General features: G+C 38.9%; 1 protein-coding gene across 6 annotated transcripts; it reads left to right on the forward strand.

Annotated features, from left to right (window-relative positions):
- Positions 1 to 385: 385 nt before the first annotated feature.
- On the forward strand, positions 386 to 43,311 carry MED23 (mediator complex subunit 23). Of its 6 annotated transcripts, XM_057408365.1 has the most exons (31): positions 429 to 512; positions 712 to 866; positions 3,815 to 3,846; positions 3,959 to 4,046; positions 4,787 to 4,911; positions 5,060 to 5,171; positions 5,908 to 6,006; positions 6,557 to 6,658; positions 7,649 to 7,718; positions 9,329 to 9,441; positions 14,997 to 15,092; positions 15,667 to 15,684; positions 21,893 to 22,093; positions 23,626 to 23,769; positions 24,876 to 25,021; positions 25,591 to 25,836; positions 26,032 to 26,174; positions 26,717 to 26,891; positions 28,635 to 28,798; positions 29,907 to 30,031; positions 30,526 to 30,731; positions 31,703 to 31,883; positions 32,574 to 32,744; positions 34,007 to 34,223; positions 35,001 to 35,237; positions 36,370 to 36,535; positions 37,580 to 37,652; positions 38,706 to 38,920; positions 39,752 to 39,872; positions 41,728 to 41,859; positions 42,516 to 43,311. In XM_057408365.1, exons 2-31 carry the CDS (start codon positions 852 to 854, stop codon positions 42,687 to 42,689), a joined length of 4,107 nt encoding a protein of 1,368 aa, XP_057264348.1. In that variant the 5' UTR covers positions 429 to 512; positions 712 to 851; the 3' UTR covers positions 42,690 to 43,311. The 6 variants fall into 6 exon arrangements, with proteins under 6 accessions (XP_057264321.1, XP_057264339.1, XP_057264358.1 ...); XM_057408338.1 differs by lacking the exon at positions 712 to 866 and having other exon boundaries at positions 386 to 512; XM_057408346.1 differs by lacking the exon at positions 712 to 866 and having other exon boundaries at positions 424 to 506.
- The last annotated feature ends 10,355 nt before the right edge of the window (positions 43,312 to 53,666 follow it).

Below are 53,666 nucleotides of genomic sequence, written 5' to 3' on the forward strand. Positions count from 1 at the left end.
ATTGGTCTGGTTCTCGTCAATTTATTTCAGCCACATTTATAACAACACCCCCCCCCCCCTCCAAAAAAAAAAAAAAAAAAAAAAAGACCAAAAAAAAAAATCAAAACAAAAACCGCAAACCCCACCCGAACAAGCACAAACAAAACAACAAAGAGCAAACAAATCTCAAAAAGTCAGTTCCCAGGTTGTAAACGGCCGTTTCTTCCCCCTCTTCGCCCGCTCTTGCCGCCACCGCTCCGCCAGGGAGCGCTCCCAGTCCGCAACCAGGGCGGCAGCGGGCGAGCAAGAAGCGGAAGGCTGCGCTCGCCGGAACGGCCGGGCCAAGCACTCGCTTCCCGCGGAGCGGGGGGAGCAGGAATCGGGGACGGAGCTTCCGGCGCGGGAGGGGCCTCCGCACCGCGGTGTCCGCCTGACAGAGGGCCCGGCGGGGCACCGGTGGTGGTGCCGGCATCATGGCGATTCCCATGGTGCCTATGGAGACGCAGTTACAGAGCATCTTCGAGGAGGTGGTGGTGAGTCCGTGGCCGGAGCGCCGCCGCGGGGCCGGGGGGGAGCGCTGTGGGTAGGCCGGGCCGGGGCCGTGCGGCCCGCCGTGCACCCTCTGAGAGGTGGGGGAGGGAATCCTGAAGAAGAACAGAAAACGGAGAGAATAAGGGTTTTTGTTTTCCTGACGCGGATTGCTTACCCACAACCAAGCTGTATTGTGCCAAGTTCACTGTAGAGTAAGCAGTTTTTAAGGAAACGTTTCGAAGGAGGCTGTGAGCAGATAAATGTCTTGAGGAGACGTTTCTCTTAAGCCACCATAATGGCGTTAAGTTGTGGAAATACAGACACGCAGTGGTACTTCCAAAATGAAGCATAGTTTGGTAGGTAATTAGAGTAGCCCAGAATAGACTATTTCAGTTGGAATGGGCCTACGACAACCATCTAGCACAAGTGACCAGTTCAGTGCTGATCACATGTTGAAGCATGTTATCTAGAGCATTGCCCAAATGCACCTTAAATACTTGGGGCATTGACCACCTCTTTAGGGAGCCCCTTCCAGTGTTTGACTGCTGTCTCTATAAAGAAATGCTTCTTAATGTCCAGTCGAAGCCTCCTCTGGTGCAGCTTTGAACATGTCTGGATGCCAGGGAGAAGAAATAAGCATCTCCTTCTCCAAATCCCCCCCTCAGGAAGCTGTAGAGAGCACTGAGGTCGAGCCTCAGTCTCCTCTCCTACACAAGCCCAGAGCCTTTATCTGCTTCTGTCGTAGGACATTTCTTCCAGCAGTTTCACCAGCTTTGTTGCCTTCCTTCCGACACATTCAAGGACCTTGACAGTCTCTTAAACTTTGGGGCTGAGAACTACACACAGTATTTAGGGTGAGGTTGCACCAACACTAAATACAGTGGGATAATCATCTGTTTTTGACCACCTGGTTATCCTCTGTATGATGCACCCCAGGATGCAGTTTGCCCTCTGGGCTGCCAGGGCACACTGCTGACTCGTGTTGGGCCTGCTGTTGACCAGCACTCTCAGATCCCCTTCTGCAGGGCTGCTCTCCAGCCATTTCTCTTCCAGTTTATACTTGTTCCCAGTGTTACTCTGTCCTGTGTGCGGGATCTGGCGTTTGAAATTGTTAAATTTCATTCCACTAATCATAAGCCAGTGTTCCAGTGTGCCTAGATCCCTCTGCAAGACCTCTTGTCCTTTGTGAGAGTCAGCAGCACCTCCCTGTTTGATATCATCAGCAAACTTGCTAATGGTGCATTTAACTGCTGCATTCTGATTGTGGATAAATATACTGAATGGAACTGGCCCTAAAATCAAGCCCTGAGGAGCAGTGCTTGTGACCGGTTGCAAGCCAGGTGCAGCCCCATTCACTACCATGCTTTGACCTCTGCCCTTCAGCCAATTCTTCACCCAGTGCACTGTGAGCCCACTGTTTATCCCACAGTTGGATAGCTTGTGTAGAAGCGTGTTGTGAGGGACACTATCAAAAGACTTACTAAAATCTGGAAAACCCACATCCATGGCCTTCCCTTGGTCCAGTAGGTGGGTGATCTTATCATAGAGAGATATCAGATTAGTTAAATTGATCTTTCCCTTTGTGAACCAGTCATTGGGTCATTAAGTCATTGATTTTTTTAAAGCTTAAATGAATGAGCTTCTTGGTAGATAGCTTCATGGCTGGAAACGCTGGGGTAACAGTAGCTGATAAGATCATGAACAGGAGCCTGACTGATGTTTCAGAGAGAGGAGGTTGGTCAAATTGTCTGAACTGTAAAGAGTATGTAGCTCCCATAGGCAGGTGTATTTGAAAGTGGTGTCTAAAAGTTGAATCTCTGTAGAGGGAAGGTTGAATTTTGCTTCCTGTTTTAAATTTGTATTATAAAATGCACAATGTACTTTTCTTGAAATGGTGTTAAGTTGCTTATAGCATATTAATTGCCCATACCCAACTGATTTCTTGTTTGGGCACTGTCATTCAGATTATGTTTTCTCATGTTTAACAGTGCAGTTTGACTGTATTGTCACATTGCCTGTTTTTAAGCAATGTTATTTGCCTAAAATTTTCATGGAAGAAGCAGAAAGGACCTTACAAAGTTTCTCTGCATTTTTGAAGCCAGAACTGAGAAAATAGCAAGTTGTTGCTTTCACTGTTGCTATTACTGACTTGGTAGACAGCAACAAACCTAAAGTTTCTATACAGAACAGATGAGTATCAGTTTCCCTTTTGTGTCTTGAGAAAGCTGTGAGTGGCAGTGAGAGGTGGTTCTAGGCTGTGTGATTGAAAAGGTTCACCAGAAAGATTATTCGGTTACATGCTGTTATTTCTGCAATATAAAATGAAAATACATAGTGGTTAGTTACAGATCGCATCTGTGTATAGTATGAAATTCTCACAGAAGGTAGAAATAGTTGTGGAATAGTATTTTCCAGAACTTCTGTGCTGATGTATTAGAATAATGATGTAGAAGCCTTTGAGCAAAATGGAAGGGTTTGTTTTGTTTTTTCTGTATAAAGTGGAGTGGGAGGAGGTAAGGAAAAAAAAAAAAAAGAAAAAAGGAATGTTTTAGAGAAAATAAATTGGATATTCATATATCCATCCATCCCTGGCAGTGTTCAAGGTCAGGTTGGGCAGTGTCTTGAGCAACCTGGTCTAGTCGCAGTTGTCCCTGCCCATGGCAGTGGGGTTGAAGCTAGATGATCTTCAGGACCTATTCAACCCAAACTGTTCTATGCGTCTGTGGTAATATATATATGTATTATATATAATATTATATATATTTATTATATATATTTTGTATATATATGTACACACTATATATTTCACCTCTTAGAAGGCCATATAATTATTCAATGGAATTTAAAAAGCAATGGATCTAAACTAAGATGAGAAAGTAACTGCAATAATTGGCTTATGTTACTGTCATGCAACATAAAGGAGACAAAAACTTAATGGAGTTAAAAAATAACTTTTTTTCAAAGTATGAAAAAAGCTGCAATAACAGAATCAAAAATTTATCCAACTTCACAAAGTAAATTAATATCTAGGGGTTCAGAAGAAAAAGGAAAAAAATCCACCCATCCCATGTCGAAATCCACCAAAACAAACCAAAAAGCCTTAGTTTGAATCCACAAAGTGTGTTGTTTTTATGGAAAAAAAAAAAGCAATCTCAACTTTGGAAGAGTCTAGTGTAGCAGAAGAAATAAACCTTTCTCTGATACAGTCCTCTGACAGTATGACTTACTCTTCTGGGCTTTATCCTGGTGGTGTGATACTCATAGGAGACCTCACAATAGCTCACTCAGAGTTTTTCTCTTACAGAAAACAGAAGTAATTGAAGAAGCTTTTCCTGGGTGAGTGCAGTGTTAGTTTATTTGTGGAAGACTTTTGATATATAAATGTGTTTTTCTACTTACGTTCTTTCAATGGATACTGCTAATAACTAATGTTTTTTATTTGCATTAGTATGTTTATGGACACTCCTGAAGATGAGAGAACCAAACTGATCAGCTGCCTGGGTGCTTTTAGACAGTTTTGGAGCAGTCTTTCCCAGGTTAACATTAATTTTGTTTCTTACAAGTACTTGATATACTTTTTTAATACAGTGATACGTTGTCTAATAGGCAAACACTTAAGCTGTAAGGTCTGTGTCCAGTCATTCAGGATCTAGTTTTGAATATGCTGCAGTAAAGAATATAGGAAGACTATGCAAGAAAAAAATTAGTTTTGTCATTTATAAGATGATATAGTTGTTCAGCAGAGGTTGGTGTGCAGTATAAATAGGGATAAGCAAAAGAAAGTATATCAATAAAGAAATAAAAAAAGGGAATTTGTTACAAGATTTCCAGTAGAAGTGAATAAGTAGGGGAGGAAAAAAAAAAAGGAAAATAGTTGTTTGTGTTCAAAAATTACCTTCCAGAAGTTAGATACCTCTAGGCTCTATTCTGTAATCGGAGACCTAGTCCTGTTTGTTTTCACTGAATTTGATTGTAACCATAAAAGGGAAAGAATAATATAAAACAATTTTATTCTGTTCTCTGCTGACTTCATGTGAAAACCAAAGTTGACTGTACAAATCAGTGTTTTGGCCATGAGGTGTTTCCAGTACTGAGCACCTGGACTGCTTCAAAATAAGATCGAAAGACTTGTAGGAAAAACAAGACAACTGGACAAATACGATTTATAATCTTGTTCTTGTGTTAGTGTCATCTCTTTGTGGTAGGGTACTATATGAATTCTAGTTTGTTTCACTGCCTGTAAATACATTCTTTCTCCCCTCTACTGCTTTTTCAGGAATCCCATGAACAGTGTGTCCAGTGGATTGTAAGATTCATTCATAGCCAGCATAGTCCTAAAAGAATTTCTTTTCTTTATGACTGTTTAGCAATGGCAGTAGAAACTGGACTTCTGCCACCCAGGTAAGTAACTATGTCAGAATGAATCAATTAATAGGGTTTGTGGAAGTTGTGATATCGGAGGCTACTTTATGATGATGTTGTAAAATTACTGCTGGAGAGCACATGCTTATTATCTGTCACTCATTCTTGCATTGTCTCCTTCTGCTAGGATGGTTTGTGAATCTCTGATAAACTCTGATACACTTGAATGGGAAAGGACCCAGCTGTGGGCATTAACATTTAAATTGGTCCGCAAGATTATTGGAGGTGTAGACTACAAGGTATCTTCCGCCCATTCCTTTCTTTGTGCTAAGATGCTTCATTTTCTGGTTTTGTTTTTATGATTCTATGCCAGAGACACGCAGTATTTCAAAGTCTGCTTGGATTATGAAAGAAAAAGATGATACAGTGAGACCACCTTTAATACTTTTTCATAGCTGAGCTTTACCTTAATAGGTAATTCTGCATGGACAACTAAACTCTTCCTACTCTTTATTGCACAGTCCTCTTTCATCCCTCTTTCAGTTGCAAGGTAAATACCCCTAATGCAGTTGCAGAAGTGGTAGATGTGGGAAAGTAATACTATCAAGCATGGAGGCTTATGTTCTGTTATCTGCTCTGACCCATGTTGCTATGCAAGAAAAAGGTCTTAAAAGCCAAGTCTTTGTCAGGGTACAACTCTTAGCAGAAGGAGTAGGAAACTGCATGTCTTGCAGTGAATCACCTCACCAGCATTGGTGAGTGTATTAGAGCCAAAAAGCCATAAAACACAATACGGTACTTCTTTCAGCCTGTACAACCTATTGTAGGTTGGATGTCTCTGGCTGCACATCAGAATTTCAAGAGTTACTTTTTCATCTGGGATATCCTGAGATTAAGAAGTTCCATAAAGGGGCTTAATGTCATTAGTGCAACTAATGTGTCTGTGCAAGTAGTGTCTGACCATATTGATTGTCTAATCATTCTGCCAGAAATAAAGAGTATCTGGGAAATTTAATTTTGTGTGCTTTCTTTTAGGGTGTGCGTGATCTATTAAAAGTTATCCTAGAGAAAATCTTAACAATTCCAAACACTGTGAGCTCAGCTGTTGTACAGCAGCTTTTAGCAGCAAGAGAGGTAACTATCTGAATTCTGTACATTATCACTATAGAGGAAGATAGGCTTCATTCTTTTATTATTAGTGAGTTCCTAGTAGCTGGGATGACTCTCTGAGAGTTGGTACAGTTCAAAAGCAAAAACTACATTTTGTACTCTAATTCTTTTCTGTAATTGTATTTTATGCAGTAAACAAAGAGCTTTTTGGGGGTTGTAGATAAGTACTAAAATCTGTAACAGGAGGGTCAGGCCCAATATTTGATTTGCCTAAGGTAAGATATAGGAGTTACAATATTGAGATTAATTTCTTAATTTTTTAGTAAATAAAAGTAGTAATTGTTTTCAGTACTTCGTAGCAGGCAGAGAGGCAAAGATTTACACAGGCTGAAACAGTCTTACATTTGTACAATTAAAAGCAGGTTTTAAACTAATGTTCTATCAGAATACGACTTAAGACCTATTTAATTGGTCTATCTATTTTCATGGGCTGCCTCAGTAGACAGACTACACCTTTGTTTACCTTATCCAAAGTCTTTTACAATGATGTATTTTTTTTTTTATTTATTTATAGGTGGTAGCCTACATTTTGGAAAGAAATGCGTGTTTGTTACCTGCCTACTTTGCAGTTACAGAAATCAGAAAATTATATCCTGAAGGAAAACTTCCCCATTGGGTAAAGACATGATATCAAAGCATATAATCTAGGGTTTTGTTCCACATAAACCAAAATGAATTATGTTTTTATAAACAAAATTTAAACAAAGATTTAAAATCTTCTATTCAACAGTAAGGTCTTTGATCAGGCATGTAAATTAAATTATGCAGGCTTGATGTGATTGTAAGCAGCTCTGTGTGTTCTTGCATGAAACTGATGATGTAGTTCTGACCTCTGATTTGATGTTCAAAACTCTAGAAGCACTGAACTGGTTTTGTTGAATGCATTTAGAAATGCACATCATGCTTAATCTACCAGTTTGTGCTTTCTCTATGGCTTCAAGATAGGAGAAATCACTTTAAATAGCTGACAGGTGTTTTCTTTTTGTTTAAATTCAGTCATACAAAAATATTTGGGGCTCTCATGCATTGAAAATGGTCACCGTTTCCAAAAAGAATGTAACGTTGATCTAGTTTTAATTTTGTATTCTGTTAAAATAACTAAGTTTGGGGAAAAGAATTAAGTCCTGACTCCCTTGAATTAATGGGGAAAATATTACTGACTTCTTTTGAGCCAAGATTGAATTTAATTTAGGTTATAAATATTTAATTAATACATTAATGTAGCTGCTTTGTGGAATTGTTATTTAAAGGCAGACAGATTTGTTACGAACAAATTCTAAGCTTGTCTGAAATCATCTGTTACTAAATGGTGTGCATTGTTTCTCTTATGCATACTGTATTATTTCAGTTATTATATAAATTCTCACATGAGTGCAAACTGAGAAGAGTGCTTCCTGACCTTTCTTAATAAGGGCACATTTTTCCTTTTGTGGTTTTAGGTTTTGGATTACTTTTCTGACTTGTTGAAATGTAGTAAGCCAGTTATTTACTAGACTACTGTGTTTTTTATAAAAACAAAGAAACTATCTGTAAGTCTTAAATACACTTATTGGTATCTGGAACGTAAACCCTTACCTTTCTTTTAATTTTTTTTGGCCTCACCTAGTTACTGGGTAATTTAGTATCGGATTTTGTGGATACCTTCAGACCTACTGCAAGAATAAATTCCATTTGTGGTAAGAAAATGATTTCATGAGTGACTTAAAATTAAATTAATTAATTTTTAACTCTTTTTTTTTCTTATAACCTTTTTGGGCATATATTCATTTAAGCTAAATTATTCAGAGCTTATGTTTCATGAAGTATCTTTGTTCTTGTCAGTTTGGTTACAGACTTTTCAGTTTTTGCTCTGAAGGGGAAAATTTATATTGATCAAAATATTTTTTACTACAAGCTGGTAGTGGAAATGTACTACTTGTTACATGGTCATGTAGTTTCTAACTACAGTAAGTTAAGAAAATTGTAGGTTTTCTAAGCTCAAGGATTTTGAGTTAATACAGATCTACTGATATGTTAGTCATGGAGTATTTTATGCCTTCAGCTTCCATTGGAGCTTTTGTAGCTGCTCAGCCTTGCTGTTGTTGCAGGCTTCTGTGTGAACATTTCCTAGTAGGCCAAATAAGTACTGGCTCTCCTTTTCTGTGAAAGAAACACTCACCTTTGTTTATTGCTAGAAATCAAAAGGTTAAAATTTGGCTGTTTTGATTGTGATGCCTGTTGCATTTTTCTTCAATAAAAATCTTCTGTTTTCTCTGAGAATTAGGTAGCGTATTAGGAGCTGCATTATTTGTTAGGTCTCAGCAAGGTCTATTGCAACTGAGCTTCCTCAGTGCAGAGATTAAGAATGCAAATTCATTCTAATGCTTCAAAGCATTACGTACTTCAGAAGCATGTAGTTATTCGTGTATTGAAAATGTGGCATAGCTTTTATGCATGTGACTTGTAGGGATCACACACAGATTTTTACAAGACTTATATATGTAAATGTCCTGCATAGATATGGTTGAAGGGAAGAAAGAAATGTTTCTTTACTTGTTTTATCTGATAGTGATATGGTCAGTCTGGACAATAGAAGTCATGGACTTTGAACTGACAATGAGGTTTAGGTCAAAGTTGAAGCACCTAAACTTAGATGCTGACACACAAGTGTGCTAGGGGGTTCAGTTCAGGTGCCTGTGCGTAAGCAACTGAAAGAAATCTCGGGTGTCGAATCTATGCTAACAAGTCTAAATTTACAGTACAAAAACTTTGTGTACGATGGCTAAATCATATTGGCCTACACTGAATTGACTAGATCTCCATTAGCTACGTGTACTCCATTGGAGTACAGATGCTTTTATTTGACTGGTTTACTGACCTTTTACTTTTAGCAGTTTACTAGTTAACAGTCCTGCCTAGTATTTGTCTTACAGGGTGAATACTGGAAGACTAGATTATACCCTTATTTTAGAAATACCATTTTCTTTCTGGAAAGGGTCAGCATGACAAAATTAAATCCCTAGATCAAGCAAGGGTAATGGAACAGCACTTTTAGATTAATATTTGCAAATACTTCTCTTTTTCAGGGTACTCAATCTGAATAAATGGTGATTTTACTCCTTAGATTTTTTTATTAGGTGAAAATCAGTTCTAAAACTAAAATCAGCCTGAAGCAACCTTATGGTGAAAAGCTAAACAGTGGAAATTAAAGGGGAACACAAAAGTGGGTGAGGCCAGGTTTTGCATCAGAATGATTAAGTGATAGGCCATTTTCACTGTCGTAGAATTTATGTTTCATTGCATGTAGGTCGCTGTAGTCTTCTTCCTGTGGTAAATAACTCGGGTGCCATGTGTAACTCATGGAAGCTGGATCCTACAACCCTTCGTTTTCCTTTGAAAGGTCTCTTACCATATGATAAGGTATGCCTTATTAAGCTTCTTACAAATGTCATATTCAATAAATATAGAGCTTTTATATCGGGGCGGGGGGGAATAATTTCAATTGTGAATATCTGATTGTTCCAGCTAGGCTAACGTTGAAAACATAGGTTTCTTCATGGTGTTACGTATTTTGATGATCTCAAGCTATATGCCGAGGACCTTTAGAGTAGTGTGTGGTATAAATGCTGCCCAGGATGCTGAAGAACATGAGATGTTTGATGTGCTTTGCGGAGGGGGGGTGTGTGAGAGAGCAAATGAGAGCACAAAATAGATTGGAAAATTAGTTTAGCAGTGGAGAGATGGAAGAGAATGAGAACATAGTGTCTTCTTTCTGTGCTCTTTCTTTTTCCACATGAAAGACAATTTTACAGTTCAAATTTCTAAGTTAGCATATTTAAACTTAAAATTGAGTGTGAAATAGTGGTGCACTGAAAGAATTTTAAAAACTAAAGGATCAGAGCAAAAATCCACGTTGTCCAGCCTCCCATTCCCTGTATCCTAGATGTCTAAGGAAGGATATAAGGGTAGAGTATCTAATGACATGTATAATGTTCACACTCTACAGTCATTATCATTTTGGATATTTCCTGATACAGGTGTTGTTTCTGTATTATTTAGTAAACCCTCCTCTTCCAAATATTTGTTCAGTCTCCTCGTGAGCCCCTGTAAGCTTTTAGCATCCTTAACATCCCTTTGACAGGTAGTTCCACATTTGAACTTCATGTTGCATGAGGAATCGGCTCCTGTTTGAGTCTAGCTTGAGATAACATTTGTCTTTGAAGTAATTCAGGTATTGGAAGGTACAGCGAGCAGTTGTTCCATACCCGATTTCTTTACACTACATATGTTTTTTATATATCTTAGTCATAGATTAGAATAATTAGGGTTGGAAAGGACCTTAAGATCATCTAGTTCCAACCCCCTTGCCGTGGGCAGGGACAACTTACGCTAAATCATATCACCCAAGGCCTTGTCCAACCTGGTCTTGAACACTGCCAGGGATGGAGCATTCACAGCCTCCCTGGGCAACCTATTCCAGTGCCTCACCACCCTTACACTAAAGAACGTCTTCCTTATATCCAATCAAAACTTCCCCTGTTTAAGTTTTAACCCATTACCCCTTGCCCTATCACTACAGTCCCTAATGAAGAGTCCCTCTCCAGCATCCCTATAGGCCCCCTTCAGATACTTGAAGGCTGCTATGAGGTCTCCACGCAGCCTTCTCTTCTCCAGGCTGAACAGCCCCAACTTCCTCAGCCTGTCTTCATACAGGAGGTGCTCCAGTCCCCTGATCATCCTCGTGGCCCTTCTCTGGACTTGTTCCAACAGTTCCATGTCCTTTTTATGTTGAGGACACCAGAACTGCACACAATACTCCAGGTGAGGTCTCACAAGACCAGAGTAGAGGGTCAGGATCACTTCCTTCGACCTGCTGGTCATGCTGCATTTGATGCAGCCCAGGATACGGTTGGCTTTCTGGGCTGCAAGCGCACACTGCCGGCCCATGTTCATTTTCTCATCAACCAACACCCCCAAGTCCTTCTCTGCAGGGCTTCTCTGAATCTCTTCTCTGCCCAACCTGTAGCTGTGCCTGGGATTGCTCCGACCCAGGTGTAGGACCTTGCACTTGGCATGGTTAAACTTCATAAGGTTGGCATCAGCCCACCTCACAAGTGTGTCAAGGTCCCGCTGGATGGCATTCCTTCCCTCCAGCATATCAACCGAACCACACAGCTTGGTGTCATCGGCAACCTTGCTGAGGGCACAGTCAATCCCACTGTCCATGTCAGCGACAAAGATGTTGAACAAGACGGGTCCCAACACCGATCCCTGAGGGACACCACTCGTTACTGGTCTCCAGCCAGACATTGAGCCATTGACCACGACTCTTTGTGTGCGGCCATCCAGCCAGTTCTTTATCCACCGAGTGGTCCATCCATCAAATTGATGTCTCTCCAATTTAGAGACAAGGATGTCGTGTGGGACAGTGTCGAACGCTTTACACAAGTCCAGGTAGATGACATCAATTGCTCTACCCCTGTCTATCAGTTCAGTAGCCCCATCATAGAAGGCCACCAAATTGGTCAGGCAGGATTTCCCCTTAGTGAAGCCATGCTGGCTGTCACCAAGCACCTTGTTGATTTTCATGTGCCTTAGCATGCCTTCCAGGAGAATCTGCTCTGAGATTTTGCCAGGCACAGAGGTGAGACTGACTGGTCTGTAATTCCCCGGGTCATCCATTTTCCCCTTCTTGAAAATGGGGGTTATATTTCCCTTTTTCCAGTCATCGGGAACTTCACCTGACTGCCATGATTTCTCAAATATGATGGCCAGCAGCTTCGCAACTTCATTTGCCAGCTCCTTCAGGACCCATGGATGGATTTCATCAGGTCCCATGGACTTGTGCATGTTCAGATTTTTAAGATGGTCTCAAACCAGTTCCTCTCCTACAGTGGGTGCAAGGTCTTCATTCTCACAGTCCCTGCATCTGCCTTCCAAGACTTGGGTGGTTTTGTCAGAGCATTTGCCAGTGAAGACTGAGGCAAAGAAGTCATTCAGAACCTCAGCCTTCTCCAAATCCTGTGTAGCCAGTTCTCCTGAGAGCTTCCTGAGGGGGCCTACATTCTCCCTAGTCTGTTTTTTATTTGCTATGTACCTGTAGAATCCCTTCCTGTTATCTTTAATACCTCTAGCTAAGTTTAATTCTAACTGGGCCTTAGCTTTCCTAACCTGGTCCCTAGCTTCCCGGACAACATCCCTGTACTCTTCCCATGCCACCTGTCCTTGCTTCCACTTATTATAAGCCTCTTTTTTCAATTGAATTTTCCTCAGGAGCTCCTTTTCCACCCAAGGAGGTCTCCTGGCCCTCCTGCTGCACTTCCTTCTGGTTGGGATGCAACACTCCTGAGCTTGTAGCAGGTGATCCTTCAGTATCAACCAAGAGTCTTGGGCCCCCCTGCCCTCTAGGGCTGTATCCCATGGAACCTTCCGAAGCAGGTTCCTGAAGAGGCCAAAGTCTACCCTTTTGAAGTCCAGGGCAGTGAGCTTGCTGCACACTCTTCTCACTGTTCTGAGGATCTCAAATTTGAGCATCTCATGATCGCTGCATCCAAGGCTGCCCTGGAGAGTCACATTTCCAACGAGCCCTTCTGTGTTGGTGAGCACAAGGTCAAGCACGGCACCTCTCCTTGTCAGCTCCTCTATTACTTGCAGAAGGAAGTTGTCTTCTACACAATCGAGGAACCTCCTGGATTGCTTGTGCCGGGCTGTACCGTCCTTCCAACAGATGTCAGGGTGGTTGAAGTCTCCCATGAGAACAAGGGCCTGCGAGCGTGAGGCTTTTCCTATCTGTCTATGGAGTGCTTCATCCACAGGTACTCCTTGATCAGGCGGTCTGTAACAGATCCCCACAGTAATGTCTCCCATAGCTATATTCCCTTTAACCCTGACCCACAAACTCTCTGTGTACTGCTCACCTGTCCCCAGAGTTCCATACTCTGCAGCTTATCCCTAACATAAAGGGCAACTCCCCCTCCCCGCCTGCCAGGCCTGTCTTTTCTAAAGAGCCTGTAACCTTCCATTCCAACACTCCAGTCATAGGAGCCATCCCACCATGTTTCTGTGATGCCTATTATATCATACCCCCGTAGACGTGCACACATCTCTAATTCTTCTTGTTTGTTCCCCATGCTATGGGCATTTGTGTAGAGGCATCTGAGCCGAGCTCCAAATGAAGCTGGCTCATTGGCTGGAGCGGCTGGGATATCTTTACATTGCTCCAAGCATCTATTATAGGTTCTGGCAACTGACTGCGTGTGTTGCAATGGAATGATGCCCCCCTTCCACAGCACATCTAGTTTAAAGCCTCAGTCTGGCAAAGCCTCCTACCAAAACTGCTCTTTCCCTTCTTTATCAGACCAGTTCCACCAGCCCCCACTAGACCTGGCCTACAAACCTGGGTCCCGTGTTCAAGACACCCAAATCCCTGACTATGACACCACCCTTTTAACCAGTTATTAACCTGGCTAATCCTCCTAGGTTTTTTTAGGTCTTCCCCTGTACCCTGGAGAATTGATTAAAAGACTGTCTGAGCTCCGGAGCCCCTAACCATCTCCCCCAGGGCTCTGTAGTCCTTTTTTATGTTTCCCAGGTGACTACTATCTATATCCCTAGCACCACATGTATTATTAGAAGTGGGTAATAGTCTGTGGGACTTACTAGAGCAGGCAGCCTCTCTGCCACATCCCTGATCCGTGCCCCCGGTAGGCAGCACACCTCCCTTGAGACGGGATCTGGCCGACAGACGAGTGCTTCTGTCCCTTTCAGTGTAGAGTCCCCTACTACTATGATCCGGTGCTTTTTCCTAGCAGCACCGGTAGAGATCTTCTTTACCAGGGCATCAGCCGGCTGTTTCTGGCTCGAGTGCATTTCCTCATTAGCCCCCTGCAGGACAGCAAAGCGGTTCTGCGTGGGGACAGGGGATTTAGGGGGAAGCCCCTTGCTTCTGGTTGTCCTTTTCCTTCTTTTTTTCATCACTAATTCCCAGCTTCCCAGGTTAACAGCCTCCTTCTTTCCTTCATGAGGTAGAGGTGAAGCTCGAGGCCCCTGCACAGTTTGGGCCAGGAGCAAGCATTCCTGCTTCCTCTCAGCTTCCCTGACATCTCACAGTCTATTAACAGCAGCCCGCAGCTCAGCCACCTGCTGCAGGAGGACCTCCACCAGGGAGCACCAACTGCAGCCCTGCCCATTGTGCACCCTCCCCTCACCAGACCAGTGCAGGCACTTTCTGCACCCTGAGCTCTGCACTGCAGCCTCCCCTCTCCTTGGCTCTGTCTGGGTGCCTACACTGGCCACCGCCGAGGCAGCCAGAGCAGAGCTCCCGGACCGGGCCCTGCTCATACGACGAGTGCTCACCATCCCGCTTGCCTGCCCGTGCAAACTGCCTCAACCCGCTCTGTTCCTCGTGCTCCCTGGGCAGGTTTTTACCCAGTCAGGGCTGGTGCCGCTGCTCCTGGCTCGGCCCCGTGTGAGTCAGCTGCTCGCTCTTGTCCTGGGCAGGTCCTGTCGAGGACTTGAGGCTCCCTCGATGGCTCTTGTCGCTCTGAGTTGAAGCTCCCCCCCCCCCCCCCCCCCCCCCCCGGCTCCGGTGTTGAAGGCGTCCTCTCTCGAGCTGCTCACCTCGGCAGTCTTGGTCTTGTGCTTCCTCATTTGTCTTAACCTGAGTTCCTTCGAGTTCTTGATGGTCTTCCAGTGCTTCAAGGCTGTTTCAAGAAGTATGCAATCCTTTTACTGGATGAATAATGTTTATCTATTTGGTCCCCCTAAAACCTGTCACTTCCTAAGAGCTATGACTATTTCCTTCTTGATTTGGGGTATTAGAGAGCAAAAAGATATGCCAGATAGTACCTGTCTGCATAAATTAAACATTCATTCTTACATGAACTCAGTTAAACTCAGTATTAAGCATAATCTTGAGGCAGTATACGTTTGTATGTGATTGCTTTTTTCTTTCCTTTTTTTTTTTTTTTTTTAAGGATCTGTTTGAGCCACAGACTGCTTTGTTGAGATATGTGCTGGAACAACCATATTCAAGGGATATGGTCTGCAATATGCTAGGTCTGAATAAGCAGGTACTGTACTATACTGTAACGTGTGTTTTAATTCTGCATAGAATCTGCACTATTCTTTTTCTCTTTTCTTTGCTATAGCTAACTAAGCAAAACAGTTTAGGTCCAGAGACTGAATTTTTAATTTATTTTATTTTTTTTATGAGATCATATTAGGTTAATTGGACACTGTTGTTCCTATCATTTATATATTGCTTTACAAATGTTAAATTGAACAGTAGAGATTTAAAATATGATTTTTTTTTTTTTTGCATTGCTTTTTTTTCCTATAAGGCCAGCCTCAAGTGCACCTTTGACAGACAGTAGGAGACTGCTAGCTCAAACAATAAAAATGGTTATTGTTTATTAGGTTTTAAAGCGTTATACTCTCTTATATTAGCATGTTATGGTACTAGGACACTGAAAAGCTGGGTTTTGTTTTGTTACATTTTTCCTTTTTATACCGTAGAATGGGAGGGCTTAGTCTGACCTGGGGATCCTTGAGGCTGGCCTCATAGTCACTGTTTTGTCTTTTCTTTTTTTCTTCCTTTATTTTTGTTCTGTCCTGTCTTGTCCTGCCCATCCTCCAATGCTCTAGACCTTGAACATTGCTCAGGTATGTTCACAACCTTACTGTTGTATTGTGACTAACGATACGCTGGCCGCTTTGTAGCCACTGATTCCAGTTAGAGAATACATGTACAGTCAGGGCTTGAAATTGGCAGGACCATTAGTTAAGGGCAAATTCTCACTACAAATTGCTAGAGATACGAGAGATGTAGCATAAAAAATGACAGTTGGTGGTCCTTTGGTCCTAAAATTTTCACTGGAATGGACTGCTACAATTTCCCTTACCAGTCTTAAGAACTTTTATTTTGTCTGCTGGAATTTTCAGATGAGGAGAGATTCTTAGTTCAAAATTTCTTTTCTTATGCAGGTGGAAAAACATCCACTGCATTTGATTGTAAAATTATAAAGCTGTAAATACATTACTGTAGCACAAACCCCCAAACCAAAAACAAAACAAAAAAAAAACCAAACCGAAAAAGCTTTACTAGTGGAATTTTCTTATCGTTAGGAAGCCTCTGTAAGAAACTTCCCAACAGGCAATTATTATTCTCTTCAAGCTAGGTTAAAGAAAAGTAGTGCAGAATACCATGTGAAAAGTAGTTCCTTAAAATTTGACTATTTGTTTAAATAAATAAACAAATGTCAGAGTAAATCAACCAAGTGGACTTCTGCTTGAAACTTGAAATTATGGGTATTAGATTTACAGTTGGTCCCTTGTTACAATAATAAATTCCCCATCTATTAAAAAAAACCCTCATTATTTAAGATTTATTAAAATAGCGTTGCTGTTTGCAATACTATAGTGAAGGTTGTGTCAGTGTTTCCATTTAAGAGACTTTTTTCAGATTTGTAACTTGACTATAAAATTTACATGATCCTGAAACCTTGTGTATATTTCCCATTGTGAGTGAAATACACCAGTGATTTTTCTGGATTGGGACAATAGTTTTGAATGCGCAGATTCCTACATTGTGGCAAACAGTACTCTGTGTTGTATATGACAATCTTTTCTATTTGAAACTTAAAGCAGCTGAAATGATAACCCTTGGAAATGAGCTGCTAGGTTTAGTGTTGAAATAGGTAATATTTGTATTCTGTGTCTATTTCTGTGTCTACATTCAGTTAATCAAACGATGCCTCTATACATCTTGTAGCTGGTAAATAATACAAGATCTAGACCAAAAATACATTGAATCCATTTTGTTCTTATAGTTCTGGATGGTCTGTGCCTTCAGGTCAAAAAACATTGATATTAAAAATGCTTTTAACTCCTACTTTATTGTCCTTCAAAAGTACTTTAAATGAAGTAACATATCGAACTTTATTTCTTAAATTTTGTTTACTAGTATAGGAATACCTACACAAAGTTTCAACCTGGCGTGAATTTTTATGGCCAAGGAACAAACTTGAAGAATGTAGCTTATAAAGGAAATGCTGACAGAACATGAACTATAGCTGTGCTACTACAGTTACATCAGCATAAAGATGTGTGGGCTGTTGAAAATCTGTGAGTTAAAAGTACAAAGATAGAGTGGTGTAGTGATACAGAACAAGAAGTAATTTTCCATTTAAATGTTAATATGCTCTGTTTAAAACTGTGGAAAACATTAAAATTTGACTTGCTTTTAGTTACAAATTAATTTCGTGTTATATCTGGATTTGTTAATGTATCCACTTGACAAAAAATAGCATGCTTTTCAGAAGTTGCGTAACTGTATCAATGCTTTCAGTGAAATGGCTGATAATTTTGTATTTTATCATTAGAACTGAACTAACCTGCAGAAGTAAATTGTAATATTAAGACACTTAGAAATGCAAGTATTGCCAAGGTTGTTTCAAAATAAGTTCACTAACACCTCAAAGCAGTGATCATTATTTATTTATGATCGTTAATTATTTTTGTGAAGCTTCTGGTATGCCCTGTTAACTATTTCTAGAGATCCAGTTGCAGGATTGGACCCTTTGAATCTTTTGGCATCATAAACTATGTATGGTTGAGCCAGATCTGTCCTAGTTCTCAAAACTCTGAAGATGAACAATGAAATTTTCCAGTTCAGTTTTAACAAAGTAGTTCTGTGTTAGAAAACTGATCACTCAAGCCATCTCTGAGATGTATTTAAAAAACAAAACCAAAAACCAAAAAAAACCAAACTAAAAACAGTACAAATCCAGCTGTCCTGTAACCTTGCAGAGAGAAAAATGAAGATAAAATTCGATAAGTTTATAGATTCATATGTTCCTTTCAGGATTCTAAGTTTTGCTGTGGGATTTTGTTGTGAGATGAGGTTTTCTAATACCTTTATCAAGTATATAGTTTCAAGTCCAGGTGTAAAAGTACAGACTTCAAAATGTTCTTTCAGTTGAAGTCTGGGGATTTTTATAGTTTGCTACTGTTTTATATTTTGCACTGGTCTGTAGGAAGTAGAGATTTAAATTGTATTTTATAATGTGTGTTATCATGGTTTACGGTTGGACTCGATGATCTTAAATGCCTTTTCCAACCTAAGTGAATCTATGATTCTACGTCAATTTCTATTCTGCTATTAGCTGGCTGATGTTCCCCAGTTCTTAATTATCTTTTAAGGAATTTGCTGAGGTATGTAACAGCCTGCGTTTTGAAAAATTATTATCGATTCAAAGTGTCTTAATACACTGATGCCAAATTAAAAGTTCAGAAATTTTACAGTTGAGCTTCAGTAATGTCTTAAGGACATGAAGTTAGTTCAAACATTTTGGTTTCTGTCTTTACCTTGTCTGTACAGACTTGCATGAAGGATAAAATGCCATTTTTGCTTTCATAACTGTAGTCAGGTTTGTACTGCAGTCCTTTAAACAATGAAAAACGTTGTTATTGATTTCTCTGGGTTGGAGAATATTTGAAAGAGGAGATAATTTTACGGTGTCTTGGTTCTGTGATGTTATACAAACTTTTAATTAGCAGCTATTGTATTAATGATTTTGCTCTTTAAATAGTATATTTGGCTGGTCACCTTTTAAACCAGCAGCGGTGATCTCCAGCTTTTGACTAAGAAGTTATCTATGCCATACTCCATTCAGGTGAATGTGTAGTTGTGTTTTCTTCTAGCTACAAACCAGGATAATTTGTTTATGGAAGATGTTATTTCATGTTTGTCCATGCATTGTGTAAGCAGAATAATAAAGTGAAAGGAATGACATAATGCAATATTAAAAAATTTACTTACCTTTCCCTTTTATTTTTAAAATATTGTAGGTTGATGCTGGGAACTTACTATCCAATATTACTAGTGTTACTATGGCAAAGTACTTAAATTAAGGGGTGTGAATATTTTCATGTATTTCTGCTTGTGAGAGTGTGCTTTGAGAACACTTGAGTGCAACTTGCTTGTTGAAACTTACTCCTTTTTTAATGAGGAAAACTTGAGAATACCCACTGAAGTTCGTAGAAATAAAATCAGGTATAATATAAAGATGGAGCCTTAAGGTTCTGTGGCTTGGTAGCATACAGTTTTGGAAAATGGAAGTGGCTGTGGCTATAGTTCTGTCTTGTATTAGCTACTTCAAGCATTTAACTTGCACAGCCTTGAATTAGACTTTTGGAGACACCATTTACTCTTGCAGACATCTGGGGCTCTGCGGTTTGGTCTTCTGAATCCATTTCTTATGTGCAAATATATATTAAATATTTTTGAGCTAGATGTTGTTTGCTCAAAATATTCAAAAACTATAATAGCTTGCAGCTGGCGTCACTGACTTCTCAAAATAGCCTTCTTTTAGGGAACACTTTGAATGCTACACCTCCCCCCCCCACCTCCCATTCCACCCCCTAAAAAACAAAGCCCAACCAACCAGAAAAAAATCCAAACCAAATCAAAACAAACCCCATTGAAGCTTTGATCTACTTAAAAAAGTACCAGTGTTCCGTCAGAGGGCTGGTGCAAATTTGTGCAAAAATGTATATTCACTGAAAATACAGAAAAAGAAAAAAAATGCCAGAAGTTTAACTTAATGAAGATAGAATGTGAAGTACTGCTATATTTCTTTATGAAAATTGTTCTTAAAGCAATAAAAGCATGATTTTCAGAGTAAAAGAATGAACTTGTTTTTTTAATTTCCTGGATCCTAAACTTTTCCCAATTTTAGGATTATTCAGAATAGTGAAAATTCCTACTGGAAATTCTGGCTTTCTTTTTAACAGTAATATTTTCCTGTTGTATTCTTTGAATAACATTATTCTAAATTAATATAGCCTAACATGATTAGGCGTTTGGACATTAACCTGGTGCTTAGCAAACTATTAAATTTCAAGCCCTGTACATAGTAGTTTTGCATGCTGGATTATAAACTAGTCTGTAGTGTTGTCTGTTGCACCCTGCTCTGCTTCATAATTAGTTGCTTTGGGAGGGGGAAAAACGAACCACAAAAACCCCGAAGTATTCTCAACTGGTGGTTTTAATACTGCTTTCTGTAAACCTGTAATGTGGTTGATCTGTGATAATGGCATTGCGTACTGGAAGAGAAGGTGAAACTGTAATTGATGCTTTCTGTTTTAGTTGGAGGTTTGCATTAAGCATGCTTTAAGAAAGCACAGCTGGAATTGTAGCTTTCTGCAGTTTTGAGCTGACGAAGAGCATGCAACAGGGGATGCTGTTCACTATTTTGTCAACTTCTCCCATTCTTGCATTTTATTTTTAATTGAAGAGAATCTCTTTTTTTTTTTTCATAGCAAAAGACTACCATCGATGAAGGTAGAACAAGCATCTCCTTTCAGCATCTCTCTTTACTTTTATTATTTCTTTCTTTATTAATTAAAAGGGTTTTTTTAGGCTGCCTGGCTAGTAAGTCAAAGAACTCATTTAAGGCATCCCTAAAATATTTTATGAGTACTTGGGTGATCTTTTTAAACTTCTTTACACACACACCTTTTTGCCTCTAGAAAAGGATACTGCATTTTCATGGTTAGTGTTTGGGCAGCTCAGTTCCTTTTCTTTTGTATCATGAAAGTAATAATGTTTTCTTTAAGGCTGCATTATGTTACAGGCATCAGCTGTAAAAAAAGCCAAACCAAAACATTCCTGACCATTCCTGAATAGAGGTTTTAATGAAACAAACAGAAGTTTGTTTCCAAAGTGCTAGCTAGCACTGTTTGAAGAAGTTAAATTCCACACAGCTTTTTGTCCTTAGTAATAGTATGACAGTAACCATACAAACACAGATAGAGTAATGGTTTTGCACTAAAGAACGTATGATGTGTGACATTATACTTGATGATCTTAAATTGAAGATTTATAATCTGAGTTACAAATCGCTGGTAGTGGGCCTGCTATACATGTGTCTGTACTAACATATGTATTTGGCTGTATAATGCATTCCTTAATCATTATTAAAAGTCATCAAGGAAGGTGTGTATTTTAAATTATTTCTGTGCTTGCATAGCTTAACTGTGGAGACTCTGGCAGTCTAAATCTAACATCTGAAGAGCTCATCGCCATACCTGATTTCTGTTCTATTCACAGTATGTAGAACATACTACTTTTGTCAGATTAATTTTCAAGTCTTTTTGACCTTGTACCAGGTGGTACTGCATCAGTAGGACAGCACCTAATTATGCGTGTTAACCAGATGTTAATTCTGCTACTTGTTGTTGATGAGCCCAAAATAAGTGAAAAGTAGAATAGTCATTTAATATCTATATTGTGTTTTGGGATGTTCCCTCTGGGTTTGGTGGTATAATTGATACATCTTTTTCTTTATGGTGATCCGTATTTTTGAAATGGACTTAAATGAGAAGAGAAGAAAGGAGAGGGGGAAATACATACACACAGAAACTCCAGTGTCAAAACACTGCACTACACCAGCTACCAAGGAGGAGAAAAATGACTGCTACTGCTGAACCCAGGACACACCAACCTCCCCAACCAAACACAAATACTCCTACCAGCATTTGAAAAGAATAGACTTTGTTTTCCATTAATGCAAGATCAGAGAAATAACATTCTGTATGAATTTATTAAAAACCACAAACCCCCCAGATGTTATTTGTGCATTGATAACCTGTGGTTTGGAACTGAGTAGGGAATTATGCGATAAAATGTAAAAAGTCATTGTGACCTGTAACATAGTGCAGCTTTAACACACTGGATTATCCTTAAATTCAGACTTCATTTCATGCTTCCCAGCCTTCTGTCAAAATACTGTACTATAACTGCAACTATACAAGTTCTGAAGTTAAGGGAAAGGCTTTTGGAATACTGTATCTGATCTCTGCCTTACAGCACAAGCAGCGCTGCCCTGTGCTGGAGGACCAGCTGGTGGATCTTGTGGTGTATGCCATGGAACGATCTGAGACTGAAGAGAAGTTTGATGATGGTGGAACCAGTCAGCTTCTGTGGCAGCATCTCTCCAGCCAGCTCATTTTCTTTGTGCTCTTTCAGTTTGCAAGTTTTCCTCATATGGTCCTGTCACTCCATCAAAAGGTAAATTGTTTGTATCGCTCCTACATGGTAAGAGAGATTTTAAAAACAAAAGAATTTTTTTTTTTAGGGGAAAAAAAAACCAAACCAACAAAAACCCTAACCCGTGCAAGGAGTTCCTGATGTATAAGAATTAAATTTTTGATCACTGTGCTCTGTCAAATTCACAAGTGAAACTCCCTGTGAGCTGGGTCTGTTTCTAGTGTATTCAGTTACAGGATGTTGTACTATATTTGGATTCAAAATGTGCTAGTAACTAGAATAAGGACATAAACTGGCATAATTGATAAGATAGAAATACTGTGCTGTTGCATTCAGTTTACAACCAAGCTTCAAATAGAGCGAACTCCCTGTTCAGTTTGTGAGCTAAAGAAACATGCCACGTAAATGGATGCAAGAATTTGTAATTTGTCTAATCAGAGCTATCTAATCAAAGATCATTTTTCCAATTACAGTGATATTGGCAATCACAGTGAAAAATTATTACTTCCTAATAATAATTCTGGTAAGACTGAAACACTGTCTAGTATTTACATTTTTCTATGGTCTCAGTGCCTCTCTGAATTCTAAGGGGGGTAGTTTTGCCAGTCCTTCGTAAGTAAGGAGAATAGGGGTTACAGTAAGCCAGCAACATCCTGAACACTTTGCTGAGAGAAAGTACCATGTCAATAGTAGGAAAGAGGTGTTCTCTTTCTCCTCACTGTGCAAGTGATTAGTTTGTGGCAATTTAGATAATTTCTAACATGCACAACACATTGCTCCATCTTCATTTGCTCCCAGTTCCATGTTACATCAAAATTTGCTGTGGCTGTGTATGTTATGTTTTACTTGTGATGGAGTCTAGTTCTCTGTTCTCTTTGGTATCCTTGAAATTAGTTTTACTAGGGTTGCTTTTCTTTAATTACTCTTAATGAACCATTGAAACAACGGATGCTATGCAACACAGCTGCACAAATCTAATCTAAAACTAAAGCAAGCTAGATAAGAATAGAGGTTAAGTGTATAGTACTGGTCATTAGAGAGTTGCTGTTAACAGATGGAGAAGTTGAATAACAAAAAAATAAATGCAAAATATGTCCATATGAAGCAAGCCCAGGTTGTTCTGGTTCAGAGACTTTCTTTGTAGATAAAGTTAATATAAAACCTGTGGCCTGCTGCTAGCAGTGGCAATGCTGTACTTGGCTACAGGGCTACAAGGTGACAACTTAAATCCAACATTTATGAGTTGCTATTTTTTTTCAAAACGGTGATCCTCAAGAGCTAAATATTTTTTTAAATCTTACCATTAATTGTTACGGCTCTCCCAGAGTCTGTTTCTGTGTTACAACTACTACAACAACTACTACTACTGTATTACAACTACTACTACGTGTTCGCCATCTTTCTGAAAACAAGACATATATTTTGGCTTAAATCCTGCTATAAAATTCCAAGTAATCTCTGCTGGAATTGTTTTAGTCTGCCCTTTTATAGGAATCTTTGCAATGAGTTTTCTTCTACATGCGTATTTGTCTGTTACTGAGTCTGTTTGACAGTTGGCAGGTCGTGGCCTCATTAAAGGAAGAGACCATCTGATGTGGGTGCTACTCCAGTTCATCTCTGGGAGCATCCAGAAGAATGCATTGGCTGACTTCCTCCCCGTTATGAAGCTTTTTGACCTCCTGTATCCTGAGAAAGAAGTAAGTCTTCTCTCTGAAATTAAAAGTTTTGGTTTTAATTCAACTTGAGACCTTCAGATGTCAATATTGGTTTTGAGTCACTGATACAGCAGTGTGCTGTGTAGTTGGAGAGAGATGTTTCATAATTAAATGAAAATTTTCAGAATTTCGTAGCTGTGTTTTTCCAGTAGCCACATTTATGCAGTGTTTTTAGGGGTGAAAAAGACTCTTCTCTTCCTTGACTTTGGTTTGACTAAGGTTCGAAGGAGTTTGTTAAAGCACTGAGGATACTGTGTGGAATTTGACTGTTCTGTCTGTGCTGTAACAGAATAATATACTGAGAGATGCTTTCAGCAAAGAACTGAACAAGACACATTAAATTTATCCCATATCAAATAAAATCCTAGTTATGCTTTGTATGTTTGTGCATTCCTCTAGAAATAAGGTTCCTGAGGGGGAGTTTTGGAAAGTTCTTAAACTTCCATCATGACAGCACTGTCAGCATGAAGTCCTGGTTACTTGCTCTTACTTACTATGTGTTGCTGTTGTCTCACTTGTGCTACTCAGAGTGCTTGTGTGGTGGAAACTGTACCAAAGGGAAAGAAATGAGGATGTTGGCAAAGGAGAGAGACAGACTGTCTTTTCCAGTACCAGTAATATACCTGAGTCTGTAGCCAAAATCCTTTGAATTCTGGGGTGTATTTGTTCCTTTTCCTAGGAAGTGTGTTAATCTTTAAGTGCAATGGTGATGCTAGACAAATCAGATTTCTCAGAAAATGCTGGTGAACCACTGAGCCATAATTGATTTCTGAATAATGTATAAGTGTGAGACTGAGAGTAAAAGTATATGCATCGTAACTGTATATGTCTTGAATTTCTATACTCAAAGCATGAGCTTCTGTTTGCTAAGGTCTTAGGTTATTTGTTTATTTGAGGTCCAGGTCTTTTCCAGAGCTCTTGATATTTAAAATTGCAAACACAGATGAGGGTAGAATCTGTTCTCTAAAAACGTTGCTTATGGTATTGCAAGTCAGAAAAAGCAAAACTTGACCTTGTGAATGCTGCCTAAGTTGGTTTTCTGTTCATTAATACGTGCAATATGTCACATTCATGTGTTTTTTCTTTAGTATATTCCTGTACCTGATATTAACAAACCCCAGTCAACTCATGCTTTTGCAATGACCTGTATTTGGATACATCTGAACCGGAAGGCCCATAGTGACAACTCCAAGTTACAGATTCCCATTCCTCATTCTCTTAAACTGCACCATGAGTGAGTTTTGAGGGTTTTGTTATGTTGTGATTTGTCTGTAAACATAATGGAATAGGAAGCCTTAAGTCTGTATTCAGAATGTATTGTGTGATGGGGTGCTGTATAAGGGTTATCAAAGGAATGAGCTCAGTCATTCAAAAAGCAGGAGCTCCAAGTCAAAATATTTCATAAAAATTGAAATACTCTTTATTGTACAGCTAATGGAAATGATATATTGCACCTTGAATTAATGAATCATTTTTACTGATGGAGAATTTGAAAGCAAATTGACAGGGTTTATTATGCTGTAGTTTGGAAACTGAATAAGCAGTATGTTAGGTTTTGTCTGGAAAAGTGATTTTTAAAGCGTATTTTTCTCCTGAGTTGTTTCTCTGATACAAGAAAATCCACGCAGTGAAACTGGCGTAAGGTGTAGTCATTTTGATGTGGTGCAATTAATAATTTCTTTGGGGTTTCTGCTGTTTCACAATGGATTTTTGGTTGAGATCATTGTGGCTGTACTCTTGGAATGAATTTGTGGTGTTCTGCTTGTTACTTTCTACTCAGTGTTTAATATCTTTGGCACACAGGTTTTTGCAACAGAGCTTAAGAAATAAGAACTTACAGATGAACGACTACAAGATTGCCTTGTTGTGCAATGCTTATTCAACTAATTCAGAGTGTTTCACTTTGCCAATGGGAGTGCTAGTAGAAACAATTTATGGAAATGGCAACATGAGGATACCTCTTCCAGGGACTAATTGCATGGCATCGGGGTCTATTACCCCGTTGCCAATGAACCTCTTGGACTCACTCACAGTTCATGCCAAAATGAGGTACAGTATGCAGCTAGGTTTTGTTTGTTTGTGGGGTTTTTAATTTTTTTCTCTTGTAAATCTGTGTTTAACTATTATCAGGAAAGCTTTCCTGTGTCTGGACATGATAAGTATAGATCTGTTTATTTACTTAGTAAATTTCTTAACTTTCAAGATCTTGGTTTTGACTGAAAAATACTTTCTCTCTTTCCTCAGTCTGATTCATAGCATAGCTACAAGGGTAATTAAGTTGGCTCATGCAAAATCTAGTGTGGCCTTGGCTCCTGCTCTTGTGGAAACTTATAGTCGCCTGCTGGTTTATATGGAAATTGAATCCTTGGGCATCAAAGGCTTTATCAGTAAGAAAACCTTTTTCTTCCCTCTTTGTTTTGTTCAGTAGCGTTTTCTTTTAAGGGCAACTAGAGAACATAGTAAAAATGAAAATAATGATGCAGCATGTTGAGTACATGTATGAATTATTTTAATATAAAAGAAACTGTAATACTTAGGCTAGCGCTGCAGTAAACTTCAGATGAATGTGCTGCTCTCCCATTATGCCATCACTTGTGTGGTCAGGACCTCACTAGTTAACGCTGCACTGTGCAAAAATATACTTAGTGGAAAAGCATAAGCAAAGTTACTTAATTGGGCACAAATGATACTTCATTGCTCTTGTTAAAATTATTTGCATGTCTGCTGCGTATTCAAAAGATTATTGAGCTCTACACATTTACAGCATCTTCAGACAGCACTTGCACACTCACTCCTTGTAGGTAATACCGTTTTCAAATCAAATACTTGACTTGCAGCCTACTACAGCCTTTCTCCATAGTGTACTCTGGAGTTGTATTTTAAAGTGTAACCACTTGAAAGACTTATTTTACAAACTCTTTTTCATAAGGTCAGCTTCTGCCAACAGTTTTCAGATCTCATGCATGGGGAATTCTGCACACTCTACTAGAAATGTTTAGCTATCGGATGCATCACATCCAGCCTCATTACAGAGTGCAGCTGCTCAGCCATCTTCACTCCTTGGCTGCTGTGCCCCAGACTAATCAGAACCAGCTTCATCTGTGGTGAGTGATGGCTACCATATTTAATCGTAATCTCAGATTTCTCCACCATACGTGGAAAGCTGTGTGAGAACTATGTTTAAAAGGGAAATAAGTACTTCCTGATCTTACTTCTGTGACTAAATTGTGGTCACGTTTCAGAAATACAGATGGATGTTAGTGGTAGTACTCCACAGAGTTGCATGAGGCAGTCTCTTGTGCAGATATGGCAGCAGTGTCACAGGTCAGAACTCACGGATGTGCTCCAGAAATGTCATGTCAACATCTGTTGGAAAACTAGAGATAAAGGGCATTGCCCGCTACTTTTAGTCACAGTCATTGGCTTGTCTGCCAGCGGGACTGTGCTTGCTTACTCCTGCAGAGTATGTTTAATTTCATTACAAGAGTTAAGTTGGTTCCAGTTAATTCTTTTGTGAAGTTAATTTTTGGTCAGATCAGAGAAATGATCTGATTGAGCCTGCAGCTGTAAAGCTGTTGGAGCAAAAATATGGTGGCTGTACAAGAACTTGAGTAGACAAGAAAGTGTCACTTCCATTGTGTGGTTTGTGTCTTACGTTGGTGTAAACCATGCATAAAACAGTGGCTAATTTGGATGCAAGAAAGGTGAAGAAGTTGGTTAAAGAAGCTGTGGAGTTGATATACAGATAATTCTAGGGAAAAAGTTTGAGTTTACCTTACTGTTAACAAAGTTAAAGGGTGTGAGGTTTGGTTTATATGTAGAATCTGGGATTTGTTCTAGAAGAGTTGAGGAAAGTGTCCATTCACACTTAGAGTAGAATACTTCTTTGTGGGGGTGTTTGAGGGGCACAGAACAACCTAATTATTATCAGTTGATATCAAGGAAGTCTAACTGCACGCTAATTTCTTAGCCCAGATTTAAATTGCTCTGTTGCTTATCCTTTATCAAGAATAAAGAGAACAGTGTTCAGGGTCATGTTGGACATCGCTTTAAGCAACCTGGTCTAGTGGAACGTGTCTCTGCCCATGTCAGGTGTTTGCAACTAGGTGATCTTTAAGGTTGCTTCCCGAGCCATTCTATGATAAGTGAAGACAAGTTTCTCCTTAAATTCAAGGTCTTGCTCTTTTCATTCACCTAAATCTTGTTTTGTCATCTTAGTCTGTGAAATATGGATGTTAACCAGTCACTTTTGATAAGCACAGCATGCAACTAGATTGGAGTAAACTAACGTATGGCTTTGGCATTTCAAAGACACAGTGCTGTAAGAGTCTTTTAAATTACTTAAAGCTACCTGGTGTGAAAAGCACTTCCAACTAGAGCACTGGAAAATAAAGTGCTTTCAATAATTTCTTTAATAAGAACAGTTTAGTGCTGTCTGCTTCAAAGTGATAGTTAGCTTTGAAACTTCCTATGCATTATTTATGCCTTTTTATTCTGCTTTTTTGCATACATTTATCTATATATTATTGTTTAGATGAAGGTGCTAAAAAGATAACAAAGGAGGGGATGCTCTAAATTGGAGAGACTTGAGAATCTTCTGCAGGGGCTCTGCACTTGGGATTTTCACTAAATCAACTTTTGAGAGGTTTATTTGAAAATAAAGTACTTAAATAGTTGCTAATAGATTTATTAAACAGTAGGAAAAGCAAACTTCTGATAGGTTAAGAACATAATTTTTAAAACATGTTTTTGTATTATTTGAAGCTGAAAATAGAGGAAAAATAGGTATTTTTGGAATCTTAGCAATATAAGCATGGCTTGCTAACTGGACTGTTTCCTTCTTTCAGTGTTGAGAGTACTGCTCTAAGGCTAATCACAGCTTTGGGCAGCTCAGAAGTCCAGCCACAGTTTACACGATTCCTCAGTGATCCCAAAACAGTTCTTTCAGCAGAATCGGAAGAACTCAACAGGGCTTTGATCTTAACTCTAGCAAGGGCAACACATGTGACAGGTAATGGCAGTAGTGGAAACAAGATCTTAAGTGAAAGCTGTAGTCAAGCCATTTCTTTAAAATACCATTTAATAGAGTATCATGGAAATGACCCAGTCATAAACCATATCCCAGACAATTCTGGTTTTGAAAAAAGTATCATTAATTTCCAACTAATTGTTTTCAGGCAAAAAGCTATTATTAAAGCAGTAGTGAAATGGAACATCATTTAAAGCTTCATTTTTATACAGAAATAGTGTGAGGAATTTCTCTTCTTTTTAGTGTCATGGTTTTAAATTTAAAAGTTTGGATTGATTACTGATACATGTCATTACAAATAAAAATGACCATGGAATATTCACAGCAAGTATGTTGCTTATGTGGAACCCACGCCCTCTACAGCTTGCCTCTAAGAAAAAGTAGTGTGCATTTTGGATTTGCTTTCTTGGGGAATGGAAAGGGGGAAGCTTTTATTGTGTGTTTTAATGTTTTAACAGTGTACTACAATGGCATAGGTCAGGCTTTTGTTAGCTTTGAGAGGGATATTTCTTTTTTATGGTTCTTGTCTGGAGACTTGCTGGAAAGTTAAACCAGGTGATTTCACAAAAAGGTGATTTGAAAGGGAAAGGGCTTCTTTGTATTAGGGGTTTTGTTTAATTTTATTTTTAACCTTTCCTCAACCTTTAATGTTAACACTGGGTTTGGGGGGATGAGGCTTGTGGTTTATTTCTACAGCTTCATTGGGAAAGCTGAGTGGCGTTTTTAAAGCAACATAAAGTGGCATCTGGCAGTTTCATCATAATTATCTTCCTCAGGATTTTTTTAAGTCTAATCAGTTAATCAGCAAAAGTTTGTACTGTCATTACAGGAAATTAAATATAAAATCTGAAAATCACGATTGTGTTATATGTAGTTCAAACCCTAAAAATAATTTTGTTGTTGTTTATATAATAAAAAATATAATGTCCAGCTTGTTCTATAGAGTAAATAAGATTCAGAGAACAGGTATGGGAGAAGTTGACCAAAAGGGAAACAAAAGAATTGATGCATGTGACTACAAAAGGAATACCAGTAAGAATTTTTTTTATGTGTGTGTGTGAAATTTTAATATCATCAATCCATTTTCTAGACTTTTTCACAGGCTCTGATTCCATTCAGGGAACTTGGTGCAAGGATATACTGCAGACTATAATGAGTTTTACTCCACATAACTGGGCATCACATACACTAAGCTGTTTTCCAGCTCCTCTGCAGGTTAGTTTCAAACTGATGATTTTGTAGTTAAAATTGTTTAGAGTTTACTGTGTTAACAAGATGCTTTGCCTTTTGCTAGTTGATGTGATTCTTCCCCTGTCCAGACTACATTAATCTCAAGTCTAAAGAATGCAGCATGATTGTAACATTGCTATTTCTTCAGAAATGCATTAGCTTCTGCTGGATTATTATAAGGCCGAGTCTGGCCAAGTGATATTCCCAGTGGAAGGTAAATCAGGTCCATTAAAAAAAATAAAAAAAATGGAATAAAAAGAAAAGTTGGAAAAGCCTTTTTTCTTCTGGGCAGCTTGTCATGTAACTTTGTTAGTGACAAAACAGTACCTGTGGTGTCATGGTGAAGCACAGCCCTACCTGGTAGGTTTATATTGTACAAGGAAGTAGGAACTCATAAGGTGCTAAGTCAGGTAAAAGTTTGTCTGTTCAACTTTTTTTATTGTAGGCTCTCAGTCACAGCAAAGCCTACTTTATTTCAGGTGTTCTTCAAACAGAATAATGTACCTCAGGAAAGCCGTTTTAACTTGAAGAAGAATGTGGAAGAAGAATACCGAAAGTGGAAATCTATGACCAAGGAGAATGACATAATAACACACTTTTCTGTGCAGGGTTCACCCCCGCTTTTCCTTTGTCTCCTATGGAAGATGTTGTTAGATACTGATCACATTAATCAAATTGGCTACAGGTGAGCTTAAAAGATGTGCTATTTCAAAGTTGTTGTAGCAGTGTTCTCAGTTCTGAGGATATAGGTCTTGTGCGTTAACAGGATTAACAGCTTGATTTGTGCTTTTTTTTATTAATTCAGAGCATACAGAGCCTGGAAAAAAGGAGCAGAGCTAGGTGTTAGCAAGCATATCATAATAATTGTGCACTGTTAAAGACTGGTTACACCACACAGTAGGCTGCAATGCATATTCTTCCTGGTAAGAGACAAGGATGTGAGGTGTTTGAATTAAGCAGTTTACTTATAAAGGCAGTATTTCAGGCAATCTGAAATAGCAACCAGAAAATGTAAAACATTTATCTACTTAGCCTTTAAACATGAGTAAAGGCCAAATATTTTTTCAAAAACTAAATGTTGGATTAAGATGAACATTTTCTACATAAGTAGTAGTCCTACAATTTCTTTTTTTACTTGTTCTCATCAGTAGCATCATCAGCTGTAGCTGTGAAAAATGGATTCTTTCTTTCCAGTCATTATTAGGTCTGTTGCAACAATTAATATTTTGATCTCATATGTTACTCTTCTGTGCAATGATGAAATACCAGTATTTTAATGTTCTGGTTATATCGAAAAGGATACTGCAGGAAAATAAAGGAGTTGCAGAGAATTGTCCTAAGAGGTGTGTAACTAAAAATGCGTAACTGAAGTGTGGGTTCTGGGCAGAATACTATACATAGGAACTAGTGAACTTGAAGCATTTTTTCTGATTAGTGTTTATACTTTGGAATTCCGTTGCTATGAAGTTGTTTGTTTTTTTTTGCTTTGGGGTGTTCTTCATTTAATAAAGGGAAGGTTTTGTCTGTTTTTGTTTTTTTTTTAAGACAATTGTATTAAACCCTACTAACTGTTATAAAATAGACCAGTTAAAAATATTAAAAACAGTAACAATTGCTGCTTTTTTTTTTTCCTTTTCTTCCTTTCTGCCCTGATAGAGTATTAGATAGAATTGGGGCCAGAGCTCTGGTGGCACACGTCCGGACATTTGCAGATTTTTTGGTGTATGAATTCTCTACCTCTGCAGGAGGTCAGCAGCTCAATAAATGTATTGAGATTCTCAATGACATGGTGTGGAAATACAACATTGTAACACTGGATAGGTTGATACTGTGTTTGGTAAGTATTGTCTTAGAAGGTAAAATGACAGTTCTTCATGCAATCTGGTCTGAGTCACTTTTGTAGGAACATTACATGATTCAGAGTCAAATGAAAATCTTGTACCCATTAGAGTATGCTTTCTTTGCTTAGAATTCAGTCTGTTTGATCAGAAAAGTAAGAGAGAAATGGCTTTCTCTTGTCTTTTCAGGCTGTCTTACAAAATAAGGCAGAACATGTCTAGCAAGAATGAAAATTTTCCTTCAGTAATTATTCTTATTTTTAAAATGTGATTTTAACTTAAAGCTCATTTGAATTTTAGTTTGGTTTTCAAATTGAAGTCCAAACATATCAGAGTGGCCAGAAATTTGAAGCAATTTAACTTCATTAATTGATTACTTTCAGTAAGAGTATCGACAGCTAAAAGAGAGCTAGAGTTCTGGGAGAATGTGCTATCATTGGGGAGTTTGTACGACTCTCTGAGTACATAATAAAAAAACGTGATGGGTACTTTTCACAAGAGGTGATTGAAACTGCCCCTGTTCTGTGTCTTCAATTGAAAAATAGACTTGAAACTCCATGTTCAGTGTGAATTTGTGTGCAGATGTACCTGATATGTAGCCACTTTTGCTAGCCAGTGTTTAGGGGTTATAAAGCAGACAGCAACATCAACTTTAAATCTGTGTTTTGTGATCCATTTTTTTTTTTAAGGCTATGCGTAGTCATGAAGGAAATGAAGCTCAAGTCTGTTACTTCATAATTCAGTTACTCTTACTGAAGCCTAATGATTTCAGAAACAGAGTGAGTGATTTTGTGAAGGAGAATTCTCCGGAGCACTGGATGCAGAATGACTGGCATACTAAGCATATGAGTTATCACAAGGTATCAAAGCTAATAAAACTCTGTTGTTATAAAACTTCTTGTGGAGTTGAGACCATCCAGAGAGTCTTTTGTTCTGTGAATGACAGGACAGCTCTGTCAAGTTTTAGAGTTAGTCAGTTGTAATTTATCTGGGCTAGAAGAAAAAATGTATGTAAAAAAAAATTACTGTAATTATGTATTGATGTTAAAATTATCGTGCAGTGATATTCAAAGATAGAAGCAGCTGAAGAGTTGATTGGAGGTTCGTTCTTGCTCATCTAAATCCAGTTGGTTTAAAGTCTTGGTTTTACTGATAGTCTTTTAGAACAGTCTTTGTGCATCAGAGAAAAGGTATTTCCTTCTGGTGTTTTATGAGTATAGCAATAGCTAAACATACATTTTCTCCTAATTGTTGAAACTGCCATCTGTGTGGCAAGAACATGATATCCTGTTATGTTAGGGAAGAGAATTGCTGGGATTTGAAAGCTGCTGTAACATAGTGGCTTCTGCTAACTAGAAGAGGATGAACCAGTGCAGGGTTCTATGAAAAGATAAATCAACACTGAGATTAAGCAGATACAAGCAAAGTTGTGTAGCTAAACACATGGAGTCTAGTTCTGATCCAGAAGCTGTTTGGTCTGTGTTAGCTCTCTGCTTTAGCCGTGCAGTGTCTTAACAGTGCCTAAAAGTGTAAGGGTAGCAGGAAGGCAAATTATCTTAGCCTGGGAAGTACTCTGACATGGCTGCACAGTTATAGACCCCATCTGACATGTAGAAATCTCAGTCACAAAACACTATAAGCACAGCCTTCAGCTGTACTTATCTGGTATTTGAGTGCACTCTAATTCTTTCCCTGGGAGTTACTATTTCTAGTGTTCTGATTTAGTATATGATACAGAAGCTTTCAGCAGTGGTGATTTTCCCTTAGGGTTTCTCTTACAATAGTTGGTAAGGGACACATAAGCGCTGGCTGTTTTCAGCTTTGCCTTGAAGTGCTTAATCTTCTCTTGTGCCCACTTTAAGTGGTGGTGAAACTTTGTTTTGTTTTGTTGGCTTTTTTTTTTTCCTGAAGAAGTTGTTATCTACTAGTCTAATAACTAAAAAATTAGAGTTGAATTTTCTTCAACTTTCTTCTTAAGCCTTACAGTGAAATCATTTCACTGCAATCATACAAGATAATGAAGGCTATGAATTGTCTTTTTAAAGCAATGTAGATGCTGGATACTTAACATATTGCTTTTAAGGGAAGGGCTTTTGATTTTGTTGTATTTCTTTCCCTCCAGAAATATCCTGAAAAGCTGTATTTTGAAGGCTTGGCAGAGCAAGTCAATCCCCCAGTTCAGATCCAGCCCCAGTACTTACCAATTTATTTTGGAAATGTATGCCTGCGATTTCTGCCAGTGTTTGACATTGTAATACATAGATTTCTGGAATTGCTTCCAGTGTCCAAATCACTAGAAACTTTATTGGATCATCTGGGAGGTTTATACAAATTCCATGGTAAGTTATCTGTGAATATAGACTTTTATTCCTGTTGCCATCATTCTGTTCTCCTACACTCGTAATTTTCATCTACTGCAACAGCATTTGAAGCCTTTCCTATCCTGTAAGCCCCATGTACATTTCCACAGAGAAGTAAAATCCCTATTTAGTGAATTTCAGCCTAATAACAGTGAACTTTTATTCAGGTAGCTCTTGCTAATTCATGCTTCCTCTACAACTTTCGCTTTCATTACCTTCTGGTTGTATGTACTTGGACCTGTGTTCTAACAAACTTTCTGTTACGAAGACTGAAACTGTCCTTACTAAAGATTCAAATATCTGATTTTTTTAGCACTTTTATAACAGCACCTTTATGATGAGTTTTTTGTGTAGATGTCATTGCTGTGTTATGCCCAGACAATTTACAGTATTCTCTTTCTTGTGACTTTATACCTAAATTCTTCTAGACATATATTAATACCTTTATACAAAGAGATGATTGGGACAGTTTAGTTACAAATATATTAGTTTTATAATTAAGAAACAAACTGTTAGTAATGCTGACTTTCTTTGCTCAGCATCTACTTGTCTGCACAGACATTGAAGTGTATGTAAAAATAAGGAAAATTACTGTTGTATAGTGAAGAATTCTAATCAATTCCATATACGCTTTTTAAAAATACATACATATTCTTGTAGGTCTCTTAATTTTAATTTTATGTTTGCCACCATAAGGATAATAGCGATGCTAGAAGTTATTTCTGATCTTTGTTGTTTTCCTTTTCTTCTTGGTAGACCGTCCAGTGACTTACCTGTACAACACTCTTCACTATTATGAGATGCATCTCAGAGAGCGCACAAACCTCAAAAGAAAACTCGTTCATGCCATTATTGGCTCTCTCAAAGATAATCGCCCACTAGGCTGGTGTCTAAGTGATACTTATCTCAAATGTGCTATGAATGCCCGAGAAGAAAATCCATGGATTCCTGATGACACTTATTATTGCAAGCTCATTGGAAGACTAGTAGACAATATCCTTCTTAAAGTTTACGTTAAATAAGCTGTACCAGTGTGTTATAGCTTCATCAAAATACGAAGTTTAATGTCTGTTTATTCACATATGAAATAAAGCTTGGAGTCATTATTTAGCTGCTTATATCAGTCAAAATTCATATTAGATTACTGCAGTGTACTTGTTTCAAAATTATTCTGCACAAGAACTGTGCTGTAAAACATGTTGAAAGATATCGTGAAAACAAAGAACAGTGCAGCTCTATAAATGTTTCACTGTTTAATGCATCACTTATAAATACAAATACTGATGTTTATGTATTCCAAATTGAATTCTAATTGCCACATAAAATCAGCTTGATGCAAAGCATGAGTACATAAATGTAGAAATGAGTATTTCTACATTTAACAACAAAATGTAGAAAATGAGGCTGCTTTTTTTCCCTAATGCCATTATCAGTATTACTAAGAATAAAATATTTTAAGCAGTGCCACATGTAAGATGGTATATAACTGTGTCTAGTTGAAGATCAGTATATGTGATGTTAGCAACAGCTGAGAATCTCTTTTTTAGGAAGTAAAAATAGAAGTTATATTTTTAACACAAACCTACATGTTCTTAATTGTTGCCTTTTATTAGTTTTTATAGTTAAGACTACTGCTTATTTAAATTTCTGTGGAAATAGCTAATGAATCTGTGCATCTGTGTTCTAGAGATTAGTACCAGTGTAATCTCCCTGGACATTGTCTTCTTTCTGTGTCACCTTTATTGGAATTGACCAGTTTTCTGCATGTTATGTGTCTTCCTTCACTCCTCTTCCTGAGCTTGCTTTTCTTTTACGTGTAACTTGAAATCAGTTTATTAGGTCGCTCTAAAGAAAACTAAAATCATAAACACCTGCTTTTATGCAAATGTTAACAGTATGTTCAGAGATCTTTTCTGTGTATAGCTCAAATGAGTTAAGTCTTGGTTAGGAAAGTAGAGTTTCATTGCCTCATATTCATACTTTTGTTCATATGTCTTGTGTTTATGAAATGCAGCTGGTTTATTTGTTCTCAGTGACTTACCTTTTTGTTCATTTTAGTATGAGGCAGTGTGCTGCTTACACTAGTCTGTATCTGGTCACCTTTTTTTTCCTTAATCATTGTCACCTATGGCAGGCAAATCACCAGGTCCATTTCCAAATTGTGACTGGAGATTCAACGAGTTTCCTAACCCAGCTGCCCATGCTCTCCATGTTACCTGTGTTGAGCTCATGGCTCTGACTGTGCCAGGGAAAGATGTGGGCAATGAATTACTGAATGTTGTGCTGAAGAGGTATGTTGGCTTTCTGAAAGTGTTTTCTGCAATATGCAACACATAGTTAGAGATACATTGTTAATGCATTGTTAAGGTAGTCTGTGATAGTCATTTTCTTAGGGTTTTATAAGTGTTAATTAAGTATAAATACTTAAAGATTTATATGTGAAAGTGTCCATGCCTGTGGCATGGGGGTTGGTACTGGAATCTTTAAGGTCTCTAACCCAAAACATTCTATGATTCTTTGATGGTTTTGAGAAGGTGGCTATGGGGATGAAACAGAAAATTCAAGTTAGATTTCTGTGCTGTAGCGGACTGTGTGTGATACCCTTTAAAAGACAGAGGGAAGACCTCGCACAACCAAAGAACTTGACCCAGTGGGTTCAGTGGAGAGAGGCTCGAAAAAGTCTGTTGTTCTTTCAGCTGTGCTGGGAGGAGATTTCATCATTTAATATCACAGCATCTTTGAATGCAAAGAAGTGAGCAGGAAGCATTGGCAGGACTCTGAATCCTCCTGATAATAATGTAAAATCAGAGGTACTTGAAACAGAGTGGTGTGCCAAGGCTAACCTTTTGTCATAGTGCGTTAAGTTTGACCCACAGCTCTGTTTCTTGCTCAGCCACTGTGAAAATACCTGAAGTGAAAGGAAGAACCTGGTATTATCACAGGGATTCAGATGCCATCTTTGATCAATGACAAACTGAAGTAGTTTGATTTCAGCCTATTCAGCTTAGTAATATATTATCGTTAGCTCTGTTTTGGAGTCAATAAAGGGACAAGCTCACCTTAAACACTGATGCCTATTCAGTATAAAGAACAGTGTGGTAAGAGCCTTTGAGGAAAACATGCTGCTAACACAAAATCACGCCGGAGCAAAGTTTTGCAAGCAACATCACAGTAGTATTTATACTGTTTGTTTGCTCTCCTAAATACTTGTATATGTTCTTACAGTTCTCTCAACTTGAGAAATGTTCTTTGCATGAGTACACTTTGTCTTTAGGTGCACTAGAAGCACAAATTGCAATTGAAATTCAGAGCTTTAGTTCTCTTTGTTTCTCCAGTCAGCCGCTGGTGCCAAGAGAGAATATCACAGCTTGGATGAATGCGATTGGATTAATCATCACAGCCTTACCAGTGAGTCAATATGTTGTATTTTAAAATAAAAAAACCCTCTGCTTCCATGTAAGGTTTATCATCTTTCTAGAGTATATGTTCTAAGAACTTAGAGCCACCATGTAGATTCTGCAGAATGCCATTCAGAAGGCTGCTTGTGTGTCTGAGAAACATCTACTCCTCCAGCATGGAAAAATTGACAGGGTTTTCTGAATTTCCATTAAGTTTTGAGGCTAGGTTGAAAAGTAGTAGAGCACTCCTATTTGAAAATATGTTTAAATACTGTGTGTATAGAATTGAGAACTGGAGCTATGAAATAAGATCTGCAAGGCTTCTGATGCTAATTTTGTGTTAATCCTTGTACTTGCATGTCCTTAAATCATGTAAATGAGACATGCCTAAAACTGCAAGAGCAAATGTGTGCAGTATCAGGGTTCATGTATCAGTAGAAACTTTGATCTTCTGAATATAACGTCTCTTGTACCTGACCAGGACTCCCTGAATAATTTTGATCTTGCTTATCTGTTGCTTGTATCTGCAACAGTTATCCTTTCCTTGTGATTTTTCTTCCCCAACAGTATGGATCGTCTTCTTGGAAGAAAGCTGTCATGGATTTAATCTTTATTATTTTTATGTTCTTATTATTCTTTGTGTTCCCTCTCCTTGCATCTTCATCTATATTCTTTAACTTTTGTACCTTTTCTTTTTTTTTTGCTTCCGTCTTTGGATTTTCAGTCTGTTTTGTTCTGGCAGTTAGAAGCCTCAGAAGATTCTCCTTCCTTCCATTAGGGCTTTTTGCCTCAATGCTGCTTCTCTTTTAGATCTTTATATTAGCTAACTAAATAATTAAATGAATGCAATGGGTCTTGATAATGTCATAACGTTGAGTATACCGCATCCCTTAACATGGATGCAGTATTGTGATTCTTAATTTCTGTGTTTGTCAGACAGGGTTATAAACTACTGTGTGGTCAAAAACATTTTAGAAATGCACTAATAGCAGAAAATGTTTAGGAGGCATTGTCTCAGACAGTGTTCTTCTCAGAAGCAGTTTGACCTTTTGTTTTTTTCCAGGAGCCATACTGGATTGTTCTCCATGATCGCATTGTGAGCGTTATCAACAGTCCCAGCTTGACATCAGAGACAGAGTGGGTTGGTTATCCATTCCAGCTGTTTGACTTCACAGCATGTCACCAGTCATATTCTGAGATGAATTGTAGCTACACTTTGGCTTTGGCACATGCTGTCTGGCATCATTCTAGCATTGGACAGCTTTCTCTCATTCCTAAGTAAGTGCAATGTTATTTGATGATTTAATTTGTCTTTTAGATTCCACGCGTATTGTAGGTAACAGAGCTGTACCTCCAGCACTTACATCAGCAAATATGTACAGGGAAGCTTCAAAACTCACCAGATAGATCACACGTTTTGTTCCAGCACTCTTTGTTACCCGTAAGCTTTGGGGCTTTCATTTAGAGTATCTTTAATGAACCTTTTTTATCTTTATTAGCTTTCATTCTTTTATTAATATAACTTTTATTAAACCTTTGACTGTAGCATATTCCTAAAGTATCAACTGTAATCACTAAATCCATCCTTAATTCTAGCAAATACCATCTACCACAAGTTGAGATGGTTTGCTGACTGAAGGATGCGATAGTGGTCCACTTAATCATTAAAGCAAGTAAAAAATAACTACTTCAAAAAAAGTTGATTAGACTTTCCCCAGGGCCACATTAATGAGAGAACTAATGCACTTCACTTACAAAGTCTTAAAATACTGAATAAAGTTAAGGTGGTATGAGGTATTTCCCTCAATCCTGATTTTTGATTTAAGGCTAGCATTAAAACATCAGAGGACAGCTTTTTGGCTGTGTGTAGCATTCTGTTAAGCTTAGAGTTGTTGGCTGTTGTAGTCCAGTAATGATGCCCAGAAATGCTCTATAGCTTTACTGAAATAAGTAGTATTTGTAAATCTAATATTTTCAGAATTCCTCTGTGTTTTCTATAATAAAGGCCTAAATCTGTGGGGCCCATTCTTTTTGGCTAGAATCTGGGATAGGGGAAAGAAGAAAAAAAAAAATTCCACTTGAAGTACTAAGTGTCTTGAAATAATGCAGGTTCCTCACAGATGTATTGATACCCATAGTGAAAACAGAGTTCCAGTTACTCTACGTTTACCATCTTGTTGGTCCTTTTCTACAACGGTTCCAGCAGGAGAGGACACGATGCATGATAGAGGTAAAGTGTAGCTCTTGGTCTCCTTTATAAAGTATATGTTATTTTATCTTTGCAGTTAGATTACAAAGAAGTATCTGACAGGAGATTTTTCATAAGCATTCAGAATTAAATTCCCTACAAAGTAAACAGTACTTTCAAGGATCTGAATTGCTGAGGTGGTACTCAACTACCCAGTTAACTGAAATCTTGTCACCTTGGTTTAGGATAAAACACCTAGCACTTTTTCTAAACCCAAAAAAGAAATACAGCCCCAAAATAGGAAGCAGTACATGCTTTCTTTGGCCCCTAAACTGAATGCAAAATATGCATCAGACTTACTGCCTTTTAAAAGCTTATAGGCAGGGGAGGGAAGTACACAAAAGCTGAACTGTGAGATCGGAGGAGCATTCCTATCAGTGTGGATAAGGGTAGGGGAGGAGAAAAGAACTGGAGCCAGCCAGTAGGTAGATAAGCTGAAAAACAGCAGGTAGAAAAGATCCTTCTAGAAAGAACTTAACTTGGGAATCATGTCTTTAAAAATACCTGTGCTGTCATTAAATACACACAAAGCCTGTATGTCAAGTGTCCATCTTGACTCCCATTGGTTTCTGTGCTGCAACTCTCTGCCCATCACTCCCAGTTCATTCTAAAATACTTAGTTTGCAAACGTTGATTTGTGAAGAAGTCAAAAAGTGCAGGGATGCATACACAGTGGGAGAAGATCTGTAACTTTTGTTCCTATGTTTTTGGATATATCATGAACACAGGATACTGTAAGAAACTGTATCAGGTAGATAAACAACCACATGCCAGTGGTTCTGTGTACTAGTTTACATACCTCCTTCAGTTTTACTCCTGACTTAGAGCTTTTTCTGGTTCTTTTCAAGTATTCTTTGGAAGTATGAAACAAAACATACATGCACAGTTCTTTACGAATGTACTTTTTCTTTTTTTTATTTTCTGTTTTGCCCTTTTTTTGTGTCTTGAAACTACAATAAACATAACTCTAAAAAGTTGTTTCATAAAGCAGCACTTAAAGAAAAGTACTGGAGAGCAACAGAAAGTACTGTTTATACATGGATCAGTATCATTTTATAGATTATTATATAATACTGTAAATTGCTAGCAAGTATTGCTTTGACTGGTTTCTTCTTTCCTCTGTCAGGAAGGAAATCTTTTCTGCCTGCATTCTCTGGATTGAGCAAAAATACAAGGAAAACTAAAAAGCTGGTGTCTTTCCATACTTCTTAACATTCCCTTCTCCTTTTTTCTTTGTGAGGAGTTGATTTCAGTGTGAGGAAATTGTGAGGAGTTGCTGTCCTCAGAGTAGACGGCAACCATCATGAACTTTGTACATGGTCATTTAAGTCACAAGTTTCAGACTGCCATATTTAAACTCTTTGTAGAGAATGCTTGAACCATTAAAATGCACGGTATGCTGGAGACCTTGCCAGAGACTAGGTACAAGCTGAATGCCGTAAACTGTAATGTCTTGTCTCTAGAAGACTCAAATCTTGTGCTAAACTTTTCCTGGTTATTTATTGAGCAATACTTTTGCAAATTTTCTGGCACTTACTCAAACCATATTGCAGTCAGTGATGTTTAAGCGCTAATTATGCACCATGTACCAAAATACCATCACTGCACTCGCTGGAAGTTAAATTGGAAAAATGAAATCATTTAGTTGAGCACAGTGGGTGGAGTTAGACTTGCCCGTTTGTCCTTGTAAGAAAGTAAATGGTAAGAAAGTAAATAGGAATCACATATACTTAAAAAACAGTACATATTTTTATTACACTGTTTAGGTGTATTTCTACTCTAAAGCATTTAAAAAACCTGTATTCATTTGGGGTGCTTTTTGTGTCTGTGGAAACAGATTGGAGTGGCATTTTATGAAATGCTCCTGAATGCAGATCGGTACAGCTCCCACCTGAACTACATGGATCCTATATGTGACTTCTTGTATCATATGAAGTATATGTTTACAGGTGACAGTGTGAAAGACCAAGTAAGTGAGCAGTAGCTTTCGATACTTTCATTATCTTTCTTCCCATACAGAAATTTAATCTTTTTATGAATTATGTTCATGAGTAGCACTACAACAAAATGCTTAACAGTTGACTAGTCTCTATGTACAAATTAGGAAGTTGCTGCACTTCTGCACATTTAAAAGAAAGCTTTAGATGCAGTGGACTGAGTATCTCAGATTTCAAGATTGATTTCTGTAGCCTGAGATTTAAGCTACAGTTTGACGGTACTTTAAGAAGTATTATTAAAGCAGTCACTAGAAGTAAAGCTACTGGATGTTACATACCTTTTCCTTATACCAATCTATATATCTTTCAAGCATCCATGTTCAGTGAAAAATCATTCACACAATTTAAGTTTAGTTTATAAGAGTATGCACTTTTATAAGTGTCAGTTGTGTGAATTGTTTTGCAAAGCTTTGGTTCCAACTGTTACATTAGGGAAGGATTTTTAAGGTTAGTTAACAAAAAAAGTTAACATGATAAATAAAATATTAACATAGATACCGCTATTTACTATATCCTTTTGCTTTTTTCATTGTGATAATGTGACGTTTGTGTATAGTAGCGACATTATGTCAAAATACTCCTGTTTTACTCAATGCATGTCTGTCTTTTTTTTTTTTTTTGTTAACAGGTTGAGAAAATAATTTGTAATTTAAGACCAGCTTTGAAACTTCGGTTACGGTTCATAACACACATCAGCAAAATGGAATCAGCTGCTGTTCCACAACAACCCCTCAATAATGGGTCACCCGCACAGCAGCCTAGCCAAGTGCCTGTTAATGTTGCTTTGCCAGTAACACAGTGAAATGGAGCATTGTTCTGGCCTTGAGATGAAGGCTTCTTTCTGTTACTGATCAAGGTGAAACATCTGATCTGAAATCTGGTATGCTGTGTACACATGCAGACTTCTGCTTCATTTTCTTTTGCATAATGAAGCTATCTGTGCATGCCACTTGTCTTAGCTATTGATACCAGATGCTGGATGAGGTGTATTTTGTCTTTCTCTGAGAGCACTGAGTAAAGGTTCTCTGCAAGCAAATGCATGGATTTCTGAAGAGTTTACAATATTCTGCTCCCTATTCTGGTTTGAGTCCTCTGGATTTTTACTTTCTGCCTCTCTGATACAAAAGAACACTCAGTGTAGCCTGGTAGAAAATGGCCTTTTGAATTTGAGTTCTGCCTTATTAAAAACTTCTATTATTGTTGCACAGGAGAGTTATACTTCTTTTGGGCAGACAATTAAAGTCCTGATACAGAAACATTCCTAGACAGAGATTGTACTGGTTGCACTGAGCTAATTATAACATCTTTCCAAAGACTAAGAATGAACCTTTGAAAATACTTGTAAATCTTGTATGTACAGTTTACATTCAACAAGTGAGCAATGGATTTGACCTAGCATCAGTTACTGGATTGTTAGATTATTACTGAAAGGCTGTCTCTAATGAATCTTTTAGAAGTCTGCATATTCAGTTCAAGCTGTGGTGGTTTATATTTTATCTTTCCTGTTTTGGAGATGATGTAATTTTTATTAAAGTCAATCAGTTAAATTTTATTATATTTTAGATTTATATAATATCCTACTTTAAGTTTTGTGTGCTGTGTTCAGCAGTTTTGATAAGAGACTTGAAAGGCTCAAGACTTTGTAAATACTCATCATGTTTGACAGTTTTTTTTAATTAAAAACCCACTTTGACAAGATTGTATTCAGTATTGTTAAGCTTACTTGTTTTCTGTACCCATTGCTTTTACATTAAGGATTGACCATAGCAAGTGTATCTCCATGTCCCAGGTCTCTCATCTTACAATAGTGACAGTTTTAACCTGTTACAAGTAGAGCCCAAGTTAGTAAGGCCAGGTCTGATTTATATTTCTTTAAAAAAATAACAGGTATGAAAAGGACTTCTTGATTCAATGGATGGAAGGCTTTTTGGTCTGTTTGTTTTTGAAGGACAGCAAACCTGGATTGCTGGAAACTGCTGTCATTTGTGTTGTACTTGGATCCTAAATTCTGCCAAGTGTGATGTGAGTAACAGGGAACTGTGAGTCCTCCGCAATGAATTTGTAGTCTGATAGAAAACAGACTGTCTGGCATATATACTGTGTGTTTGGTTTAAAAGGTCTTGTATTCCATTCAAGGGTCACATGACTTAATACCATCGGGCTTGATTTTTGATAAGAAGAACATAGTTGGTCTCCAAAAATCCAGTGGACCATTCTGTACAGGCATTCCCATAGGCTTTCTGGGGCAGACCTGAGAAGCAAAATTCTGGTCATGAGTTTGCAAAATTCTGTCAGCAGTGAAACTGTGTTAAGACTTCTCTTCCTAAACAGTTTTTGGGATAAAGAAAGATAATAGTCAGTAGAAACAGCATGTTTCGTGGCTATTCTGCATATATGTTCTAACTGAGCTGATGCTAACATCTCAGGCATCACTCTGAATTGTCTTATTTCATACTAAAGTAGTTTTGGTTCTTGATGTGGGACCCAGAGTGTCCCTTTTAGTATTTAGAGTAGCACCTGTCTTCAGTCACTGGGGTTTCAGGGATTGTATTGAGGAAGTTGAGTAACTGTCTTCAGAAACAAGTCATGAGAGGTGTTGGAATTCTTTAAAGCTTTGGGTGTTTTTAGTTTTGTTTTGTTTTGTTTTGTTTTTTTTTACTTGTACATCTAAAAAAAAATTGAATTCTTCAGTGCTGTGGCAGGCAACAGTGGTATACAGAAACAGCTTCCTCGCTCAGATTTGTGTCTACCAGACATGCAATTATGTTAAGAGGTTGATTGCAATATGTTGGCCTTGCACATGTGGAGGTGATTTGCCACAGCTGGACTGGCATGAGCAAATCATTGAAAAACTTGCAGTTTCATCAGTACTGGACTGTATTCAGACTTTTGACGTAGAACTTAAATCTATGTATCCCACTAACAGTGCTACAAATCAGGACCCTGAGCCCTTGCTTACCTAGTAGTATTAGTGATTTACATGGTTTATGTGTTACAAAATGCAAAGGGAAGACTCTTCCCCTGAGTGTGCACTCTTATGCCCTGCAAAACTCACCAGGTTTCTGAAGGTGTTGAGCTCTCACTAGTTGGAATATGGTATCTCTTCAGCTAAAATCTGCACTTGTCTCTTCAGCAGTATAGATCTAAAAATCAATTTTTAATGATGGTTTGAATTAAGTAAATTGCACTTTAAAACTCAGCTAACCAAATTCACTTTCTAAAGTACTAGCACAGCAAGACAAAATTCCAGGGTAGTTTCAGCCCTGTGTTTGTAACTGATTATGGCTATGATATGGCTCTTTTTTTAAATCCAAAATACTGTGTTTGGCGGTCTGCTGGAACTACACCAGTTGTGTGTAGTGAGGAGAGAATGATACCTGAGGTTTTGGCTTTGGCTTTTGGATTTGGTTTGGATTTGGTTGGGTTTTTTTGTATTCCAGGTTACAGGTAGGCAGCATATGGAGCTCACAAATAGTACGAGGCTTTTTCCACCTCATCTGAATTCTATAGAGAATATTTATTTACTAAGACTTGAACATTCTATTATTACATGGCTGGGAGAGTCAACAGAATTCCTTCTTTAACCACCAGAGGGAGAGTTCCTCAAAAGATTTAATCTGTTCTTCAGCTAATAGCATGTATAGTGCACCGTTTTGAACACTCAGGTCTTCCTTGGATCTACCAACATTTTGATGCAAGATTTAGCAACTTGCACTGATGTGCTTGATACTTGATGTTTAAAATATGCTTTGATATTTCTCTTCCTCATAAACAAGTTTGCTGGAGGACTCCCTAGAACTATGGGATTTACAAAATCCCAAATGTCAAGATTTTTAATATTTAAAAATTATCACAGATTTTTACTTTGTTTTTTTTAAAGAACAGCCAGTCACTTGACGCATGCAACAGTTACCAGAGTTGAGAGATTTTTGTACTTAATCACAACAAAAAAAAAAGCAATAGAAAAGAACAGTGTATTTCACTTTGATTTTTAGCCCTAAGACTATTTTAGGATGTAAATGAATACTTGTGGCTAGGCAGACTATACCTGAAGTCATGCAGCCTTCTCTGAAGGTGTACAAAATGAGGATAGTATCATTTTAAATGGCTGTTTTGACTGTTAAATTCACTTTCTTGTGACTCCCACTATGCCTACTGCTGAAATAATCTTACAATAGTCAATGAACAGTTGAATAAAACGATCACATAATATTTAACTTGTGGTACCCTCTGCAACTCCAAGAGGTGGTGAGTGTTTTTGGTTTCCACTGTGCCTTTTTTCCTTTAGCAAATCAGTTGTGCTGTAAGGCACAAGCTTCTTTTCCTGGTTTAGGATCCAGAAACCCAACAGAGATGTTCCTACCCAAACCCCCTGTTTCTTCATTTATGCATCTGCTGTTAGCCTGTGATGCATTTCCAGCCCCCTCTTCTGGGCTGCTCTGCCATCTCAAGAGTTCTGTTGGGCATTTGCCTGCTTATAATGAGTTGGGTGATGAAGCGTCCCTTGACTGTACCAGTGTCATGGTTTAAACCCACTCAGGCAACTCGTTCACTCACCCCCCCCCCCCTTCTTTCCCTCCCCCTGCTCTCGGAGGGATGGAGAGGAGAATTGAAAAGAATGCAACTCCCACGGGTTGAGATAAGAACAGTTTAGTAACTAAGGTATAACACAAATCACTACTGCTACCACCAATGATAATAATGATAAAGGAAATAACAAGGGAAGAGAATACAACACCTCAGCACCAGCTGACCGATAACTCGCCCCCCAAGCCCGACCAAGCTCTGACTGATACCTCCTCCAACCCTGCAGTCTCCCAGCCCTTCCGGCTAACTCCCAGTTACATCCAGGGCATGACGTGCTGTGGTATGGAATACCTCTTTGGTCAGTTTGGGTCAGGTGTCCTGTCTCTGCTTCCTCCTGGCTTCCTCCTCCCTGGCAGAGCATGAGGCTCATAAAGTCCTTGGCCAAACCAAAACATCATTGTTATCAGCTCTGTTCCCGAGCTGAAAGTCAAAACACAGCACTGCACCAGCTACCAAGGAAGAGAAAAATGACTGGTACTGCTGAACCCAGGACAACCAGGAACTCTTGCTTGGCTAAGATGGGAGCAGCAGTGACCATACCATGAACTCCCATTGCCTGGCCAAGGTGGGAAATGCGAGTGGGAATAATCAGTCATTCCCTGACAGCTTTGGAACATTCCGCACCTTGGGCGTAGCCTGAGCAGAACGATACCATTGTTACTGGAATTTTGAAAATTCCAATAAGTACAAACTCAGATTGTGTTGAGGATTGAAATTGACTGAAGACTAAAGCCAACTATCTTGCAGCCTTGTACACAGTGATCATAAGTGAGGCCTTCTGAGCTCTCCTGGACCCCGCTGGCCTGTGACCAAGCATGTCCCTCCGAGTGGACAGAGCTCATTTCTGAGAGAAGACTCAGAGCTCATGAACTCTCAAGTTTGCGAGGTTCAGAGGACAGATGCTGAAAGCTGGTGATGCAGTGTGGGCTGAAGACTCCCCATTCCTTAAGGCCCAGCCCTCACCGATGGGGAAATTTGAAGTGAACGGGGAGGGGAATTTTTAACCACTGTCCAAGTCGGAGGCTAAGATTGGACCTAGCCACATAAAAGCTCCTTCAGGAGTTTGGAAAGCAAGGGGGTCCACTCTCAAACCTCATGACTCAGTGGGAGGGTTTCCCTTACTCTTCTGCATCTTCAGCCTGAATCATTTTAGCTCAAAACTATTTTCCTTTGTACATTACATTCATATAGTAAGTAATAGAGTGAACCTTGCCATCAAACTTCTAGTCACCCTTTTATAAATAAAAGAAAGGTCTTTGTTTCGGGATTGGGATTTTGTTTTTTGGTGGTTGGTTTTTTGGGTTGGTTTTTTTTTTTCCTTCACTCCTCGGTATGTCTGTTCTGTATAAGCTCTTGTGAACTGTAATGCTGTTCGGGTCTGGTCCTTCATCTCATTAGTGTTTCACACAGATTGCTATATGACTTTGTGGTGTGCATCTGATGTCAGATTTAATAGGAGTGAGTTGTTGTAAAGATAAGTGGGTGCCTTCTAATATTTTTCTCCTAAAATGTGAGGGGATCCCGTCTGTGTCTGGTGAGAGGAACACAGTGGGTTCCTATCAGACATTGAAGGCAGAGGTTCAGTAGTTCTGCCCTAACCCTGTTTTGATACTGAGCAGGTACAGGCTGCTTCATAGTTTAACTTTTAATTTAAAAAGCTGAAATGCCCCTACACCTAATTGCCCCCAGCTCAGTGCTGCATAGGAAATTTTTAAAGCAACCTAGACACCTTTGAAGCAAAAGGCTGAGCTGCCTTTGCCTAAAGAGACAATCAGGAAGGTTATGTTATGTTGAGGGCCAGCTAGAGCCTGAGGAGAGATGAGTGCGAGCTTCTGCAATTTGGTTCTTGCTCTGAACTGGCCTCAGAGAAGGTTCCTGCCACTTCCCACTTACTGTTCATCAAGTCAAGGGAGATTGGCTGGTCAAGATAGGTGCTGGATGGTATGGGTAGCATCCAGTCTAGTTCTGCTAGGATGCCACACCTAGTGATCTCTAGAACATGTTGAATAAAGCAAAGCAAGCAGGAAAAGAACGTACAAGTGTCAGTGAGTTTCATGATTCACATCATTACAAATAGATAACTGATAGCTACAAAGACTGAAAAACGAGTAGAGAGAGAACAGTCTGGCAGTCCTGTGTAACACTTGTTCTGAGATACGAGACTTGAAGGGGCCTGTTCCAGGCTAACATGATGAATATATCTGTCATGGCATTTCCTTATTTTCTTTTTATGAAGCACATTTTCCTAATGCTGCTCTCGAAATGGCAGGTACATTTAAATTTAGCAAAGTTATACTGAAAGCGGCATAAAATACAATTAGCATGTTCAGTGTGAAATGACAGCATGGCATTATCTGTGTGATTGGCCTGGAGTTTAGAAATTCAGTGTTGATTCCCATTGCAGCTATAACTCAGGCATGCCATTATTTGTTAACTACTATCAAAATAAAGAGCACAAACCAAAGGTCCTTAATGAGCCAGCCTCTTGCACTGAAGAACTTACAACCTATAAATGAAGGTGTGCAGAAATAGAATAATTGTACTGTTGAGAAAAAAATAACTTCTTGCGTTTTCTTGTTAGCATATCAGTTTTCCTGCAAGTGCTGCAAAATCAGGGCGCATGTGTGATATCTTTGGATTATTTTATGGAGGTATTTGGCAAATGGAGAAAGGCCTCAAGAGGTGAGGATGAGATAAACAGATGGGAATGGAAAGTGTTAATGTTCTCAGAAGGGTTGTGAAGTTGAATTCTCTTGAAATCCCCGTAGGCTCCTTTCTTCCTTGATGCTGTTACTGCTAAGACATAACTTAGCAGGAAGGAGATCTGGCCATAGCTTATCACATCAGTATCTTTTGCTTTTTTTTTTTGTATTGTCAAGCCCCAGCCAAGCCAGCCCCCACAGGAGTAAATCCCTTCTTTTTATACTTGCTGTCTTTAAAAGGATAGATGGTATAATTAAAGTAGTGGAGGCATCTGCCTTCAGCTGGCATGTCACCTCTTTTTATCAACAGCAGTGCTCTGACTATGGATAAAAAGGGGAAATACAGAGAGCATATCCCCTCTACCACTTCAGAATCAGCATTGCTTCCGGAGCAAAAGCCATGTTAAAATACATGATAGGAAGAGTTCAGCAGCAGTACTGGCTTCCACATCTCCTTTCTCACCTATTGTGTTCTTCCCTGGCCCCACTGACTCCCCTCCTACCTAACTGTAGAACTGTGAAAATAAAAATTACTTTTCTTCTGCGGGATGGGTTCCTCACTGGGAGCTGGTATGGGAGAGCCTGAGGGGGCACCAGGGCCTGGGGAAAGTTTGGTATCGTGAGCATCTCCCAGCCTCCATGCTGCAGGTAGCTGATGCAACTTGTGTGAACGTGCTAGTACAGGACTGTCAGCATGAAATGAAGTCATAAGTGTTGAATGGGTATGTTTGGACTAGTGAGTAGCTTTAGAAGTAGATCAATGATGGGGGAAGCTCTGAGAGGTTAGAAAGAAAGATTTGGGGTGCAGCGCTCATCTAACTAAACCATAGCACAGACTGTTGTTGCTGGATGCAATGCAGAGGACTGAGCCCATGCCCATAATTGGTCTCTAGGCCTGGATGTGCCCATGCTTTGGAAGTGCAGGTCACACAGCAGCCATGTCACCTCTTTGTCTTTGGTGGCTTTGTGCCCACTCTCCTTATGAGAGGTCATCTGGAGAATCATTTTTTTTCCAGATAAATGCCTTTTTTGGAGGCACTGAGTGCAAATGCTTAGAGCAGCTGGAAGCAGGGCCCTTGTCCTCACAGTCTCTTTCCTTCCTGTGATCTCAGATGAAGAACTATGATGCCCTGCTTTTAATATTTGTTTCAGTTTTACACAGTTGAATAGCTGGTTTTGAGCTCTGTTTGGAGAAATAGGCCAGAAGAGAGGGGTGAGGTGAGACATTGCTGAGGAGCTGTGAACACTGGACAAAAGTAACTTCTGATTTTCCCCAAACAAATTCTGTATTAAGGTCAAAACAAAGATGACAAATGTCAGTCCTGCAAGCAATGTTTGTGAAAACTTCTTTTCCTTCCCAGGAGAAAAATCATGGCTAAGAGTTTTCTGTATTTTCTACAAAGCTCCTTTTTTTCACACAAAAGGAATGAACAGCCTTGAAGAAAGGTCGCAGTCAGCGGCAGTTTCATCATTTGCAGCCTCACACGCTCCAACCAAAAGTGTTTCTAGATTGGTCTGACAAAAGCCAGAGATGCTGTTTACCTATCCCTTTGAAAGAGGAGCTCCAATTATTCCAACTCATGGCTTCAACTTGACACTCATGACACCTGCAACAGAGGTGAAGTTCCTGTAAGGAGGAATTGGAGGAATCTGGTTTTCTTTCCATCCACGAGGAAAAAAAAATGTACAAACCCAGCAACAGCAGTTATTGCTTTACTGCTTTCCTGTCCTTAAGCCTCTTGCAAAGCTGTAATTGTTTGCTGTTTTCTTAGACTGATAATTTGCAGTCTTTCCTCTGTCTGAAATGCCACCTTAGCAGTTTTTTAAGAAGGATGTGTTTCCATTATGTACAATGCTGGACAGCACCTCTTGAGTATCTTTGAAGGACAAAGCTTTCACAGAATACATCCTGTCTCATGTCGCTATTTATAATTTAGGTCAATTCTTTTTACTTCATTTTACTGTAGACAAAGGCATTTGCTTTAAAAGGATGAATAACCCTTGACCAATAATAACTCTGTCACCTTTGCACTCTGGCAACCATTTCAAATTCCCGGTGAGATTTCTTTGGATTTTTTTTTGCCATCCATGTTTTTACTCAGCATTTTCTGCAGGAAAAGGCGGACAAATCGAGGCCAGAGGTTTTGTATGATTCCCCACATGGCATTGCCACATTTCAGAGAAAAATTCCCATGCTTCAGTGCTTGAGAGAAAGTCTACCCCAGATGCAGGGTACAGCTGGGCAGGCACATGAGGGGAGGGCTGTGCCTTCCTGAGTTCCACTGCATTTGGCTCCTGCACCCCTGAGCTTTCTCCTCTCTCACCCAGAGAGCCAATGGAGAGATGACAGACCAGCCCAGGATCCACTGCAAAATCTTGGTTTTCCACAGTCTCCATGCTGGCATTATCCCATTTCTGTCACCATTCCATGCTCCAACTCTCACTGCTTTCACCAGAGCTTTCCTCTGCAGAACCTTAGTGGCTGCAACTTCCACTGGATTCAACCTTCTGCTGTTCTGAGCTCCTCACCCCTATGAGCACATGAAGCAGCCAAGAGCTGAGCATGCATATCACAGGCAGAAGTAGCCATTTGGTGAAGGCACAGGACTTCTTGTCTTTAAAAGAACAAGAGAAATTATAATAAGAAACTAAGAAGCACATTCACTGTGATTTCTTATTTTCAGAGGAAATCTAAAAACGCCTTTGGCCATTCTGGAAAATGCAATGAACCATATTTGACACTGAATGTTCATAGAAAAATACTCATTTAGGGCTTTTTGTTTTTTTTCTCTCAGTCACCCTGACACATGAGTATGATTAAACATTTGCCACCTGCAAAGGAATGTCACTATGTAATTTTCCATAGCATTCCGAGAGAAAGGCTGTCACATCAGCTGTGGCAATTCTTCAGCCTCCCAGCCTGCAAAGAGTTTTATTGAGCTTGTTGATGGTGCTCTCACCTCTTGGAGGCAGTTGGGGCCACTGCTTTCTTCTCTTCAAAATGAACACTCTAGCCTAAATGAAAATAACAGGGTGCTATAATTGCATTCTCTTTTTCTCTTAGTGCATGAAATCAACACTCAAGAAGATGCTGGCTTGATAACATTTCCAGCCAGTCAGCGTGCAAGCAGATCCTGCAGTATTGCAAGCTGTGAAACAGATTTTTATATACACATTCCTTGTCTGGCCCTTAGTTACATTAGAAACTGAATGTAGTATATTCAAGCTGTCATGCACTGGAGGTTTTCCTAGTGTTTTATCCCAAAATATCCCTAGTGTTTTATGCCGGTACAGCCCTTATGATAGTCCCTGCTCTAGGCACTTTTGCAATGTTTTGGTTCATGTAAGAAAGCTTTATAAAGCAGAGGTTGCTAGACATGTTCCTTCAGGTCCTCTTTCAAATCTCAGTGAACCTCAGGGGAATCTTGTCATCACTTCACTGGGATTTGGATCTGGGACTGGCACACACACACCAGCCACCAGGTTCCACCATTGCGGTTGTTCTGTAGCGAGTGATGTCCAAAGCAGGTTATATTACAAATGCTCCATTTAAAGCTTTTCAAATGGACATCACATCAGCCCTAAACATTTAACTTGTGTGTATATAACTGTTCTTTCTGATTGAGATGTTGGAATATATGGTGTTCAGCTAACTTGAGGAAAATGCAGGATGGATAGTCAAATGAATTAAAAGCAGAAATGGTCCTCTGGGGCACATGCAATGCTTCTGAAGTACCATCTTATGTCAACCATCAGAGAAAATAAAGCCCTTTGAAATGGATGGAGCACCATGAAAATCCAATTTCTGTGATCCATACGCAAACTATTTCTTCTGCTCCACTAGATGACAAGCTGACAAATCTTGTTTTAAAGAACATTTTCAACTTGCTTAATAAATTATAAAACGCAGCTTGCAAATGGCATATTTCATTTGCAGTGACATAAATCCCAAACAGATTTTTCAGTAGTGTTACAAATTATATAAAGTGATTTATATGTTTCCTTGGCATCAGTTCTCTGTCTTTCTCCCTAAAATTAGACAAGCTAAAAGAAAAGTAGGACATCGTTAAAAAAGCATTAGAATGAAACATTGCAAAGTGGGAGTATTTGAAATTTATAAAATGCTGACAAACCACTAAGGAATGGTGGGCTCATGGTTAAGGTGCAGGAAGGGACTGCCAGAACGTAGATTAATTTCTTCTCTAACACAGTCTTCCCAAGTGACCTTAGTGTCCTGGGTTCAGCAGTAGCAGTCATTTGTCTCCTTAGTAGCTGGTGCAGCGCTGTGGTTTTGACTTTCAGCCTGGGAACAGCGCTGATAACACTGATTTTTTTAGTTGCTGCTCAGTAAAGTTTACTCTGATCAAGGACTTTGTGAGCCTCATGCTCTGCCAGGCAGGAGGGGAAGCCGGGAGGAAGCAGAGACAGGACACCTGACCCAAAATGACCAAAGAGGTATTCCATACCACAGCCCACGATGCCCAGTATAT

Source organism: Pezoporus wallicus, unplaced genomic scaffold (assembly GCF_028554395.1).
Source record: "Pezoporus wallicus isolate ANWC-B61680 ecotype Strahan unplaced genomic scaffold, APGP_CSIRO_Pwel_v1 contig_3817, whole genome shotgun sequence".
Classification (NCBI taxonomy): domain Eukaryota; kingdom Metazoa; phylum Chordata; class Aves; order Psittaciformes; family Psittacidae; genus Pezoporus; species Pezoporus wallicus.

Coding starts and splice junctions, on each gene's coding strand:
- MED23 (XM_057408338.1), top strand. CDS start 453: ATGGCGATTCCCATGGTGCCTATGGAGACGCAGTTACAGAGCATCTTC. Junction 26,175..26,716: donor GGGCATCAAAGGCTTTATCA/GTAAGAAAACCT, acceptor CTTTTTCATAAG/GTCAGCTTCTGCCAACAGTT. Junction 38,921..39,751: donor CAGCTTTCTCTCATTCCTAA/GTAAGTGCAATG, acceptor GAAATAATGCAG/GTTCCTCACAGATGTATTGA.